Source organism: Syzygium oleosum, unplaced genomic scaffold (assembly GCF_021117445.2).
Source record: "Syzygium oleosum isolate NSW1041296 unplaced genomic scaffold, Sole_v2.1 Sole_v2.17, whole genome shotgun sequence".
In the NCBI taxonomy this organism is placed as follows: Eukaryota; Viridiplantae; Streptophyta; class Magnoliopsida; order Myrtales; family Myrtaceae; genus Syzygium; species Syzygium oleosum.
In genome coordinates, this window is record NW_026607501.1 from 1,195,230 (window position 1) to 1,266,681 (window position 71,452).

At 40.4% G+C, this 71,452-nt stretch overlaps 5 protein-coding genes, 1 long non-coding RNA gene and 1 pseudogene across 6 annotated transcripts; 3 read left to right on the top strand and 4 right to left on the bottom strand.

The window, feature by feature from the left end:
- Positions 1-10,512: 10,512 nt before the first annotated feature.
- Positions 10,513-18,432, top strand: LOC115688719 (uncharacterized). The gene is made up of 9 exons (XM_030614631.2): positions 10,513-12,103; positions 13,010-13,753; positions 14,466-14,960; positions 15,972-16,063; positions 16,174-16,261; positions 16,370-16,484; positions 16,569-16,695; positions 16,807-16,981; positions 17,424-18,432. The coding sequence occupies exons 1-9, from the start codon at positions 10,577-10,579 to the stop codon at positions 18,138-18,140; spliced, it is 4,080 nt and encodes a 1,359-aa protein (XP_030470491.2). The 5' UTR covers positions 10,513-10,576; the 3' UTR covers positions 18,141-18,432.
- On the top strand, positions 18,179-19,687 carry LOC115688734 (chaperone protein dnaJ 49-like; annotated as a pseudogene).
- An 8,949-nt stretch (positions 19,688-28,636) lies between these two features.
- On the top strand, positions 28,637-31,302 carry LOC115688717 (pentatricopeptide repeat-containing protein At4g14820). The gene is made up of 2 exons (XM_030614629.2): positions 28,637-29,339; positions 29,570-31,302. The coding sequence occupies exons 1-2, from the start codon at positions 28,660-28,662 to the stop codon at positions 31,161-31,163; spliced, it is 2,274 nt and encodes a 757-aa protein (XP_030470489.2). The 5' UTR covers positions 28,637-28,659; the 3' UTR covers positions 31,164-31,302.
- A 240-nt stretch (positions 31,303-31,542) lies between these two features.
- On the bottom strand, positions 31,543-33,559 carry LOC115688718 (uncharacterized). The gene is made up of 3 exons (XM_030614630.2): positions 32,756-33,559; positions 32,459-32,608; positions 31,543-32,051 (listed from the first exon to the last, which is right to left on the bottom strand). Exons 1-3 carry the CDS (start codon positions 33,464-33,466, stop codon positions 31,770-31,772), a joined length of 1,143 nt encoding a protein of 380 aa, XP_030470490.2. The 5' UTR covers positions 33,467-33,559; the 3' UTR covers positions 31,543-31,769.
- Positions 33,560-37,683: 4,124 nt separating this feature from the next.
- Positions 37,684-38,573, bottom strand: LOC115688704 (uncharacterized). Its single transcript, XM_030614607.2, has one exon. The coding sequence runs from the start codon at positions 38,394-38,396 to the stop codon at positions 37,986-37,988; it is 411 nt and encodes a 136-aa protein (XP_030470467.2). The 5' UTR covers positions 38,397-38,573; the 3' UTR covers positions 37,684-37,985.
- A 16,390-nt stretch (positions 38,574-54,963) lies between these two features.
- LOC130140233 (uncharacterized) lies at positions 54,964-55,400 on the bottom strand. The gene is made up of 2 exons (XR_008818250.1): positions 55,266-55,400; positions 54,964-55,153 (listed from the first exon to the last, which is right to left on the bottom strand). It is a non-coding gene; the product is annotated as an uncharacterized LOC130140233 (long non-coding RNA).
- A 5,108-nt stretch (positions 55,401-60,508) lies between these two features.
- LOC115688710 (folate-biopterin transporter 1, chloroplastic) lies at positions 60,509-66,106 on the bottom strand. The gene is made up of 9 exons (XM_030614619.2): positions 65,795-66,106; positions 64,779-65,014; positions 64,403-64,467; positions 64,129-64,291; positions 63,313-63,461; positions 62,929-63,189; positions 62,649-62,817; positions 62,472-62,564; positions 60,509-61,161 (listed from the first exon to the last, which is right to left on the bottom strand). Exons 1-9 carry the CDS (start codon positions 66,066-66,068, stop codon positions 60,865-60,867), a joined length of 1,707 nt encoding a protein of 568 aa, XP_030470479.2. The 5' UTR covers positions 66,069-66,106; the 3' UTR covers positions 60,509-60,864.
- Between the last annotated feature and the right edge of the window lie 5,346 nt (positions 66,107-71,452).

The following is a 71,452-nucleotide window of genomic DNA, read 5'->3' on the forward strand; positions in this document are numbered from 1 at the left end:
TAGAAACGAGGAAGCATGAGGAAGCCTAGGCCTCAAAACACTTTCCTTTACATGGCTGGATATCATCAACGGGCCGGTTTGGGATACTTCCTCAGGCCCTCAAAACAAAACATTTGTAATTCTTTTGAATAATTTAGGCGAATTACATTTGTTGGAATGGAAATTGCAATACTAAAATTCCAAGCATAATTACAAATTCAGAAAACTGGGAATCTTAGAAAACAACCGAGACTTTAGAAAGCAAGAAAAGCTCCCACATAGGAGGATTCAAACTATTAAATATGCCTATATTCTAAGGGAGGAAAATTGAGTCTTCAGTTTACTCAGTGATGACATCCGCGCCTCCTGCTTGATTGGGTGGTGCGTTGCGGAATGAAAACATCTTTGCATCCAACAATTTCTGGACCTTATTTTTCAAGACAACACAGTCATTGACGAAATGTCCCATTTCGCCCAAATGATAGTCACATGCCTTGGGGAGATCGTAGTTGGGGAAACGCTCAGGATTTTCACGCTTTGGTTCAGTGGAGAGCAGCCCTTTCTTCCGGAGTATTGACAGCATCTGAGACGGAGGTCCTGGGAGGGGAGTGAACTGTCTCCGGTTGTTTCGCTTTTGTGATGGAGGGATACTGGGTTTGTATTGTTCATGTTACATGAACTTTGGGCATAGGGTGCTCAATTCCTTAGGATCAGGGGACTCGTGGACATTGTCAAGTATGACATCTTTACCCTTTTGGTTGACACTGGAGGGCTCCATTTGAATCATCACCCCTGGTCTTGGATAACGAAGCGGAGTCATGGTGAGTTGGTCTAAGCGGATTGACAGATGTTCCACTTGTTTTGAGAGTTGTCGAAGAAAGGTGAAGACTTGCTTCATTTCGGTCTCCATGTCCGCCATACGAGTTGTCATATCTTTTTCAGCCATTTTTACTTAGCAGGTTGGTATAATTCGTAATTACCGGTTAAAAAAATGGCAACGAATGAGTATAAAATCTTATAAATGATCAGTCCATGACTTAGTCTAGTATTGCATCTGTCTATCATGTATTTTCTTTATTTGCAAAAATAGGGGAAGCAAAAAAGGTTTTTATTTATATTAACATTACAAACGGCGCCCCGGGTTCGAACCCCGGCCGCTCTGACCACCTTCACTCCCGGGTACCACCAGCCGGCGCCGGTAGTGTTACCTGGGTGCTTTTTTTATTTATACACAATTTTTTTCTTTTTTTAAAAACGACAAGAAATCGTATGGGAAAACAATGATTTGTAATGTGTTTATAAAAATAAAGGTACGAACTGGAAGTAAGTATTCTGAAAAAATTTTAGTAACTATTTCTTCCAAAACGATTACGGTATTAAATCCACAACTAACCTAGACTAATCATAGACCGACCGAAATATACAAAAATAAATAAATTGCAAAGTGCATGAATAGAAAACTTACTTTACTAGGAACCATGGCAATCACAGAGACATGCGCATGAGGAGTGAGGTTCGATTTCTATTTAGACTGGTTCAGCAAAATGAAATTAAAAGGGTGCCTGACCGTCGCAGTCTCGCGTTGGTGTCAAGTCCTTTTAACCTCGGCCAAATCGAAAGGAATATCTCATAGTCACGCGAATAGCGGCTAAAGATATTTCTTTGCGATTTTTAGAAATAAATTTCGGGAAAAGAAAGGCAACCTCTACATCGCGAGCTCGCGTTCGAGGTCGTATCTTTCTTAACACCATCCTAAAATGCCCTATTGCGGCCAGGTCCGGCAGCATGGTTGTGTGTGCAATAGTGTAGTGCTAAATCATTAAGGCATGCACAACGATTTACAAACAATCAATTTGAACCTACAAGAACAAATAACACCTTAATGTCAAGTTCATACCTGGAGTCCTTGCTGCCAAACAAAAATCATTTTGAACAGGATACAATTTTTTTGGCCTAAGTCCACTTTTAAAAAATGCAAGTCCCCAGTGGAGTCGCCAGTCTGTCGCGACCGAACTCCCGCTTTTTATAACAAAAGAGGGGGGCTCGCCTGCTACGTGCTAAGTCTAGGTTTGGGACTTAACTCGGGCTCTCCCAAGCCCATACCATATCGCGAGTTAGGGTTTAAGTTTTTAACATGCAGGTGATTTATATCAAGGAGTCGCCACTAATCGATTTGGGGTGGGCCGATTAGAAACCCAAATAGGATGATGGGAGAATCACCCTATTCCTGCGAACCAAAGATTAACTGAGTTCTGGGACTTGGTTACACTAGTTAGATAACTAATGCCCTTTCAGTACCTTTTTACCCTGTTCATTTCTGAAAATATTTGTCAAGCAGTTTGGATTGATTTTAGGACATTTCTCCTAACATGTGAGGTGATCAAGCGAGTGCATAATCAGAAACGATCAGCAATCAGGAACATAACAATTCATGCAGCCTAAGGTTCTAACCTTAATTGAGTCAGATGACATTCAAAACACAACAACTCATGCGATTATATTGAAACACGTATAATAATACAACGGTAATAAAAACTAACATGCAAAATACTACCGCGCAACCTCAGACTTATTTAATTTAAACAAGACAAAAACATGCATAATAATATCACATTAAATTAAAACAACAAATATATCACATAATTAAAAAAATCTCTTTTTTTTTTGAAATTTTTTTTTCGAAATATATATATATATATATAATACAGAAAAAAAAAATTTCTTTAAAATTTTTTATATATATATTTTTATATTTTTTTCGGCAAAAAAAAATTAAAATTTTTTTTAAAATAAAATAATATTATATTATATTAAAAATGGGTCGGGTCGGTCAGGTCCGACCCGGGTCGGACCAGCTGAACCGGGTCGGTCGGAACGACCCGGGTCAACGGACCCGACTCGGGCGTTGACCCGGGTCGGGTCGGCTGAACCGGGTCGGGTCGGCTGAACCGGGTCGGCCCGACTCGACGAGCAGCCGCCGGCGAAGCCAAAAACGACCCCTCGCCCGACCTGTGCCTAAGCCGCCCCAAATTGGCTCTGGGAACACCACCGAGCCTCGCCGACCACAAATTGGTCGCCGTCTGACGCCGCCGCCGCCGGGCGAGCAATAAAAAAAAACAGCCTCTTTGAGGCATTTTATCGAACACACGGTGAACGGCTCAAAAAAAGGGAATCCCGACTTGTTTCGAGGCCTCGCCGTCCTCCGGACAATCATTCTTACCTTTGTCGACAACGCGCGGACGGCGGGGGATGGCGGTGTGGGCCGGGACTCGCGCGAAACGGCCGGCGCGGCTCCCGGCCAAACCGAGAGCAAAAACAGGGGAAAACAGAGTGATTCGGGCCGGGGGACGACTCACCGATCGAGGCTGCTTCGGGATGGTTTTCCGACGGCTTTGCGGGCAACGATACGGCTACGGGTACTTGCAAAACATACCCACCGATCCTCCTTCTCTCTCTTTTCTCTCGGTCTCTCTCTCTATTTCTCTGTTTTTCTCTTTAGTTGGCCGACCGGGGTGCTTCCGGGGTCAGCCTGGCCGGCTTGCCGGTGACGACGAGGCGGGCCGGGACCCGCAAGACCCTCCGAGGCTCCTCTCTCTTCTCGGTTTCTCTCTGATTCTCTCTGGGTCTCTTTCGGACTCTCTGTTTTCTCTCCGTTTCTCTCTCTGCTCAAACCGACCGAGAAAGACCGCCCCCTCTCTTTCTCTCTCTCTGGCCTGTATAGGCCGATGACCACGCTCACTCTCTGCTCCGTTGTGTCTACTGACGACGGCCTGCACCGGCCTACGCCCCTTGAAGACTTTTATGGCCATTTAGGCCAGTGCAGGGGCTGCTCTGACACGCGGAAAACAGAGGGGAGAAGGAGAGAGATAGATGGCCGGGAAATGGGGAAGACGGGACTGGGCCTTAATGGCCGCTCCCATTGGCGTGTTTTTCTGGCTTTCTCGACCGGGATGGGGATAGCATGGGTCAAGCCCGTCACTGTCAGCTCAAGGCGCCGGCAGAGGAGAACAGGGGAGAGAAAAGGACCGCCTTCGGCGCATGGGGGAAGAAGGAAGAGAAAATGGGGCCGGGCCGGGCTGTGCCTACCTCGTGGGGAAAGAAGAAGGAAAAAAAAGAAAAGCGGGCTGGGCCCGCAGGGGAAAAGAAAAGGAAAAGAAAGAAGAGTGGGCCGGGGCCCATGCGGGAAAAAGAAAAGGAAAAAGAAAACATTTAAATAGACCCTATTAATGCAAATGTGCCTAATTTCTATATGCAATGCATTCAAATAGAAATATTTTTTTTGTTTTAGGAATTAAAGAAATTAACTCCTAAATTTTGTGTAATTAATTTTTGGGCAAATTAAAAATATGTGTCAACAGGTAACATATAAAGATTCTTAAATAGTCTAACATGAAATTGGCTAGTGTGGGCCGAGTCTTGATAAAAGGACTTGGCTTAAAATTCTATAAATAGTGCTCAAGTCCCTCTTCTAACCCTGATGCATAAATTATCTCACATAATGAGCAAATGCTAACTATGAGGGATAGTCTCATTGAGCTAATGATATAGTGGGTGATAGAGGAGAAGAACTTGCAATGAGGATCGTCACTATTCCGCATCAAGAGCGATGAATTTCAAATTAGGTGCGCAAATCCCTTTTACTCAATTATTGTGTTCTAGATTCTAGCTATGGAGATCTTGGGCGTCATTTTTCGCTGCCAATATATGGTATCAGAGCAACCATAGACTAGATGTAGAACGTACGGATTTGGCTCGTTTTCATGATTTTTTGTTAGATAAAAATTGATTTTGATCATATATCTGGAATCTACTTGACGAGACGAGCAAAACCATAGGCGGTGTGCCACCGGGGAATGCCGCACGCGCTGCTGGACGGCGGCGTGTGGCACCCATGCACACCCACGCGCTCCCATGTGCAGGCACGGCTAGCGCATGTTGACGTTAGCGAATGGTTGATCGACTCGGTTGACTTGGGACTCGACCCGGGATCCGACCCAGTTGACCGGACTAGTCAACTGCTCGTGTGACGCTCCCAGTACGTCACCTCTAATGCAGTTAATGTATTCTTTCACTTTTTATGAATGCGAAAGTGTATAAATTCAAAGAACAACCCGCGACATGTCAAATTTAAAGGAAGACACGCATAAAATATAAACGTGGCGATCTCATTTTCATTTCTTATTTATGTACTTAGGCGACATAGGTCGGGATACATTGGGGAAACAAAAAGGGTCCTGCCAACCCTAGCCATACCAAAGACTCCGTCAGTCATATCCTCTCAACCGGTAAGCACATATGTACAATGTCACCTATCCATCACCCACAGTATGTCCAAAAATCACTGCTTGGTCTAAAAAAATGCTACTCCACCATCCTCTGGTCCCCGCCTCACTCTACCCCGCTGTTACCGTCATCAACTCCGTCATCTCCTTAATGTGGGAGAGGTCCCACCAATCGCCCTCCAACTCGGGCGTACACTGCTACGAAACCCAGGAGCACTGGACCCCTTGGGGATCCTATGTCTACGGTCAGAACGCTTATGCACTTCACGAAAACAATCTCTGGGAAATCAGGATTCGCAAACTCAGTAATATGACTAGAGAAATTGATAGGGGCGCCACAACTAATCGAGGTGGAGGCAGGCAGGATCGGCATGGTTACTAATATGAAAGAGGATAGTTGACAACCAGTGAGCATAAACTTTGCAAGTAAAATGTTTACCAATCTATACTATATAAACCTATCACTGCACATGCGAGGAAAACTCCAAACATAAAATATATGAAGTCATTTTTAAAATCAACTTATCTGAGTACCTTCTTCAAAACCAAAATAGTAAGTCGGTATAAAAATGAAGATATCTTGGAGTCTCTAAACCAGTAACGCAAGTGAATCGTAGCAATACTAATAATCACTTTTGATTCAAAACTTAGCTCGCACCATCTTCCAGGGAACTCCGTTACCCCCTAGGCACCTCGCACCCACACGGCATCGCAAGGATATCTGGGGAACCGTGTTACACCCCCAAGCATATGAGGGAACCTAGTTACCCCCTCAGACATCTTGCCCCCTCCCGGATTGCGAGGTCATCTGGGGACCCCAGTTACACCCCAGGCATCCAGAGGAACCCAGTTACCCCTCCAAACATCCCAACTCCTGGGCATTGTCGTCATTGGAAACGACAGAACAGTCATACTCATGGTGCAGCAATTCAATATTTTAGTCTAAAATATCATTCACTTCGCTAATGCAAAGAAAACAACTCAAGTTCAGAACTAACCAACCTTCATCCACTTATAAATCATAGAAATGGTATAAAACTAGTTAGTCAGCAATACAAATCTTAAAAGACAAGTTACGAAAAGGAATTTCATCCAGAATCCCAAAATTGCCTCATAAAGGCAGTTTGCACGCCTTCGGAAGTCGCTATCATTACCTAAGTAAATCAGCTTAAAAAATTATGAAATTTTAACACAACGTAGATGAGACCTAGAGAAACATTTCTCGTGAAGAACTCGAAACTCAGTTTGGCTTATACAATTCCCAACAATTCGGACAAGCCAGGTCAAAACAGTAATTTAACTCCAGAACTCAAACGGACAGAAAGGCAGACGTATCGCAGGTTCAATTTTATATTTCTAGGAAAAACGATTGGTTGCCTCCACTAAGGGTCCTAAGGACACTTTTTAACATTTTCATTTTGCTAGTGCTTATTTTGTGCACAAGATTGGACAGGACGATAGCGCCTAAAAGCACCGTTCTCACACAAGAAACTCAACCCCACTTAAAAATAACTCTTTTCTCATTATACGTATAAATTCTTAAATTTTGTATGTATTTCACCTCATTTTTCTACGGAATTCGAACCCCTTCAATATATGATGCAGCAATTTGACATCATCTCAATTTGAAGAGCTCAAACCAAAACAACCACTTTCCAAGTTCTTTGATGCATAGGATTATTTCAATCATCAGCACCAGCAGTGGCCAATATATAGTGTTTACTAAGTAGCGCGTCACATTAGGCAATGAGACTCGAACTAGCAACTTAAGCTCAAATTTTGACGGCTTTGTTTTAAGTTGCGCTATTTCTCGACTTTCCCGTCAAATTTGAGACGAGTTCGACTAGCACTAATTTGTCGATGTAAAGACCCAACTGAACATTGAGTGTTGATTTTTAATAGAGGGCAATCTAAAAGTTATTCCATTAATCAAATTAGGCAGCTTCATTAGCACTAGCTCAACGATATCAAAGCGGCTCGCAAAACAAATTGAATATTCGAATGGTTTGTACAAGCACTTACACAAATATTCGTAAAAGAAAGGACATTGAACTCAATATTATTTTTGGTTTTTATTTTACATGAGAAAAAGCTGCACTAAGTACATGCCCATATTTGATATTGCACAAGCAAGAGCAACCCCTTCACCTCCCAAGAGGAAAAAGCAACGACAAAAAAGAGGCGTTTCTCTAAACGCACATAGCACACCTCTTTACTCTTAACAGAAACACCACCAGAGGAGGAAATGAGCTTTTTACTACATTCTTCACGGATTGGTGATACTGTCATTGGGTCTCACGGCAGCGGCCACGGACGCCGCCACCCCGCCCCGGTGGGCTGCCGTCTTGGCCCCCGTCCTCAGCTCCGCATCCGCCACCCGCTCCGCGTCCTCCTGGTCCGCCACTCTGTCCGCCGGCAGCTTCAACGTGGCGCCCTGCGAAGAACAGCGTTGCCTCACATCATATGTCAAGTTATGATCGGCCGCCGTTAATTAAGTAATTGTTTAAGCACATCCTAATAGACCTTAACCCCCATAAAAAACCAGAGAGCAATATCACTTAGTACACTAAATGATGTCGCACAAATTGAATTCGAGGAATGCCATCTACCGGATGATTCCAATGATCTATGAATTTTGACCCAATGTGTAATGTGATTTATATACTGTAAATTAGTTCAACATATTCCCCTAACTTTAGCCTAATGTGTAATATCGCATGTGTACTTTTAATTTGTTCAATATCGTATCTGGACATGTGGGATATGTTCAATTTATTCCCTGGACAGTATGAAAATGTTCGATTTTGTTCTTCCATTAGTTCAAGTTTAGGGACAATTGAATATTTCATATAGTTCAGGGACTAAATTGAACATGTCTAAAAAATACAGAAACTACATTGAGCAAATTAAAAGTTTAAAGACGATGTTGCACATTAAGCTAAAACTCATGTACATCATTGAACAAATTTGAAATTTATGCACACATTACACATTGAGTTAAAGTTCATGAACCATTTGTATCGTTAACCTAAACTTTTAGGTCAATCTTATCTGCCAAGAATTAGCATGAGAATGTCAGAGATAGGGATCTTGGCGTCGTCCCTGAGCGTTCCCTTGTTGTAAGCCGTGGTCGTCTAAGCTGAAGCCGCCAACCCTCCAAGGATGACCAGGTCGGCCTTTTAAAGTAGTTCGGTCGGTGGTTCCTACGTGATTGCGCGACCAAGATTAAATGGATTCATGAAAACTCGATACAAACATTTGTTTTGTTTGTCAAGTTGGAAGTACCGTCATTTTTACGGTGATATGAAGTTATCTACACATGGATAGACGGACATGGATTAGTTTACGTTTCGATTTGGCAGATTAAGTTCTCAACATTTTGTTAATTATTGATTGTTCGAGTCTCTAACGTCTTAATTTTGGTCGGTCGAGTCGCTTGAAAAAGTAGAGGTACGATCAAATTTTATAAGGCTAAGATCACTTTTCGTGGATTTTTCAATTCGAGTAATGCCAGTTTTCTTCGATAAATCAGCTTTAAAATCTTCAATTCTGCAGTATCGCCCTTCCTATATGTTTGGGAGGGAGAAAATTTGTTAGGGAGACATAATTTTGAATTATCCCTCTCTTTTCTTCTCCAAAAAAAAAAACTTTAAATTCTCCTCTGATTTTTTATGACAACCCTTCATTTTCTCACTTCTCCCATTTCTAAAAAAAAAAGCCTTGACGAAATAAGAATTTGTGACTTTTACTTTCGGACTTTTCTTTTCTTTACACATCTTGCGGCGCACCTAATTTAACTCTTTTTTTTTTTAAATTTAAAGCACTTGAAAATTTCTTTATGTATAAATGTTGACACGTAAATTTTAATATGAATATCGACGCATTGATTCATATACAACATTCCACAGTTTTTTAGAATCCGATTAATATTTTAGAATTTTGACGTAAAAAAAGGGAAATAACGAAAATATACCCGAATTTTCATCTCATGACAAAAATTATACATTTATTCTTAAAACTATAGGATACATACCTTGGTCCAACTAAAATGACTAAAATATCCTTGTTTGTGTGAAGGTTTAGAAAATACCGGCTTCAACTCGCACCCAAATTTTCAACCAAGCGCGCCACCATCTCCTCCCACCACCGGCCACCCCCTTCGTCGACTCGAATGGCCCGGCCGAAGCCGACCGATGCCATCATGGCCCCATTCCTCTCCTTCCCTCCTCCCCTCAAGGTCAAATTTCATCATCTCCCCCTCTTCTCTGCAACCCTCGCTCTCTCTCGTTTTGCAATCTCTCTCTCTCTCTGATGGCCATTATAGCTCTTGCAACCCCAGCTCGGGCCCTCCAAGCACGAAGCTCCTCCATGTGCAAGACAAAGGCGAAATGGCGGTGCAGCACGTGAGCAAGGGATTATAGGGTTTGTGCTATGTTGGTCGAGGGTTTGGATGTGGACGGGTGCAAGCCTGCAAGGAATATGGTATAGGGCCGTGGTGGTCTCGTACCTAAAGTACATAGATATGCTGAATTGAGGAAGAAAACTTGGAGTGTTAAAAATAGTCATGGCGAAAATTCTCATGTTTTCAAACCTAAACACCCATCCATTTAAATAAACTCAAACCGGCCGGTTTTCGGACTCATGACTGCACCTGTTACCAGACCATAGTCTAGTGTTTCCCATCCATTTAAATATACGTAAGTCCACTTGGGACCCCATTTTGAGAAAATGGCCCCACTTTGGACCCCAAATTGGAATTTTCCCTACGTTTAAATTACCCCATCAATCCTAACCTCCTGTGCATCGAGAAATTCTTTATCTGCTACATTAATCGTTAACGTGCTACTTGAGCTCCGTTTCTTTCATGAAAAATGAACGGTTTAAAAATGATATTCCTAAAAATAATTGCTAGTACCGTCTGAAATAATTAGGCAATGAAATTTTTGCTTACTATCAATAACGATTTATATCTAAATATTTTCGTGAACAACAGAAATATTTTCTGTTCATTCATTTTTGTAGGCGATGCAAGCGATTATTTTTAAGAAAAATATTTTTCAAATCATTATTTTTTCGCGAAACAAACTCACCCTTTAATAATATTTATTATAAAACTCATCCGCAACTTCCAACTCGGCGGTTCAACCCGGTTGAACCGGTCGGCCCGCGAAATGGAACTCCACGGCAGTTTCTCAACCGGTCCGGAGCGAAAAGATTTTGGAGCGGGAAAGTCGAACGAGGACCGACGCCACCGTCGCGAACTCCAAATCAGAAGGGAGAGACCGGCGATCCTCCGAGCTCCGACGACCACAGCCATGGAAGAAACCCTCTCGCGAATCGTCGCCGACTTGGAAGATCTCCACGCGCCTCCGGCCGCCGCCGCCGCCTCCTCCTCCCTCCCTCCCCAGCCGCCGCCGATGTCCGAATCGACGCTCTCGGACCTGCACCGCCTCCTCGTCGCCGGCGCCGAGGGCGATTCGGAGCTCGTCGGCCGGTTCTTCGAGGAGCTCGCATCGAGGAACCTCCCTCTGTCGTCGCTGGCGCAGCGCGTCGGTTCGGCCATGGACTCAGGTAGCAGCGCTCGCCTCACTCTCTTAGCGTCGGACGTTTATCTGTCTCTGCTCCTGTCGCCGGATGCTCCGGTCCTGAGCCTCTTCGCTCCGATGTCGTTCGTTTCTCTTTTGCACTCTGTCCGGAAGACTGTCAAGTCTCGGCAAGTAATTCTCGAGGATGGTTCTGGAAGTGGCGCGAGAGCCCCGGCCAAACTGAAGAGTAAAGGAGGGAGGCGTGGCCGGGGATCTAGGAATTTGCGCCACGTTGGTAATGAGGATGTTGAGGAGAGTGAGATTGATGAGAGGCTTTTCTTTGTTGTGTTGGAAAAGCTGGTTTTGGTGATGGATTTGATTCATTTGGATAGATTCCCGGATAGTTTGAAGTCTTTGGTTCATACTGTAGCCGAACTTCCAACAATAGTGCCCGATTTTTTCGGCAACTCGAGTGTTTACCGCAAGCTAACTAACTTTTGTTCGCAACTCTTAAGAGTAGCATTGAGACCTGAGCATGGAGATCAGGCTAATTCTGCTGCAGAGGTTTTGAAATCTCTGTCTCCATTGATTATATTGGCTAAATCAGAAGTGAGATCGTTTGCTTTGAATTTTGTGACGAATTGTATGGTGGATGCGGGAAAAGAGTGCGAAGGCATAAAGAAAGCTGTTGCAAATTTGCCGAAATATCTGGTGCAGAAGGCGCCAGAGAAGTCTGAGCTTCGTGCCTCGGCAGTGGAGTCAATAATGGAGATATTCAGAGCTCTGGAATATGGCGATCAGGTCAGCTTTGTGGAATATGTGGTGAAGATGACAGAAGGAAAAGGTAGTTTTAGGCTCTTGGCCGTTGATCTTATTGTCCCAATTGTCATGTCATTGAAAGATCCACTTGGTGTTCAAGCAAATGAAGTGAATGTTTCGTGGGGACTGAGATGTTTTCAGGCCTTGATTAAGCGCTGTTCTGATTCGAACTCCACGATTAGAGCACGCGCTTTATCAAATTTAGTTCATTTGGTAGGGTTTTTCGCAAATGATGATAGGAGTTGCAAGATTATGAAGGAAATACTAGGGATTGGAGATGGTATTAGTCAGAAGACAGAGGCCACTATAAATAATCTTTTGAAGATTCGGTGTTTGGATGAGAAGGCAGCAGTCAGGAAGGCTGCACTTCATCTGGTCACGAAGTTGACATCTTTTTTCAGTGGTTCTTTTGATGGAGTTTTGCTAAAGACTATGAGTATGGCTTGTTCTGATCCGCTTGTCAGTATAAGGAAAGCAGCAGTTTCAGCCCTCTCTGAGGTCAGATTGTGTGGCCTTACCTTGTGATATTTTGTCATAAACTTATTTTTGAGCAAGTTATTTTGGGGTTATTATATTTACCGGTGAATACATGTGGTTTAAGCAGTTTGATATTCTTGATTTCCATTTCTCCCAACTTAAGAATCCCATGGAATGGTCAATTTCTGATACATAAGCTCACTATTGACATACACAGAACTTCTTGAATGTGAGATATCATCATTAGTCTGATTAAAAGCCTTAATTGGCTTGAACAATTTCCTTTTACATTCCTAGCAGGTGAGCACGAGACCATTTACTTGTAGTATTCTTGCAAGAGATCAATGAAGCAATGGGTTACTTTTCTGTTGGCAGGGGAGAAGGATGGAAATGGACCATTAACATTTATGTATTGTGGCTAGTTGGTCTGGTCATTTGATTGTACTTTCCGTCTTATCGTTTCTTTTTGGTGGTCAGTGCTTTTACATTCTTTTGTCTATCTCTAACAATAAAGGCGTAATACTTTGTCAGAATCTAATAATCTCTGATATGTGGGATTTATATGTTTCGGCGCAAGATCAAGTAACTGACATGTGATTAATATGATTGCATGTCTGCCTCATGCAATAATCTCTAAAGTCCTCCATGACTACTCTTAGCTCTCCAATTGTGGATCTTTAGATTGCGTTGATGTGAATAATTTGATGGACATTTCATAAGAACGGAGAAACAAATTTGCATACTTCTGTTTTATGGCAATTAAACTGTAAATTTAGCATAGCATTTTTCATAGAACCTCGTGCTTTTGCAATTAACAAGCTTAAAATGTTATTTGCCTCTTAGCATTTGGATTTTATACACATCATCTGCTCCCGAGTTTCTGTTGCAGCACATAATCTTATGTGAATCTCTTCCTTTGCTCTCTAGGCCTTCAGGAAATTTCCAGATGGAATTGTAGCAACTGAGTGGTTGCATTCTGTCCCTCGCTTAATAAGTGACAATGAGTCAAGCATCCAGGAGGAATGTGAGAACTTGTTCCTAGAACTGGTTCTGGAAAAGATATCAAGAGCGGGATTAGCTGGTTCACCTCATAATTACTCTGCTCCACATAATTTGCATGACAAGGAAAAAGATTTTGAAAGACGGATTGAACTAGTATTTCCAGATGGAGCATTGGGTCTACTGCGAGAGATTTGCAACGGTGAAGTAGTGCCTTGGATAAAAAAGATCTGCAAAAGTCTTGGCAAGAAAAATCGGCTTAGCCCTGTAGTAGCTACAGCTCTTCAGAATATGATTAGAGTATCCGAGTCTCTCTGGTTAAGTCAGTTGCTGCCAATTGAAAAGTGGACAGCTCCACAGGGCGTGTGGTTTCTTCTATCAGAGGTGTCAGCATTCCTTCCGAATGCTGTTGACTGGGAATTTCTCCATCATCACTGGCAACTCCTTGATAAAACTGGATTGGGATGTGAGATAAAGACTCCGCTTACCCATGGAGATTGGCATGAAGAGAATGATGATCTGGAACGCTACTCTGTCACTTGGGCTGGTGATCGTGTTTTCCTCTTGCAAACAATGTCTAATATTTCTCTTGAGCTGCCCCCTGACCCTGCTGCAGACTTGGCTCACAATTTACTGAAACGAATTGAAGGATTTGATATGGACCCGACAGAGGTACATAATCTGTCATCATCAATCATTTCAGGCCAATCACTCTTTGATTTTCTGCATGCTGGCTGTTTTCTCTACCATGTGGCCTAAGAAAGGGGACTGCGGTAAATCTGTTTCATATGACAAGTAAATGAAGAACTCGTTAATCTCAGCCATGCACTTAACGAGTCTTGTGTAAATGCAGTAAATCTGTTTCATATGACAAGCGAATGAAGAACTCATAAATCTCAGCAATGCTCTTAAGGAGTCAATCATATGTTGTGGAACTTCAAGTAATGGAGCAAATATGGTCTCATGCTTGAGGCTCGTTTAGCATGTAGAATAAGATAAATTGAATAGGTTTTTTCTTGATTCGATGACTGTCTTTAGGTACCGATGTTTTTCATCTTACAAAAGACATCAATTTCAAGGTCATCCCTTGCCCTTTAAATGCCTTGATACTAATCCAAGTACCTTAAGTAACTTCCAATTGTTCTCTGACCATTGTTTCCAATGGCACATGGGATTAGAAAGAATGTCTCCTCTTGAGACCACATTTTCCAACGGCCATCATTAACGTGGCATGATTCATGTTTTGCAATGAAAGTTTTTCAAAACCAATTGTGGAGCTCGCCCAATGAATTCATGAATGGGAAGGCAGATTTATTTGAAATATCACTCATATTCACTAACGAATGCATGTGCATATGTTATTAATGAGACTGTCTTGTTGCAGGTCAATGCTCATGTAAAAGTCCTTAGAATGGTGTGCAAGCAAAAGGCTTCAAGTGCAGGAGAGGCCGACTCACTTATTCTAAGATGGGTAAGACAACTTCTCTCTAAAGCCACCCAAGTTATAGAAAAGTACGTTTCTGAGAACACACAAGCAAATGAAGAAGGCAGCTTCTTTACTCCTCCAAGAAGTGGGAATAGAAGATGTAGAAGATCTATGAAGACATCTGAATTACTGTCACAAGCAACAATTGCGGCTTATACAGTTGGTTCTTTAGCTATGGTTTGTCCTTCAGCAGACTTGAGGACAGTGATCCCATTATTGCACAAGATCATTACTTCTGGAGATCTCCATCCAAAATCAAAGTTTATACCGGCTCCTCAAGTTTCTCTGAAGCAGATAGCTGTATCATTGTATATACAGGGGTGGTTAACAATGGGAAAGATTTGCCTTGTAGATGGCAAAATTGCAAAGCGTTATATACCCCTGTTTGTGCAGGTAGTATGTGTTCCTTATTAAAAATCAGCTTACATTTTATTGAGAATTTTTGTGGTTTCATGTTCTGGTTTAGAAAAGAACAAGTTGGGTGCATTTTACTCCGAACATTTTGCACCTTTTAGTACATTACTATCCTAATGTCATGAAGTAGCTTTTTTTCTAAAGTGTAGTTTGGTAAAGTTGCACTTTGCTGTGATGCCCATTCAAGTGTCACTTCAAGATTAAAAGGTGCTGATATGTGGAGATTTTATCTAGATTGCCTTGAATATTCCCATTGAGGATGTGAGATTACTTTCCTTTAGAGACTGAAAGGCCCAAACTGCAAACACTGTTTTTCTGTGCTGCTCCATTTGTTATTGTCTTTTAATTAAATGGGTTATGATAATATAAAACTTAAGTTTGAGGAAAGTTTTGGCCTTATGTATTTTCTACTAGTGTTGTTTGAACTAGACTATAAATCTCCCAGCTTAAAGTTTTTTTTTTAAAAGAGGAGGCGGGGGGGGGGCGGGGGGAGGGAGAAAAAAAACGGGGAGCCCCCCCAACCCCCCGGGGGGGGGGAAAAAAAAAAAAAACCACCCCCACCCCCAAAAAAAAAAACAAAAGGGGGAAAAAAAAGAAAAAAAACCGAAGAAAAAAAAAAAAAAAAAAAAAAGGGTCTCCCAGCTTAAAGTTAGTTCTCAAGATATTGAAATTTATTGAAGTTACTGCTTAGTGAAATACCAGTTTGATGCATGCCAGGACTCGAATTTAGATGATTCGAGGATTAGAGATTAAATAAACAATAAAAAAAAATGAATTTGTTCTTGAAATTTTAAATGAATAAGTGAAACCTTTGCTGGAAATGCTTCCTGGCTTTCCCCTCGAACTCTGGGATTTGCTTCTTGGTTGACATATTGTGTTCCTGATAATGTTTTATGGTATTCAAGTTTGTCCCTAAAAGATCTTGTCTTCTATTTTGCTTTCTCCATTTTTTTTCTTGTTTATTGTGTTAACCGTTTCCTAATGTTGCAGGAGCTTGAGAAAAGTGATTCTGCTGCTCTTAGGAACAATCTTGTTGTGATGATGGCGGATTTTTGTGTTCGTTACACTGCTTTAATTGATTGGTGAGCGCTAATTGTACTAGTTGTGATATTTGACCCGCATGCGAAAGTGATAAGTATTCACTTGAAACTTGGAAAACTGTCCACATGACTAATGCTTTATTGCTATACAGTCACATAGCAAAGATCACGAGGTGTCTGGGTGATCCGTGTGAGCTTGTCAGGAGGCAGACTTTCATACTACTGTCAAGATTGCTCCAGGTCTATTTTTGCTTCTGTATCACTATTTATGATATCATTTATAGACAAAGCTTTGCTTGTTGATGAAGCTGAACTCTTCCATTGATTGGTTGGCATAAATTACTTTAGAGGGACTATGTGAAATGGAGGGGAGTGCTCTTTCTTCGATTTCTTTTGTCTCTGGTGGATGAATCTGAAAAGATCAGAGAACTTGCTGATTTCCTCTTTGGGAATATTCTAAGATGTAGTTTACAGTTATAAAGGTTCATCTTCAATGAGCTGCTTATAAATCCTGTCCTTTTAAATATATGTTCTTCTCTTTTTGCAGTCAAAGCGCCACTTTTAGCTTATAACAGTTTTGTGGAAGCAATTTTTGTTCTGAATGATTGTCGTGCGCACGGTGGACATTGTAGTTCACAGAGTTCACAGTCTGAGAGCCGGCTGTTTTCCATAAGGTATGGATTATATATCTCAATTAAGAATGTTTGCTGGAATCGAGATCTCATTCAAAGAGAAAACGTCATGTGGTACCAAAAGAGAGTGTTCATCAGGCTTAAAATTTCCAGGGGCATTGATGAAATTTCAAGGTCCAAGAGAATGCGCATATACACTTGTTTGCTGAAACAAATGGCCCCCGAGCACTTGTTGGCCACATTTGCCAAGATTTGTGCAGAGATACTTGCAGCGGCATCTGATGGTTTGCTCAATATCGAAGATGCTACTGGACAGTCAGTTCTACAGGTACTAGCTATGCACATTAATATTGGTCAACAATTATGCATGGATAGCTGCAGAGAATGTGATATAGACTGTAATACACGTGGAAGTATTTCTCCTTATCTCAATAGATGATGCAGGAAAAAAAAAACGAATATGTTTCCTGTTTGGAATTACACATTTCAAATGCTATCTCCATAAGCCCAAAATAACACGGAAACTGTCCCTTTTACCATCGAAGGGAAAATGTGGTCTCTCTGTGAAATGCTTGCTGAACTCCATGTACTGTGATTGAACTGGCACTTAGCAGTTGTTGAAGATATCTCACCAATCACCGTTCTTTTGGTTTAATAAAACTTTAGTATTTGACCCCGTAAGCTTATCCTTGATGAATATCCTAATTCTTCTTATGACCTGCATAAACTGATCTTTACGTGGATATATGCACCCTCAACTGAGGGAACAGGATGCTTTTCAGATTCTTGCTTGCAAGGAGATCCGCCTCCCAACTAGCCGGAATTCCACGTTAGAGTCCCCCGAAATGGATGAAGAAAGCAATGGTTCTGGTGGAACATCCACTGCGGCTGCTAAGGCACGGGTGATAAGTCAAGCAGTAAGAAAGAGCCTCATACAAAACACCATTCCCATATTCATAGAGCTGAAGAGACTACTCGAGAGCAAGAACAGCCCCCTCACGGGTTCCCTCATGGATTGCCTCCGTCTCCTCCTCAAGGACTACAAGAATGAGATAGACGACATATTGGTTGCCGACAAGCAGCTCCAAAGGGAGCTCTTATATGATATGCAGAAACATGAATCTGCAAAGGCCAGATCAGAAGCTGCAGAGGCAGTTGCTGGAATGGAAAAATCAGGGAATAATTGTACTCCTCAGGCTTCAATCGCTCCCAGTGGAGTGTCGCGCCAGAACAAGTCCTCTAATGAGTTGCCGAGCAATTCTAGAGTGGCTTCGGCCCTGGCAGATGCCGCAGCCGAGGCCACAGCACGGTCTGTGCTCAGGGAAGTAAACAGAGGGACTTCCACGCCACCTCTTAGTTCTCTCAAAGTGCCCAAGGTCAGGTCTTGCGATGGAGCGATGGGTAGTAGGGGTGCTCCAAGCAACCGTCCCAGAGAAGTATTGGAATCTTTAAGAAGGCAACCCTTCGGTTCTGATGACGAAGGTTAGAGCCCGCTATTGAATCATGTACTGTTCTTCACCTGAAAATGAAAGCCATTGTAAATTGTCTAGAAATCTTATGCAGTCTGTACCATGAGCAAGTTCTTAACACGTTGGTATGTTCCTGGTGTTGCGTGAGATCAAGCGTGGGGTGTACTAAGCGGACTTTCAATTTTACGGCGCCAGTTTACACATTTCAGGAATGTTTATAGAATCGGCCCGTGAACTTTGCCTTCAATGTACAGTTTGTCTTATACTTTATTTTGGTCAAGTCGATTCCAGAACAATTTGATGGTGTTCATTGTCATTCTTTTGTAAGCATTTTGATTTGGTAGAGTATTGTTTCTTGGTAAGTCAACTTCGCAGGTCTCTATTTGATAGACCTGAATTCAAATTGGAGTCTCGTCTCGACCTCCTCTCATGCCATCAGGTTGAGTGCGCGGTTGTCGATTAGTGTTACATTGGCAAAATAGTTGCTTGCGGAAAATACATCAAATTTTGCCCCAAATGGCTCTCCCTTCTGTCTCCTTGGATCAACCCTTCGGTTCTGATGATGACTGTTCAAATGCCGGGAAAAGAAATATGGTGAAGAACATGTCCAACTATTTGGGCAGATTAAGAGAACGAGGGATTGTTATGCACTTTGGGGTTAGAGAAAGCTTGCTCCTCAGAGGAGATTAAGAAGACTTATAGGAAATTGTTCCTGAAAGTGCATCCCGATAAGAACAAGGCGCTGGGTGTGGAGGAGGCATTCGAGAAAGTGTCCAAAGCATTTAAGTGCTTGAGTGATGATGGGTCGAGGAGACGGTATGATCAGACTGGTTTTGTCGAGGAATTCGAGTATAATAAGCAGCATAATGCGAGGCAGAGGAGAACTGGAAATGACTTGTTTGATGATGATTTTTTGACCCGGATGAGATATTCAGATCCTTCTTCCGTCAGGGGGACCCCTTTTACGACATCTCATGTTTATAGGACGGGCGGAGCGGGTGGTTACAGGAGAGAGGACTCCGATGCAGGAGGATTTAGCCTAATGGTTCTTTTGCTAATTTTACCATTCTTAATCATTGTTCTGTTCGCATCTCTGCCCTCTACAGAGCCTGAGCACTCGTTGTTTAAGAATTACACTTACTAGGTCTCCAAGGCAACTGAAAAACATGGAGTGGAATTTTTTGTGCAATCGTCTGCATTCGATAATAATTATCCACTGGGAAGTCCTGCTCGAGCTAACATTGAGGGCAACGTGATCAAGGGTTATAAAAGTATGCTTTGGCGTTACTGTCGTATAGAAATGCAAAGGCCTCAATGGAATAAGAATATGCCAACTCCTAATAGCAATAAGCTGCATAACCTTGGTGTAGCATGAAGGTAAGAAAATGTGCTGTCTTCAACTCTGCAATAGATCTACCGCATGACTGTCTAGTGCCTCTTTAATGTCCAACTTATTGTTTGAGTTTGGCCAACTATATTCACTTTCACACCTTCACATTCTCGTGCACGATGTGCTCTGATATTGGCTCCTATTGCCAAGTATTTTCAATGTTGGTTTTGTTACGTCATCATCTCTTTTCCAGGACTCATCATAAAAAAACTGGTTGTGTAAATGCCACATATCAGTTTCCAGCATATGTTTTTCATTGCAATCTTAGGGAGTCAGCCCAGCATGCACAACAGAAGAGTCCTTTTGAATGGTACAAGTGATGTCAATGTCCCATGCCATAGCTAATAAGAGCTACGCACTATGCAGCAGCCATTTTTCTCACTGAATTTGAAACTTAAGTGTATTTACTGATGTTTGGTTTGCTTCCAGTGCATGTTTGCATATAGAGGTAATGAATAGCGAACATGTAGGTTGTAATTGAGTTGGACAACATCCGGTTAGAAGTCCTGAAAACTAAACTAAGCGCCATGGGTTTTCTGTGCTGGTTTTTCTTGCTTTTCGCCTGCATGGCTTGTCTGGTGGCAGTTATGTGTGATTAATTGAAGAATTATGAACTGTGCACGTGCGCGCATTCAGCTTCGGGAACTATAAAACATTTACTGATTGTTCGTTCGCTTCCCGTGTATCTTTGATAAAGATTGTGGTAAATTGTAGATGCAAATTTATAATGGAGTATGAAGGCTTGAGGTTAAGTCCTGAAGACTAGTGAGATACGGATTTCCTGTGCTGATTTGTGTTTCGTCTTTAGCCCGCGTGCTTTCTTGGTGGTAATTGTGTCTCTTTGTTTGTGGGTGAATTATGATGTCTCATGATATCGCTATTGGTTAATATAGCTGTATGGTCGGTCTCGTATTTGTGTCGACTATTGCATTGTATCACTCGTATCCTGTGTAACATATCGATTGCATTGCTGTTCAATGGAGTCGTTTGCATCCCGTGTATCTTTGATAAAGATTGTGGTAAATTGTAGATGCAAATTTATAATGGAGTATGAAGGCTTGAGGTTAAGTCCTGAAGACTAGTGAGATACGGATTTCCTGTGCTGATTTGTGTTTCCTCTTTAGCGTGCGTGCTTTCTTGGTGGTAATTGTCTCTTTGTTTGTGGATGAATTATGATGTCTCATGATATCGCCATTGGTTAATATAGCTGTATGGCCGGTCTCGTATTTGTGTCGACTATTGCATTGTATCACTCGTATCCTGTGTAACATATCGATGGCATAGTTGCTGTTCAATGGAGTCGTGTCATTTCTCTCTTGTTGAACACTAAGCATTACCGAGCTAAGTTAATGGACAGAGTATGAGACTCAATGGGACGAAATGAACATGAACCTGGACTGGATATTGCAGCTGCTTAAAGTAAGCTCCAAGGTTTCAAGAATCCTCCCCCATAATCTTCCCAAATCCAATAGAACTTGTCTGTGCATCCGTCGAGGGAAGTCGCAACAGGAGAAGGATTCCGCTGTTCTCGATACTCAGTTATGTTATACTCCAATAGATTTCGGTAGTGCTTCTCGTGGCTCGCAAAAATGTCGATCCATCGGGAATAGTCGCCAAAGTTATTTGAAGTGCCAATTGTGACATCCCAAATTTTCGCCCGTAGTATAACGGACGTGCATAACGGAACGTTACGTGGGAATTTGAATAATTATCGACGAGCTACGGAAGCGTCAACTTTGAAAGACACTGATATCATTACGATGCCACCATGCCATCACTATGACAACCACTGCAAGACCATTCTAGGATCACCCATTAATTTGTCCTTTAACGTCGTCTTACTGACTAACCGTTCTAACATTAAAATTTCTCCTATTTACGTTACAATTTTAGTTAAGTTTTCTTTCATATCAACCCCATCCGCGCCAATTTTTGTGCAACCCCTTTCTCACGGTATCCACAATTTCCACCACTTACGTGCCATTCGGAAATGCTATAGTCATGCCACCATTTCCCACCATCATCCAAAGCAAGACACTTCCTCTCCATCTTCATATCACGCCATCAGCCATCTCCACCATTACATCCACCATCTGCCACTCCTCTGCCCTTTTTCATGCCACGTTGACTCCCTTGCCACTTGTCCAGACACCATGCTAACAACGCCCCCAATTTTCTAAATGTTACATGCAAGAAGGAGGGGGGGAGAGATAAATCCATTTCTTGAATTGACCGACCCCAAGCTTCTTCTGTTTTCCCTGCACAGTTTCCTTCCCCAACCAAATTCATCTCCATTTCTTTTGCTGTTCAGTCTTCCTTCCCGAAGAACCAGCCTCACTTTGGCCAATCCGCCATAAAAAACAGCCGCGTCTCGCCTGTTCCGTCCGACCCCACAGCCGCGGGACCGCCGGGAAACTGCCCGCGCCGGTGATTTCTTCGAACCGTGAACCAAGGAGCACGACCAGAGAACCAGAGGCGCGGCGACATCCCCATCTTCCCTGACAACAGTTTCTCGCGAGCCGACGTTAAGGCAAGTGGAATTCTGGCTCCCTATTCTAAACTAGGAATTAGTTGCATGTCGAATTGGTCATAGATGCAGGATATTGATGGAAATGGATGGTGTTTGTGGAGGTTAGCTTCTGGTTTGGGTGTTTCATGAACAAAAATTCGTATGGTTAAGTTTTGGGTTACTTCTGCAACTTTTGCCTTGATTCCAGAATCGGTACTGCTGGACCTTTACAGTTTTCCATTTTTATAAAGCTTTTCATGGAACGAATTTGGGAAAAATTTCTTCATGAAAGTTGTTCAAAACATCTTGGAGTATAACATATTTTAATTTCATAATTTTTGGAGTTGTTTTGGGTAGCACGAAGGCCTAATCTCCAACCCGTGCTAGACTGCCCGGGTGCTCTGTTTCAGTGACCTTTTCACGTTCTCGATTTTTTTATAAAATTCTCTAGAAGGATTCCGAACATACTCCCTTCACAAAATTTCGTGGGAACTTCTTCCTCTACGACATATTTAAACTTTAGAATTTTTGGAGATGATTTGGATACTGAACTGAACTCATCTTTAGAGGCAAAGATTCTGTTCTAGTGAACAGTTTGTGGTCTGACTTTAAGCTTCCGAACGAGGTATTTAAAAAACGATTTAGACTCTGAGTTATTCATGAAAATTGTTTATAAAGATGTCTTCAGTGACATATTAAAAATTTATAATTTTTGAAGTTAATTTACTAATTATTTTAATCTGATTTCGAAAATGGTGCAAAACTGCCCAGTTTTACCTTTTTTTCAAAGATTCATTATTTTCTAGGTGAAAACGTGGGAATCTCGATTTGATGTCTTCTGGAGATAGAATTTAAACATTCTGAGCTTTGAAATGAGATATGATAGACCTTGATTGGATGTCAAATGATGGGGCAAGTGAGGCCAAGCTTGTAACCGGCAAGCGATGCTAGAAAGGATTGATTGTTGTGTTGTTGTTTGTGTGACATTGAAAAAGATTAATATTTGTTGGTGATCTGTGCATTGCATGAGTTGATTATATGTGTGGCTTGATGGGTTATTGAATACCATCGGTTGATGGACCGACAATGCCCCAAGGAGCCGAAGGGAAAGCGGGATGCTTGGTTGTGAGAACCAGATGCCTGGGAGGATTCTGCCCTAGATGCCTCGGGAGTTTGAGCGGGATGCTGTGGTCAGTGGATCACAAAGCCTGCGCGGGTTGTTGAGAATTCCGGCGTACGCCGCGGCAGATCGGAGTGCGCACCAAACCCCGCCAAATGGGAGTTTTCCTCCTTACGTGACCGGTGAGCGCACCGGGCATATGACTTGGAGTGAGATAATGATACCTACGCAAGTGTGAAATTGTGTGTGCTTGTGTGTGCATGTTTGAATTGTACTTTTGATCATGATTGCTAAGTTAAAGTGTCATTTGGGATAGTTAACAGTATGGAACCTTAAAGTATGTTTTAATTGGTTAGTAAGTCCAGATTAGAAGACTATCATTGTTATGCCTGTTGATGTGCATGCTGTTGCTTATTTAGCATAGGGTGATAGATGTTTCACTGCTGAGCTATTGCTCACTGTTGTAGTGGCTAAACTTTTACAGACTAGTTGAGATGCCGATCCTTCTTGCCTCTCCCTCTGTTAGCTATGGAGTCCCTATAGATTTCTCGGCTCATTTGACTGAGTTCCAGGATCTGGACTTTCCGCACGTGGTGTTCGTGAGATGCATCTCGGTCTTGACTGTTGACATCGGGTCCCCGATGGGCCCTATACTCATGGGATTCGTGGTGGTGTTTGCCAGAGTGGGTGGGCAGATGATAGGGCCGCTACCCCACCTCGACGGGGATGGAGCTGATGACGGAGACAGCTGAGTGGAGTGATACAGAGAGGGAGGAGCAGGGAAGTACCATTTTTGAACATGACTGATATTTTTGGACAGAGTTGTGTGGAGGGTGATCCATTTTGACTGACGTGAGTGATGGGTACATGTAGATAGACCGGGTAGGGAGCAGTCCTACTGTTAACCCTCAAACTCACCTATGTATCACATCATGTTAATAAATAATGAAGTTTTTGAAGTTTAGTGCTAGTGTTGCCCTTTATAGTAGTAGACTTCCTTTATTTATAATTCATGTTATAAATGTTGATCCCTACCCGGTCTATCTATATGTACCCATCACTCACGTCAGTCAAAATGGATCACCCTCCACACGACTCTGTCCAAAAATATCAGTCGTGTTCAAAAATGGTACTTCCCTGCTCCTCCCTCTCTGTATCACTCCACTTTGTTGTCTCTGTCGTCAGCTCCATCCCCGTCGAGGTGGGGTAGCGGCCCTATCATCTGCCCGCCCACTCGGGCAAACACCCCCACGAACCCCATGAGTATAGGGCCCACTGGGGACCCAATGTCAACAGTCAAGATCGAGATGTCATGAACACCACGTGCGGAAAGTTTGGATCTTGGAACTCAGTCAGATGGGCCGACAAATATATAGGGACTCCATAGCTAACTGAGGGAGAGGCAGGAAGGATCGGCATCTCAACTAGTCTGTAAAAGTTTAACCACTACAACAGTGAGCAATAGCTCAACAGTGAAATGTCTATCACCCTATGCCAAACAAGCAACAACATGCACATCAACAGGCATAAGAATGACAGTCTTCTAATATGGACTTACTAACCAATTAAAACATACTTTAAGGTTCCATACTAGTAACTATCCCAAATGACACTTTAACTCAGCAATCATGATCAAAAGTACGATTCAAACACGCACACACAATTTCACGCTTGCATGGGTATTATTATCTCACTCCAAGTCACATGTCCGGTGCGCTCGTTGGTCACGCAAGGAGAAAAACTCCCGTCTGGCAGGGTTCAGTGCGCACTCCGATCCGTCGGGGTTTATGCCGGAATTCTCAACAACCCGCGTAGGCTTTGTGATCCGCAGACCACAGCATCCCGATCACACTCCCGGGGCATCTAGGGCAGAATCCTCCTAGGCATCTGGTTCTCACAACCGGTATCCCGTCTTCCCTTCGGCTCCTTGGGGCATCGTCGGTCCATAAACCGACGGCATTCAATAACCCAGCAAGCCACACATATAATCAACTCATGCAGTGCACAGATCATCAATAACAATCAATCTTTTTTCAATATCACACAAACAACAACACAACAATCAATCATTTCTAGTATTGCTTGCTGGTTATAAGCTTGTTTATGAACTTGGTGTCACTTACCCCATCATTTGACATCCAATCAAGATTTATCATATCTCATTTCAAAGCTCATAATGTTTAGATTCTATCTCCATAGGACATCAAATCAAGATTCCCACGTTTTCACCTAGAAAATAGTGAATATTTGAAAAAAGGTAAAACTAGGCAGTTTTGCACCGTTTTTTTAAATCAGATTAAAATAATTAGTAAATGAACTCCAAAAATTGTAAATTTTGAATATGTCAGAGGACACCTTGATAAACAATTTTCATAAGCACTCAAAGTCTAATTCTTTTGGTAAATACCTCGTTCGGGAGCTTAAATTCAGACTAAAAACTGTTCATTGGAACAAAATCCTTGGCTCTCAAGATGAGCTCAGTTCAGTACCCAAATCATCTCAAAAAATTCTCAAATTTAAATATATTGTAGAGGAAGAAGTCCCCAAGAAATTTTGTGGGGGAGTTTGTTCGGAATCTTCCTAGACAATTTTATAAAAAATTAAGAACGTGAAAAGGTCATTGAAACAGTGCACTGGGGCAGTCTAGCAAGGGTTGGAGATTAGGCCTTCGTACTACCCAAAAAAACTCCAAAAATTATGAAATTAAAATATGTTATACTCCCATATGTTTTGAACAACTTTCATGAAGGAAGTTTTGCAAGATTCGGACCATAAAATCTCTACAAAATTGGGAAACGGTGAAGGTTCAGCTAAAACCGAGTCTGGAAATCACAATCCAAGTTCAAGAACAACTCAATACTTGATCCCCATGAGTTAGGTGTTCAAAAACACCCAAAACCAGAAGCTAACTTCCACCAACACCATCCATTTCCTTCAATATCTTGAACTTACGACCAATTCGACATGCAACCAATTCTGATCTAATATAGGGAGGCAGAATTTCACTTGCCTCGATTTGGCTCGACGAGAGACGGTTCGGGTGGGAGATGGCGGTCCGGCGAGTGGTCGGGGCCCTCTGGTCGTCCTTCAGTTTCACGGATAAGGAGGGCGGGTCGTCGACATGAGAAGACTTCAAGCGGTGGTTGTGATGGGTAGAATGGCGAGGAGTTGCTATCCAAAACAGAAGCCGAAGATTTGAAGAAGCAGCAAGCAGAAGGGTCGGTCAGAATTTTGGGGAATGAAGCGGTTTTTCCCAACCTTCTGCATGCGATGGGAAGTGAGGCTGGTGGTGCTAGTTGATAGATGGCAAAGGCAGAATTAGTGTGGCAAGGAGGGGGGAGGAGGTGGCGAGTGGTGGTGAGAGTAGCTGGTGGTGTAGCAAGCCAACGGGGAGGTGTCTTGCATTGGTGGACGGTGAGAAGTGGGGCGTGACCACAATATTCCCAATGGTATACAAGGAGCGGAAGAGGGGAGGCGTAATTGTGGGAATAGCGTGAATAAACTTTTGTCGTCAAGACGGTTAGTCCGTAACAAACATTAACGAACGAAATGATAGATAATTGTAGGATGGTCTTGCGGTGATTGTCATGGTGATGGTATAGTGGCCTCGTAATAGCATCCGCGTCTTCCGAAGTTGACTCCTCCGTAGCTCGTCGACAATCCTTCTAATTCCCATGTAACGTTCCATTACGTACGCTCGTTAAACAAACGAACGAAAATTTTGGGATGTCAATAGTATCTTATATGTGTCATGTTGAATCGTCCCAGGCTAATGATATGTCTTCCACGAGCAAAGCCGCTACATACCCCATCAATTTTCTTTCTCGTTCTTTGTTAAATTGTAATGGAGCGAGGTGAACCCAAGAGGTGCATACAAATTAATACGATAGGTGACGTGGCCATTGGAAAATTAGAGGGTAAATAACATAAATGGATCATAAACTTTACTCTAATGTGTAATGTGATGCCTGAATTTTAAGTTTGTTCAATACGATCTATGAATTTTAGCCCAATGTTCAATATCGTCCCTGAATTTTTAATTTGTTCAACCTGAACTTTTAGTACATGTTTTTAGTCTTTGGATTATATGAAAATGTTCAATGTTATCTCCGGATTTAAATTAATGGAAGGACAAAATTGAACATTTTCAAACAATTCATGGACTAAATTGATATGTACCACAAGTCCAGAGACCATTGAATATGTACCAAAAGTCTAGGAACCATATTGAACAAATTAAAAATTCAGTGACAACATTGCACATTGGACTAAAATTAAGGGACTGTATTGAACAAATTTAAAGTTTAGGGATCACATTACGTATTGGGCCAAAGTTCATGGACCATTTAAAATGAGTTACACACTTGTGAAATAGAATTAGTACTTTGAATCTAATAATGTTTTTTTGGGTAGGACAAGAACTTCATTTAGCAAAAGCAAAGGAGGCTACCACCAACTACTTATCCAACTTCCCTAGTTGAAGCCCCTCCCTAAGCATCCGCGTAATCATTCCATATATGTACTAAACTTATGGTGCATTTATTTCGCGAAAGACTCAATGATAAAGTCAAATATTTTTCGAAAAATCATTTTTCAAAAATACGCTTAGTTTTCCTTTGTTTGGTGATCCATAATGAAAATCATTTTCTGATGTTTGGATTTCATTGGAAAATTATTTAAATCTCATGACTTTATTTTAGGAAAAAAATGATTTTTTAAAATTTTTTATTTTTTTAAAAATCGAATTTTTAATTATTTTTAATTTTCTTTTTAAAATTATTTTTTAATTTTCCTTTTTCATTTCTTTCCTTTTCTTTTTCCTCCTCCCTCCTCCTCCCTTCACCGCGTCCGGCCGATGATGGCCACCGGCGAGCTTGAGGCTCACCCGGCGATGGCCATAGGCAAGCTCGAGCTCGCCGGCCTCACCTGAATCTCGCGAGTCGTGAGCTCGCCGGCCCCGGTTGAGCCCGGGCTTGCCTGGATCTAGCGAGTTGCGAGCTCGCCGGCCTCGGCCAAGCCCGATCGACGAAGCTTGGGCTAACCTGGATCTGGCGAGCCGTGAGTTTGCCGGCCTCGGCCGAGCTTGGGTACGAGCATCGGGTACGGGCACTAGGGGTTCGAGCTCAGCCTTGATGGACTCGAGCATGGGTGCCGGGGGCCTGGGCCCTAGACACCGAGGTTTCGAGCCCGACCGTCGAGACCTGGTCATAAATGTTGGTACTTGAGAACCAACGTGGGGGTTTTCGTGCTTAAACGTAAAGTTTCGAGTCCAAACGTCGACAGCTAGTCATACTTTGGAAAACGTTTTTCGATTCTTTTAAATGGAAAATCATTTTCCTGAATTTAAGCTTTGGTAATAAAACATTTTTCATTGATTAAGAAAATATTTTCCATTAACTTATTTTTCTAAGTAAACCAAACAAGAAAAGTGTTTTTCTGAAAATTATTTTTTGCGAAATAAACTCACCTTTATATGAAAATCTGAATCTTCGAACACGATGGTTCGTACGTGGATTTCATGCGTCTCGTCGTACTCGACCGTCTAAGTTTCGATGTAACACATGTTCCGGTACCCATTTGCATCGTCACGCCACGCTCCAGTCCGCACGCCATGCAAGCGCTGCTCCATCCCGCCACATCCTTCCCTCCCCCCTCCGCCGCCGCAACCGCCGCAACCACGACACTCCACACCGCCCTAACCACCGCCACCACCCCGGCCCAACTCAAGCAAGTCCACGCCCAGATCCTCCGCCGCGCCAACCTCAACCACCCCTCCGCCGTCCCCCTCCTCTTCCACCTCCTCCTCTCCTCCCCGAGCCTCGGTTATGCCCTCTCCGTCTTCCGCCACGTCCCCAACTCCTCGAAAACTCGGGTCCTCAACAAGTTCCTGCGGGAGCTGTCCCGCGGAGACCGGCCCGGGGATGCCCTCGTTGTGTTCGATGAAATGTGGAGGGAGGGTGTTGTTTTGGATAGGTTCAGCTTCCCTCCCTTGCTCAAGGCGGGCTCGAAAGAGGCGGGATTAGTCGAGGGGTCGGAGATTCATGGGTTGGTTGTTAAGTTGGGGTACGGTGGTGATCCTTTTGTGCAGACTGCTTTGGTCCGTGTGTATGCTGCAGGTGGGCGGATTATGGATGCGCACTTGCTGTTCGATAAAATGTCGCAGCGAGATGTGGTTTCTTGGAGCATCATGATTGATGGGTATGGTGATTTCCTTGCTGTTTCACGTACAGATGCACTTGATACTGTGTCCTTTTGAGTTTATACCCTGCACTAGTTGAAGGTGATTGTCGTGGATTGTGGGAATTTTTTCGTAACACATATTTTAACAGTTGAGAAGCCAAAATGCTGTAGTCTCTTAAATGCATCAAGCTATAGATTTGCACTTTCCAGCCATCCTATTTCATGCGCATTATCTTTTGACATTGCAGATTCTGTCAGAATGGCCTCTTTGATGAAGCTATGTCTCTGTTTGAAGAAATGCGGAGTTCTAATGTGGAACCAGACAAGATGATTCTTTCTAGCATACTTTCAGCTTGTGCTCGGGCCGGTAACTTAACCTATGGAAAGAAGATCCATGAGTACATCACCGAGAATAATGTCATATTGGATCCGCATATACAGAGTGCCCTCATCAGCATGTATGCAAGTTCTGGTTGCATGGATTTGGCTCAAGAATTTTTTGACAAAATGTCTCCTAAGAATTTAGTTGTTTCAACTGCCATGATATCGTGGTATTCCAAAGTTGGACAAATTGAGAATGCGCGACTAATTTTTGACCAGCTGGATGAAAAAGACTTGGTCTGTTGGAGTGCAATGATCTCTGGCTATGCTGAGAGTGATCAACCTCAAGAAGCTCTCATTTTGTTCAAGGAGATTCAAGCGTGGGGAATAAAACCTGATCAGATCACCATCCTGAGTGTTGTATCTGCATGTGCTCATCTTGGTGTATTAGATCAAGCCAGATGGATGCATAAGTACGTTGATGAGAATGGTTTTGGAGAAGCTCTGCCTGTCAAGAACTCCCTTGTCGATATGTATGCCAAATGTGGTAGCTTGGAGAGAGCGCGAAAAGTTTTTGAGAAAATTTCGAGCAAAAACGTGATCTCTTGGACCACTATGATCAATTCTTTTGCCATGCACGGGGATGCCAATAATGCACTAAGGTTCTTTTATCAAATGAAAGAAGAAAATGTTGAGCCTAACGAGATAACGTTTATTGGTGTGCTTTATGCTTGCAGCCACGCTGGGTTGGTTGAGAAGGGCCGGGAAATCTTCGCATCCATTGTTAATGAACACAATCTCAAGCCAAAATATGAGCACTATGGTTGTATGGTAGACCTCTTTGGGCGTGCTGGTCTATTAAGAGAAGCTCTGGAGGTTATAGAGACGATGCCTCTGGCTCCTAATGTTGTCATATGGGGTTCATTGATGGCCGCTTGTCGGGTTCACGGTGAGGATGAACTAGGAGAATTTGCCGCCAAGCAGCTCCTCAAGCTGGAGCCAGATCATGATGGAGCTCACGTGGTCTTATCAAATATCTATGCAAAACATAGAAGATGGCAAGATGTCGGTGAGTTGAGGCAATTAATGAGACAGAGGGGTGTATTCAAGGAGAGGGGATGGAGTAGGATTGAATTAAACAACGAGGTGCACCAGTTTGCTATGGCTGACCGGGATCACAATCGAGCAGATCAAATCTATGTGAAATTAGATGAGGTGGTTAGAGAGTTGAAGCTTGTCGGCTATGCTCCTAGTGCCCATTGTGTTTTGGTTGATGTAGAGGTTGAAGATAAGAGAGAAGTGGTACTTTGGCATAGTGAGAAGTTGGCAGTTTGCTATGGCTTGTTGACCCAGAGAACAGGATCATGCATCCGCATAGTAAAGAACCTCAGGATATGCGAGGACTGTCATACTTTCATGAAGCTTATCTCAAAGAAATACAGAAGAGAAATCATTGTCAGAGATAGGACTAGGTTTCACCATTGCAAAGATGGCATTTGCTCTTGTAGAGACTATTGGTGATTGTACTCTGCGACCTCTTCCTTCCAATATTAAATTGAAATTGTAAATTACACTCTAGTTGTTGTCTGTAAAGAAAACATTCATGTAGAATGCTATTCTGTAATTCCAAAACTCTTGAGGTGCAAAAAGAGTTTGCATATGCCTTGTCCCTGCCCACTGGGCTTCTGTTTCGTACTTCATTGGTAGGAGTTCCACTTGAGGTTGACCACCTACCGGATATCATTAGACATCTTTTAAGCTGAAATGTTGGCAATTGCATGTTCAGCGAACTTTGATTTCTGTGTATGTTTGTTAATGTAAAAGTTGTGCATCTTGGACATTTCTGAAACTTACGGTCGACTACAGCTATAGTTCCCTCTGGTAACATGGCAATCAGAACTTACCTCCACAAAGCGAATAAAACTTTACAATTACTGTGTCCAATAAGTACAGTTGTTGTCTAAAACTTGTTCGAACTAATGCGGTTCAAAGTACGGGTGAAAAAACAAAAGAATAGTCAAAATCAAGAGCTATCAATTTCACCATGTGCATGCTACGCAGAAAAACCAAAAAAGTTCCTCATAAGGGATGAGAATCGAGAACTGAAGCATTCTGCAGCACACAGGCTCAAGTTGGGACTTTATATTTTGCTCTGATCTGCCCAGGATGGTCCTCGAAAGCAGGGAAATACCAAAACCGTTGATTCATTCGTCCGATTACTACTGTCATCTGGTACTTCAAGAACTCCAGTGCTTTCATTAGAAATCCCGAGTCGTCCAATATTGAGCTCCTTTTGTACTCCAGAATCAAAGTACCAGGATCAAGCTGCACGACAGATGCTCTCCATTTTCCGTGCACCCAAGAACTAGTTACCTTTCGGATGATATAGCCCACGTTTCCGTTGCTCCACTATCGAACGGAAGAAAACATAATAAACCCACGAGCAAATGGTATGACATGGACAAAATGGAAAATGAAGCCAAAACTCAAAAGTCTTTCTCAAGTTTTCACCTCATCAGTAAGGCATGCAATGAAAAGAAACCGGCCCTTTGAAAGATTGCAGTTCAGTTAGTTGCCACAACAAGATGGTAATAAAACCGCAAGCAATGCTTCTAGCAATTACATCAAACATATAATGGCCCGTACACACTTTGAAAGTCATACAGATTTCTGACCCTCTATTGGTTACGCAAGGCCAAGAAGTTTTACTGGGTAATCTGGAAAGATACAAGCTTATCATGCATGGTAACAAAACAACAATCTTCTCAACAGGTTTGGTTGCAACTATAGCCATTTTGGATGGTGCTGAAATTTACCTCTGTGACTCTGCCTTTGATGATAGTGAATGATCTCGAAGAAGCGCCGGTTGTGAGAAGCCCTGCGGTCTGCAAAGGCCATCCCCATATGCCCACCTCTTCTGTCATCGATTTGTACAGTGTGCACCTAGAACTCAATAGCAGACCACCCTACAATAGACACGCATGTGCTTCATCACTACTTGAATCAGAGCCATCTTTTTAAAAATGAGAGAACCTCAGAGGTATCACTTGAGAAATTCAATAGCAAAGAAATCGACGTGTAAAAGAAAAAAAAAATTCGAACTTTGTTCAAACCTGACTGATCTTCCACGCAGAATTCTGGTCACTGCAATTTGACACCCTGCCTTCAACAAAACCCTGTATCTCTCTCTGCAAAAACCTGATCTTCCAAATCAAATCGCTTACTCTCCGAGAATCCTCGCCAATCTGCCTCACTGCATCACTCGATAGCTCGGGGCTTACGGCAGCTGAGACCAACCACCGAAGCCCCAAATCCGCCATGAATATCAACACGAAACACAAAGCCCACCACAGAAACCTCCTCTCTCGCCGCGACCCTGACCCCGACCGCAAACTCGCCTTCTTCTTCCCCATCTCCTTCCCCTCACGCAACACAGCTGATTTCAAGCTCGGCGGACTTTCCACTGTCTTCGAGATAGTCGTCCCAGGAGTGGACAGAACAGATGGGTCGAAGGACACCGGGGCGCGGCGCGGCGCCGTCGGCTGCGACAAAGGGGACAGCTTAGTGAAGGAGCTCTTCTGGACGCTGGCGGGCATGAGATCGAGGGTCGCGCTGATGCTGGCCAGGCAGATCTCGCACTCGCAGTTGGCGTCCTTCCGGCATCCGGGGAAGTAGCAGCTGTCTCTGGACTCGGCCCGGTCATCCCGAACCGGAGTCGAGGACACGTTGGTGGTGGCGGCGGAGGTGGTGGTGGTCCCCGATTTCGCAGTGTCCAACCAAGACGACGAGGACGAGGACGATGAATCTGAGAGGAGTGCTTTCATGGCTGCGTTGGATCAAATGTGTCTGTCAAATTGTTTGATTCTCTCTCTCTGTCTATCTCTCGCTGGGTGTGTTCATGTGCGTTTTCGGGGGTGCGAGATTTTGCCAAAGGGGTTTTGAAATTTGAATTTCCAACGGTCATCTGCGAGCTCAAACTGACGCTACTGATCGGGCCAAGAATCGGTCGGGTCGGTGAGTCCGTGCGGGTCGGGTCCGGGGGAAAATCTCGGGCTGACCCGAGTTCCACTTTAGAAGTTGGGTTTAAGAAAAATCATATGCTCTTTTGCAAAATTAAATTACATTCTTTTTTAGTTAAAAATTTTCAAAAAAAAAATTAAACTAAATTTTTTCTGATATTACAAATAATACAAAATTTAATTGGGGGAATTAATAAAAAAAATACTCATCCCATGAATCGTGAATGAAGTAGAAGTAAATTTTCAAATAAATTGGAAAAAAATAGTTATGCATACAAATGCCTTAATGACGATTGCTTGCAAATCATACCCAAGAGAATGTCTAATAGATTTGGTGTGTTCGGCGTTGTGTCCCTTACCACGATTTGGATGATACGACAATCGTTGTCCTCTTGTTTACATTGAGCACGTTCGGCTGGAGTCAAATTTTTTTGCAAACACCAATCACGCCTTACCACATTCATTTCTAAATTTTTCATAGACGAGCTGGACTTATTGTTTTCCATGATCTGTTGTCCAGTATTGAATGTGGACTTCAACGGTCCTGTAGATGCCCGGTGGGGGTCACTATGTCACAAACCACGGTGGAAAGCATCGGAATACTGGTAGCTCTCCTGTTTCGCTATTTCAGAATGTCGATGTTATCTCCGCCAACTCTTTAAATGTATTCAAAGTAGTTTGCTGCCAATTACGTCTCCAACGAATTGGTAGATGAAATCGAGGAGCCAGCGAAAGGTTGTCAAGTATTCTTCTTCTTACCAACCAGAGACCATAAAAATTTCGAGGCACACTATTCAATGAGGGTGCCATCTTCGTCCATAGGTTGGAATACATCGTATCGAATCAACCGGAAAATGCAACATGGATATTTCGGAGCCAATTCCTCATCACTGCCAATATCTCCTCCATTTGGAGATAAAAATGACTACTTCGCAAATAAAAAGATAATGTTAATCTCATGTGCGAATTATTCTATAACTGATATAAGAAACTCAAACACAAATTAGTGCTTCAAAAAAGATTAAATTTTTTTTTTGGAATTCTCGTTTGTTTTTAAATTCAAATAGTTGGTTGAAAACTCGTGCTTTAAGAATTATTTTCGTGCTTTTGAGTTTGGGGAGATATTTACCCGAATAAATACATTTACTCCTTTTTATATAGATCCACTACCTGTGAATGAAATAGGTCTTTTTTTCCCTTTAATATATATAAACTACTTTCTATATGCGTATTTTCTTACTTGCATAAGTTTAGACAATATAGAAAATAAATCTATTTGATTTTCAGGACATACTCCATTCTAGAAATAGATGACGAATTCAAAGAGGCCAATATTTTAGCAGACTAGGTTGTGAAAGCCCAAACAAGAAATGCCTTTTCATAAATCTCGATATCTTTTCTGGACATTAAATTGTAAAAGTTTCGGACATTACTTTTTCCAATTTTAAACAAATTAAAAATTAAAAAGTTTAAATTGATCACCTCAAAGAACTTTTTAGACATTTTTGCACCAAATGACATTTCTCTCAAAGTTACTTCCCAATGTCTTTTTCTATTACAGTTTACTAAACAATATTTCATGAAAACACTTTAGGCTAAAATTCTTTGCATTTCCAAAAGCTTTTCCTAAAATTGAACCAAACGAAGCCTATGTACCGACCTCTACTTTGTAGGCCCTTCTATCTTTCTTAGCAAAATAAATAAATTTATCTATCGACCAAAAAGAAAAAATTGTGGAAAACCCGGGAATTGAAAAGCATAGCGGGTACAGACCAAAAAAACAAAAAAAACAAGCAAGCATAGTGGGTGAATGCTAGAATTAGTAGTGAAAGAATTAAATGTGTATAAACATTATTATTGCTTCGTCCTCAGATGAGCTTTTTGCCTATAGATAAAACATACTTCGATTTGTAACATGTTGACATATTGGTACAAGAACAGGATGCATTGGCAACGCGCACGTTGCTATGAAAGTTCGAAATAAGACTAATGTAGTTCACGATTTTTTCCATGCGCACCGACTTACAATAGAGCCGGTGTCGAGTCATCTCAATCTCCTGGCTGACACTCTTAAAGGAATAACGACCTGATAGTTAAAAAACGAGCGAGTCTTTCAAAACTCTCACCACGGCATTAATTTCGCGATACATGACAGCTCTCCCGGTCACATCTATGAAGGATCATCGCCATCGGTTTCTCCTCGCCTTCGGTCCAACCCCGTGGCCACGTGGAGGCCGAAAAAGAAAGAAAAAATAGCAGCCGAAAATTCGGAGAGACATGTGTCCCCCAAAGCAAATGAAATTCCCCCTTCCCCCATTTCGTTGCGATTTGCTTTTCGGTGTCAAACCGGAATCCAATTCGAGATGCCGCGGCTTAATTGAACGGTGCAAAGCCCGGACACGGCAGCGGCCATATGACCATGCAGTCGAATCATGTCCTACACGCACAAACGTTGCTGTCTCACTGCACTGCCTTTGTCTATATTGGCCCCTCATGAGCAAAGATCTCAAACCATATCATATGGGGAACCACATCCCTATAATTTGGCCTACTGACTTCGTACTCTATGTTGGCTTTTTGGATGGGATCGAAAGTCTCTATATTAATAGTGGGGAATCCATCATATTGAAGCGACTGAAAGTTATGATTTATCGCTCCGTGATTTTCTTTCGAGATTGACCGCCACGAAGGATTAGGCGAGCCGCTGCGATGTTCGTGGACAGATCTGGAGATGACAGGACGTGACGTTAGGACTAACTCATCAACAAATTGGGGCTAGGCTTTTAGGGGTTTGAATTTGTATTGGCTAGCACGTGTTAAAGCTTTACGTACTATTGCGCGTGCAAGTATAATTTCGTATCTCATTCCATGCATGCATGATGATGATAGTCTACCTTGGAGGGGTAAACCTATCATGGTTCTATAAACGTAAATATGTAGAAGCTACTTGACCAAAAAAAAAAAATATGTAGAGGCTACAATGTAACAAATGAAAATGGCTGAAATTAACACGTAAATTACGGTTCAAACTTCAATAATAATCGATAATCCCAATTAATATTATTTACGTGCTGTTAGTATATGAACACACCAATCATCATATACCCCAAAACCTAATAGATTAAGCACTCTTTACATTTTTGAAAATTGTGAATAGGTAGACTAACTTCTTCACATTATTTTTATATATGGATTCCAACTAAAACAAGATACCGTGTTCTACGGAATCTTCATGGGTCCACTTGTCATGGCGAGAATTAAGAAATTATTATCTCAAATCAATTTAATAAACTCACATTATTGTTTAGTAATAATATTATATTTTTACTGGGTCTCACAATCATAGGGTTAGAGTGATTTTTCACCAGGATTTTTCTAGGGAGGGTCATTGCACTATGACTAAATTGTGATTGACACAATGTTATAGTTCACATTCTTTGACTTGGTGGAATAAATTATTATTTTCCAGTCCAAATTATTGAGTTTTGGTCTTCCAATAATGGATTTAGCATGTGTAGCATTAGCATATGATGGGGGTCTATCTCGATTGGTGAGATCCATGATTGAAGCCGGGACCCCAATGGTTAAAACTCGTGCTAAGTCGTCGCAAAGACAAACACGAATAATTGCGACATATAACATGATAACCTAGGCATAGTGGGATAAAAAAAAACATTTTCAGCTTTAATAATTGAAGCTCATGTCATGATGTTGAATCAGTCCTCTCTTTAGTGAAAAGACATTTGACTTATGTTATTATAAGCTCCTAGACTTACCCTTGATATTCTCAACCTTAAAAAAATGAAAATTGTTAATAGATATATGTAATCCCTATAGTCTTTACCAAGTCTTAGAAAAAAAATGTCAAGTAAAAGAGGGGAAATAGAGTGATTTCTTGGTTTACTAAGTCCATTATGCATCATCAGTGCCAGTGATTGCAATTTTTTATTGTATGATGCAGAACTAAAATGTCAATGGAAAAATCTGAAGAAAATATTGAGCTAGAAAATTTGGAAAAAAGATTACAAAAAGAATAAAGGGTTTTTGGAAATTATTTGGAAAAAAGAAAAAGAAAAGGAGAGAAAACCAGAAACAATCACATCCCATGAACACATGGGTGTAGACGCAGCCAAAATTCCAAGAGCTCAGAAGAAGCCTCCACTAAATTCAACATCCCCTGTACAAGACAAAAGATGAAAGCTTTCTCCATTTTTTTTTCTTTTTTTGGTCTCTTTTTTTTTTATCCCTTTTTGGTTGGATTTTCAAGAAAGCCAAACCAAGATCAGCAATAGCTAGCGCTTCCCCTGCTATCTGTTTCCCTCAATCAGTACAGTGAGTATGGTGATTCATCACCAACTTGTGAAGTGCTGGCTGATCTTGAGTACTTCTTAGAAGATGAAGAAGAAGAAGAGGAAGATGATGATGACGATGAAGAAGATGAAGACGACAGATCGCCAGACCTCCTCCTCAGCATCTGCCTCATCCCATCAGCGACCCTGAATGCAGGGCTTGACTTGTACTTTCTGCAGAAGGACATGTGAGCTCTCACGGCTTCTTCAACCCCGAATGGCTTCTTGTTGTTGCTGTTGGCTCTGTTCGCTTCATCCCTCACGGCCTCTGAGCACAACCCACAGAGCCATTTGCCTTCAAATTTGGACTTCACTTGGGATATGTAGTCTTGGGTGCAGTCCTCCTTCAACCCACAACACTCGCACTTCACCGTTTCAATCTCCATACTCTGTTCTTGATCTTCCCTGTCTCTTTGTCTCTCTCTCTTTTTTTTTTCACCTTTTGGGTCTTCTTTTTTTGGAGGGTTTGTGTTTGGGAGAGTTGAGAACTTTTTTTCCAACGAGTCTCTGAAGACTCGGGAGCTAAAAAAGTGATCAATTTGGGAGTCTCTGCCGTAAATTGAGGATGCCTTTTTATAGTTGGGCTTGGCTCGTGCGAATGAGAGAGAGAGAGAGAGAGAGAGAGAGAAATGAATGATTTCTTTACATTTTCTTTTATGTTTCATTTTTCACTACACCCTGTTGAGTTGGTGCCTCATCACATGAGATTTGTTTTTGGGTCCTGACTGCAAAGCGGTGAGAAGCTCTGAATCTCTTGAAGAGGAGGGGAACATTTTTATAGCATTTGTGTACAAATAAATTGAAGAAGTTGGCCTAGGGCAGTGTAGAATAGGAATAAAGTCACTCATAGTTTCTGTTCTTACGATTTCAAATTGCGCTTATACCTTTTTTTTTCCCTAATCAAAATAGTCGGTAACACTTCTATAAAAAGCTCATAGCCATATACTCGTTTAATTTGATTAACGTGAAGACTAAGTTGGAAGTCAGGAAGCATGTGCCACGTTATAATTCGCTCAGATTTCCATAATGCCAAGTAAGCGTCGCACCATCAATTTAAACAATTATGAATAAAAAGCAATAGATAGAGAGAGAGGCCACAACAATCACCGTAGACACTGCACCACCTCAAGGTGGTTGTGATCGTTGTCACTTGAGGGGTGTGACCGCATTGCTGTATGGGCGGAGAGAGAGAGAGAGAGCATGTGATTGTGGTAGCCTTATTTCCAGAGAGAGTTTTCACGTTAGAAAAATTTAATATCGTTAAAATCATATTAGCAAAATCAATCATCAACTTCCTCTAAGGACGAACATCTAACCATCTTGTTAATAATAATTAAAAGATGATTTTGAAATTCTAACAAAAATATAAGGACTCCCCTGTAGAATAATTTTTTTAACTGTTCACTATTCCATCATCTTATATGAACGACCATTGATTTTCATCTCTTGACACATTTGTCCGAATCATGTACTCTCTCTTAATCTTGAATACAGCAAGTTAAGATATTCATTCTTGTAGAGAGCTAAGAGAGTTCTGATTCCCAAATTTTTTATCTTACATGAAATGGTTTACACCCTTCAACAATCTTCTACACCACATCCTAAACCATGAATAAGGTATTTTGTACAGATTATATGGAACAAGATGCTTAGTACTCATTTATCTTGTCCAAACCATTTATTCCTGGACTTAATAACCTTTTCATTAGTCCTTTATCCTTTAAGGGAAACCTCCTGTCTATATGTCCTTTTACATTGCAAACTTCAAATATTTGATCTTGATATTTTGTCTTCAAACTTCAAAAATCTATTTCAATAGGTAGGTAGTTTATAAATTACAATGTCAAAATTTCAGCAGCTTGGTCTTTCAATGTCAAATTGTTCACCGGGCAATGGTGTTTACTATTTACCGAAGTGAAATCACAAGCAAAACGATGATATGCTTGATTATCACCTCATAAGAGTTTGACAAGTCACTTGATTAATCGAAACGAATTAATTTAATTGCATCTTCTTATTAGTTCTCGAATCATTTTCCTAGCAAATCCTTTTTTTTAGTTTATTTCTATGTAAGAGAAAAGTAGATGTCATTTAATTAATTATTGCTTTATGAAGGAAAAACAAAAGGTTCTAAAGTTGCGCAAAGCGTAAAATAGCTAAAGAATAGGTGCAATATATGATTTTAGCAACCATTCTTGTCTTCCTCGCTCAACATCTGTATTCGGGCTACATGCTTTGCATGCTATTAAGTTTTTTTCTTCATCAAGAGCACAAACTTGTATGCTCCCGTTAGCACACAGTGTACATGGAACATCCATTAGAGAATATTGGGATGCTAAAAAAATTTCGTACAAACGTTTATTACATAGGGAAAGAAATTCTAACATGGTATCGGTTAAATTCTAAGATTATCCACTGGGACACGTAGCCCAATGTTAAGGAAATTGAGTAGGAGTGGGGTTGTTTAGTTTCTGACGTTCGATTCTTTCGCTACCAAGAAAGGCAAAGTAAAAGCATAGTTAGAGCAGGATAAATAATTTTTTTTAATGATATTCTGTCTTTTCTGCAACATGTTAAACAATAATTCAGAGAGAGAGAGAGAGAGAAGCGTAGTGGAGCAAGAAGCCATAATTTACTCCATGTTCTAAGGGACATGGGCAGTGGAAAATGAGGCAAGGTGGTCAGGGGGGGCCTCTCTGCAACATATTTTACAATTAATGTTCTTCTTCTCTCTCCTTTGTCATTTTGCTAATGCATCGGTAGTTGGAAACTCCATGGCTATTCTTATTCTGACCTTTTCTTTCGCCCCCATTGACGGTTACTTTCGGTTGAACCGGTCGTTGATTGGCTTCTGTCTTGGCTTCGCTCCAGCAAGCCAGCCATGGCTCCAGCTTCTGGCTCAGACGCATGTTTCTATTTTCTTGCTCTTTCTTGGGGTTTAATGAACTCAATTTTTGTTTGGTCCCTCATGCACACGATAAGTTGCTTATGTTAGTGATCTGCCCTAAGAATCAATCGAGGTTGATACTACAATATTAGTTGTGGATTAGGTTGTGTCGGAAAACCGTCTTAGCTTATCTTAGGTAGTCGTAATGTGTTCTTAGAGACCGCTTATGACTTTGTAGGTAAAAGGGTTTTTGTGCGCAGCTTCTTGTGTGTAGTGAACCTACGGGTCGCACACAATCGCGAACGGACTTCATATTTTACGTGCGCCTTGATCTACTTCGAAGTAGATTTATTCTCTATTTAAATTATCTACGCGGTCGTGCGAGCGTTATGAGATAACGTTACGTATGCGATTGGAGGTGGATAGTTTGGGCGGGCCCAATAGCCGAGCCATTAGGGTTCCATGAGGATATATATATAGCTATAGATAGTGAGAGAGTCTCACGTCGGATGGTGCACGCCTCCCGTGCCTCCATAGAATACGGAAACCCTAGAGAGAGTGTCTCCCGGGAGAAACTCTACGATAGAGAATCGTTCTCTATTCGGCGTTCAAGAAAAGGAACTTCAAGATCTTTCGCTAGCACGTGGATCGTTGGAGAATTCCGTTAGGTGTGTGTGGATGATCTCGGTAGGCGCTTGACACTTGGGCGTAATCCAGGGCACATAATCGTTCTTGGATTTATCTTGTGCGCGTCGAAATTCCCTTTCAGATTTCAATATACACATGGATCCCTGTCTGGGGTTCTATATTCCAGTGCGTTGTTTTTCGTTGATGAACCCTACGGTGGTATCGGGAGCCGCTGTGATATATTGAAGTTGAATTGGAAAACCCTAATTGTTGATACATATGATGTATGCCCGAAGTGAGTCTCAATTAGGGTTAGATGAATTTGAAATACGAATTGATATGATCAATTCGGAAAGGAACGAAGAGGATGGGTCGATGTCGATCCTGTTCGCTCGCGTCGAGGCGCATCGTCCTTCGCGGGCTATTGCCGCGAGGCGGGACGCTTGGCGAGACGGCAGCCGAGATGGCGCGTTGTCGGGTACATTGCAAGGCCGAGACGGCGGTCGGAGACGGCGGACGCGTCCTGGGTCTTCGCCCGAGGCGGAGACGGCAGCTAGTCTTCCGGCCGTCGAGGGACTCGCGGCGTTCGGCCGATTGCGTACGATAAGGGCGCGGAGGAGCGCGGCGACGGATAGTCTCCCGAGAACACGAATTGAGATTTGTTTATGTTTCGGGACTCTCCTGGAAACATAATTATGAATTCTGTCTAGGTTTGGTATTTGCCCCGAGCGCCCTGAGAGGCGCCGTTGCCCACCGAACCCCATCTGCGCGAGGCTACGCCCTTGACCCCCATGAGGCGCCCCCCGACAACCCATGCGGCGCCGCCCTTGACCCCGCATGGAATTGGTCATTCTTGTATGATTGATATGTCTTTGTTATTATAAGTGATGCTTTGTTGATGTTCAGAACATGCATACATTCATCATTGCATAATAAAATTAAGGAATACATGATGCCTTTCCCAATCATACACCTATTAAGACTCGAATCGTCAAAAGATGGGTCTGCCAAAGCAGGGTGTCTTAGACTATTTGAGTAAAATAGGATGGATAATGGTTATCCATATGTTGAGATTGGTTCACTGCATAATTATCAAAAGTCCCTAATAAAATTAAGTAGTATATGATGCCTTTCCCAGTCATACACCTATTAAGACTCGAATCGTCAAAAGATGGGTCTGCCAAAGCAGGGTGTCTTAGACTATTTGAGTAAAATGGGATAGATAATGGTTATCCATATGTTGAGATTGGTTTACTTAACGAGGCTATCAAAACGGTTTTGGGCTTTGAGGCATAGTGTTTGGGGCTATGATATGAGATATCAACTCCAACAATCAAGAGTTGTATTCGATACAATTGACAAAGGGTTGTCTACCTAAATAACTTAGTCTTGAGCGGTAAGCCAAAGCTTACTCAAGTCTTTGTGAAATATGGATCTTGGTCCACTATACTTATTGGGACACATATTATAAAAGTATAGTTGGAATTATAAAATTAACGAACAATTCACTTTGCATATTTGTTGCATATTTGTTGTAGACAATGGTAAATAGCTCGCATCATGCTTTTCTGCGATCCGTCCTTGAGAAGGATAAATTGAATGGTTCAAACTTTTTGACTGGTATAGAAGCTTGAGAATTATTCTCAAGTGGGAGAAAAAGGATTATGTCTCCCTCGAAGGCAACTCCTTCCGATGCTCCCCATCTGAAAGGAATGCTTATCGAAGCATAAAGATGATGCATTGGATGCATCATATCTAATGTTAGCTACCATAAACTCAAACCTTCGGAATCGGTTGAGAACATGGATGCCTATGATATCATCATGAATCTGAAAATTTTGTTTTGAAAACAGGCACGCACCGAAAGGTACCAAACGGTAAAAACCTTAATTGAGTGCGAGCTATCACATGGGAACTTAGTTAGCCCACATGTCATAAAGATGATAGGTTATATTCAAAACCGTGTGGCTGGGCTCTCCCATTAGTCAAGAGTTGGCTACTGACATTATTTTTCAGTCATTGTCTCAAGATTATGGCACGTTAGTTATGAACTATAACATGCATAATCTGAATAAGTCTTTGACTGAATTGCATGGGATGCTCAAAATTGTTGAGCAGAATATCAAGCGAGGACCCTACCCTAATGTTCTTATGGTTCAAAAGGGGAAAGGCTTTTAGAAGCCGGTAAGGTCAAGGGTAATGGCAAGGGCATTAAGCCCAAACCCAAACCCAAGACCAAACCGGTCCGACTACGATCTTGTATGCTTCCATTATGGTGAGAATGGACATTGGAAGAGGAATTGCAAGAAATATTTGGAGGATCTCGAAAAGAAGGGAAGTGAGACTTCCGCTACTGTGTATTTATGTTATAGAAGTAAAAGTTACTACTAGTTCTACTTTATGGGTATTGCATACTGGTTGTGGTACTCATATTTGTATGAATGTGCAAGGACTAAAACGAAGTAGAACACTTGCAAAAGGTGAAATGGAACTACGTGTTGGAAATGGAGCAATAGTTTCTGCATTAATCGTAGGAACATATGATGTCGCTTTACCTTCCGGCATGATTTTAGAACTGAATAATTGCTACTATGTACCTGCTATACGCAGGAATATTATTTCGTTTCTTGTTTGGACAAGGAAGGTTTCTATTTTGATATAATGAACAATAGTTGTTCGTTTTATCTTAATGGATTATTTTATGGTAGTGCCCATATTGTGGATGGGATATATGTTCTAAATCTTGATGTGCCAATCTATAATATAAATACAAAAAGGTTTAAATCTAATGATTTGAATCCAACCTACCTAAGGCATTGTCGATTAGGCCATATAAACGAGAAATGTATTCATATTCATTTGATTTTGAATCATTTGATACGTGTGAATCTTGTTTAGTTGGCAAAATGACAAAGGCTCCTTTTATTAATCAAAGTGAGAGGACAAAAGAATTATTGGCCCTTATACATACTGATGTGTATGGACCACTAAGTTCTACGGTCAGAGGAGGTTATTAGTATTTCATTATATTTACTGATGATTTCAGTAGATATGGATATGTTTATTTGATAAAATATAAATCCGACTCCTTTGAAAAGTTCAAGGAATTTCAGAATGAAGTACAAAATCAACTTGGCAAGAATATCAAGGCTCTTTGATATGATCGAGGAGAAGAATATCTAAGCCAATAATTTAATGACCATCTCAAAGAGTGTGGAATTGTTTCACAGCTCACTCCCCTTGGAACACCACAGTGGAATGGTTTTTCCGAGAGGAGAAATTGAACTTTGTTAGACATGATTCGATCAATGATGAGTCATTCAGATCTTCCATTATTTTTCCGGGGATATGCACTCGAGACACTGCGTATACACTAAATAAAAGTCCATCAAAAGTGTAGAGAAGACACCATATGAGAGGTGGACGGAAAAGTTCCTAGTATGTCTTTTCTAAAGATTTGGGGTTGCGGCTTATGTAAAACGTTTACTTTCCGATAAGCTTGGACCCAAATCGATAAATGCTTCTTTGTGGGATATCCTAAAGAATCGAAAGGATATTACTTTTACACCCATCAGAGAACAAAGTGTTTGTTGCTCGAAATGGTGTCCTTTTGAGAAAGAGTTTCTTACTAAAGGAACCAAATGGGAGTAAAGTAAACCTCGAAGAAAGTATTGTGTCACAAGAAGGTGTTCCAGTTCATGAGGAACCTCAATTAGATCTACAAAGAGTTGTAGAGTCTACTTCGATGGCACCTATAGTTCGTGGGTATGAAAGAACACATCGTGAGCCTATGAGATATGGTTTTCACCTGACAGAACATCGTCATCTATTATGAATAGAAAATGGCGAGCCTACGACCTATATAGAAGCTATGATGGGCCCAGACTCCAATAAATGGCTTCAGGCCATGAAATCCAAAATGGACTCAATGTATCAACTCAAAGTTTGGACTTTGATTGATCCATCCGAAGGTGTCAAACCTATAGGGTGCAAATGGGTTTTCAAGAAGAAAAATGATATGGATGGAAATGTTCACATCTATAAAGCACGGCTAGCCAGTAGCCATGCTTAAGTCCATTCAGATTATCCTAGCATTTGCTGCATATTATGAATATGAGATATGGCAAATGGATATAAAGACAGCTTTCCTTAACGGAAAACTAGAATAGGATGTGTACATGACACAACCTGAAGGCTTTACATCACCAGATAACACTGGGAAGATATGCAAGCTTCAACGTTCTATTTATGGATTGAAGCAGGCATCACGGAGCTGGAATATTCGTTTCGATGAAACTGTCAAAGAGTTTGGCTTCATTAGAAACAAAGAAGAAGCTTGTGTATACAAGAAGTCTAGTGGGAGTGCAATTGTGTTTCTAGTGTTGTATGTGGTTGACATACTACTCATTGGAAACGACATTCCTATGCTTCAGTCAGTTAAGACATCGCTAGGAAAATTTTTCTCCATGAAGGACATGGGAGAAGCAAACTATATCTTGAGGATCAGGATCTATAGAGATAGATCTAAGAGACTTATTGGACTGAGTCAAAGTACTTATGTTGACAAAGTCATCAATAGGTTTAATATGCAAGATTCCAAGAAATGTTTTCTCCCAATGACACATGGCATAAGTCTTAGCAAGACTCAGTGTCCTTCAACACAAGATGAGCGAGACCGCATGAGTAGGATTCCTTATGCATCAGCTGTGGGATCCATCATGTATGCTATGTCGTGTACTTGTCCTGATGTTGCTTATGCTTTGAGCATGACAAGTAGATACCAGTCAGATCAAGGGGAACCTCGCCGGATTGCTGTTAAAATATCCTTATGTACTTGAGAAGAACTAAGGATTTATTCATAGTCTATGGAGGTGAGGAACAGATCACTGTAAGTAGTTACACTGATGCTAGTTTCCAAACCGACAAAGACGACTTACAACCGCAGTCAGGTTTTCTCTTTTGTGTGAATGGTGGAGCGGTCTGCTGGAAGAGTTCCATGCAAAATACTCTCGCAGAGTCTACGACAGAAACTGAGTATATGTGATATACATTTTCATTGTTCGTTAATAACATATATATTATGTTTGATTTCGATTTGATTTCAGTATATGATTGAATGCGAAATCTTTATCCCCTGAATATCGAATATCCTTAATAGATCATCAAATACGTGATTTGATCGTGAAACTCTATTAATAGAGTGAATATTCATATTCTAAATGTCCCTAGTCAATTGCCATTGTGCATTGGGAAGCAAATGGCGTTTGAGACTAGCATGTGAGTCAACTGATGACCAAGTTTCACGGGTCATGAATATAGAGATATAAAGTTGATCACATGGAATACATGTTGGAGAACATTGTATTGACGACCCGCTATGAGAATACCGTAGGATTGTTATATAATGTCATCGAGTATTTCTCATCACGGCTATAGAGTATAGTCCTTTGACCGAGTGCCATAGTTTCCTAGACGTGGATTGGCGTGCTTTAACATTGCCAAACGTCAGCCGTAACAAGTGATTATAAAGGTAATGGCTGGGTATGTCATGAAGCGTGCTGAGTGATGTGAGTAGACAAGATGGGATTTGTCCCTCTCATATAACGAGGGTATGATTTCCTGGCCTCCCGTAGAGTTGAGACTGTGAAATGCATGGCCATGCTCAAGTGAGTTGAAGAGTCAACTACTTGTTTTGACAGTCTAACTGCGGTATCGGGAAAATGAGTTTAAGCTATATAAGGATGACACTTGTCCTGTCTTATGCTTAACTCGGAAATCAAGTGACAAAAGAGACTTAGTTTATATGATTGGTTCTAGTGCAAGTGGGAGATTGTTAGTGGTCTGTCCTAAGAATCAATCAAGGTTGATACTCTAATATTAGTTGTGGATTAGGTTGTGTCGGAAAACCGATCTTCACTATACTTAGGTAGTCATAATGTGTTGCTAGAGACCGCTTATGACTTGTGGGCCAAAAGGGTTTTGTGCACACTGCTAATGTGTAGTGAACCTACAGGGTCGCACACAATCGCGAACGGACTTCATATTTTCTGTGCGCCTTGATCTACTTCAGAAGTAGATTTATTCTCCTATTTAAATTATCTACGCGGTCGTGCGCGTTATGAGATAACGTTACATGTACGATTGGAGGTGGATAGTTTGGGCGGGCCCAAATAGCCAGGCCCATTAGGGTTTCCTATGAGGATATATATATAGCTATAGATAGTGAGAGAGTCTCACGTCAGATGACGCACGCCTCCGTGCCTCCATAGAATACGGAAACCCTAGAGAGAGTGTCTCCAGGAGAAACTCTACGATAGAGAATCGTTCTCTATTCGGCGTTCAAGAAAAGGAACTTCAAGATCTTTCGCTAGCACGTGGATCGTTGGAGAATTCCGTTCGTGTGTGTGGATACCGGTAGAGAGGCGCAACACTTGGGCGCTAATCCGCATAACAATCGGTTGCCGATTTATCTTCGATATGCAAAGGTACGCGTCGAAATTCCCTTTCGATTTCAATATACACATGGATCCTGTCTGGGGTTCTATATTCCGCTGCGTTGTTTTTCGTTGATGAACCCTACAGCTTATAATGCCCAAATTTTATGCGCATATTCCCACAAAAAATTCATTGTCGATGGACCTAATAAAATGTTTTATTGGACACCGGTTCCTACTTTTCGACCGATATTGGACTACCCTTTATTGTATCTTGAGGTTTTCCAAATGATGCATATGTGGGGATGAATCATAGGTTACGTTTTCTTTCTCAAGTAAAAGGGTGAGAAAGTTCGCCTAGCCAGTAACCTTTTCTGAGCTTGAAATTCCACATTTGCTGAAGACTAATTTTTCAAGCGATTGGCCCCTAAAGGGACTTGAGGATGGGCAAGCCCTTCTTGAGTACATGCGATAACTTTTTTTCCCTGTGATTCTTTATATCCAAATCCTGATTTCTCAAGGGGGAAAGAAAACCAACAAGGTTGATGTGCACTTGGGACAGTTGAATGTAATTCTAAAATGGGTATCGATTCTACAATAATTGATGACCCTCTCGTTCACCTGCTTTTTGTCTTGTATTGGGCAAATGATTGTTTTTCAATATAGAAGGTATATACTGCTTCATGTGACTTTTGATTTGTAGTCAGAATCGTTTGGTCCACCTTTTGCACATAAGGGCATTTCATACCCAATTAGCTAACCCCAAACCCCCCCCCTTTCGCCGTTTTCTCTTGTCCTCTCCATTGACTTGTGCATGTAAAACCCTTCTTCCTTTGTAAAACCTTTTCCAACACAAATTGAAAATTCATGCGTTTGGTCACGTTAGACCATCTCGCATCACTTTCTTTTTGACGCGATGCTTCCCTTGTTTTGGCATCATTAGTGTAAAGGGAAATGAATTAGTTGCTGGAAATAGATAATGCAATGCCCGAATTTTGCAGCCCCATGTTGAGTTGCTTTACGAGTAGGGTTTTTGAGCCTACTGAACGCACATGCAACTTGGGGTTGCTTTCTCCATCGCTTTAGTTCTCCATCATGTCATCGTTTGCTTGACAATTTTGTCAAAAAGAGTGTTCTTGAACTTGAGATGTGGCTCTTTATCATTGGCGATTTTCGTCCGTCCAAATTTGTACTCAGACGTTCCCTTAGGGTTCCATACCTAATCGATTTGACCGATAACTATTGTTCATGTGAGTAAGCTTGTTTGGTACTTAAGTCTATGGTATTGACAACGGGGAATAAGGCAATCAGAATCACATCTGAATGAACTATTAACTAAATAGAGTGCAAACAATTGAAACTTGGCTCTGATACGGTGTATAAAGTTTTTTCCAAATATTTAAGTCATTAAGTGGATGGAGATCATTATATACGGCCTAGACAAATCCCATAAATAAGCGATATGGGACACTTTGACAGTAAATTATTTTTGCACCATCAATAGACCTAACACGAGTCTACATACGGGTTACAATATTAGGATTTTTCTTTCGGCTGCGTTCTTCAATTGCCAATGAATTTTGTTAAGGTATGCTTCTTTATTGGCCGTTGGAATTACATTGGTGATAACAGGCATTCCGTCGATGATGATGATGATGATGATGATAGGTTTAACATAGACTCCCTTTGTTCTTTCTTCTACCCCTTTCGTGTAGATTTATTTTTATCTTTTATTTTTTTGTAAACTGGTTTAGAGTGATTTTAGGGATGATACAGGTGATAAAGGACAACAAAATTGTCCAAAAAGTCATAAATTTATTTCACTTTTGCCAATTCAGTCCTAAACTTTTCAATTTTGCCAATTGAGTCCTAAATATTTTCACGTTTTGATAATTGATTCCATCCGGCCAATTTTAATTGGAAATCGCTAATGTGGATGCCAGTAGTACCACATAGGACGACTGGCGTTGACATGAACAATTTTATTAAAAAAATTGAATTTATTTTTCTTTTTTTCCTTTTTCTTTTTCTTCTTCCAACTGCAGCGAGGGCCGACCGAACCTCGCTTACCACTAAGCAAGGGCCGTGAGGCCCTCGCCGGTCACGGGCAAGGGTCACAGCCCTCACCCAGATTTGGTGAGGGCCACGAAACCCTTGCTGGACACAGGCGAGGGTCGCGGCCCTTGCCTAGACCTTGCGAGGGTTGGTTGGCCCTCACTTGTGACCAGCAAGGGTCGACTGACGCTCACTAGACTTGGAAGAAGAAAAGAAAAAAAGAAAAAGCAAAAAACAAGAAAAAAATAATTAAAAAATTGAAAAATATTATTAAAAATTGTTTATGTTAGTATCAGATATACTATATAGGACGGCTGGCATCCACGTTAGTGATTTCCGGCTAAATTGGCCGGATTGACTCAATTGGCATAATGTGAAAATGTTTAGGATTTAATTAGCAAAATTGAAAGGTTTAACACTGAATTGGTAAAAGTGCAATAGGTTTATGACTTTTTAGACAATTTTCCCAATAAAAGACTCTTGATGGACCAAATTTTTATTACATGTATAGCTGCGGCCCTTTGCTTTCCTATAAACCCTTGTATTTATCAGAAGAGAACCACACACAAGAGATAGGTGTATGGTCCACTTATTGATTGGAGATTTTGATTGAAACACCAATACATGGATCGCAATCATTCCGTGAATGTTACAACCACGCATGATCTCACCACAATCTAATCATCAAGATTGATTTCAACGTAAGCAACAATTGAAAAAGACTGATCAATGATCGGGCGCAGTCATTAGGTATTATGTGGACTATGCATTCTCTTGGTCTTTTCTTGAGAAAAGGAGTAACAAAAGATGAGAAATTATGTTGCTCTTGACCTTCATATGCTTTAGCTCAACCTTATCCAAGAGACCCACATGAAGGAGAAAGGACTCGTATGATTGAATAATTGCGTGTTTTGAAAGAATGGAGTCAAGTAATCAAGGAGATTCCAGTAAAGATCTCAAAGTTATCTTTGTATTGAATAGCAAGAACGCAAACGCATGTGCATGAAAAAAGCAAAAGAAAAAAAAAACGATTTTTTTTTGTCCCTTGAAGAAGTTAGTACAGACAATTCCAATGAACAATACACCTTCTATGTGAAACTTTTTTCAATGATAAATACACTTTTTTTTTTCTTAATGATATCCAAGAAAAGAGTCTATAGGTAGGTGTTCATAGAATCATGCATTCAAATTGATAATGCTGTCACTATCATATCTAAGGGTGGTCCCATCTTTACTATTCATGTGCATGCAATGTGCATATTATTTGGTTCAGCACTTGGAGGTCTCAAGTTGCATTCACCAATTAGAACCAATCATTTCTCCCCCCCATTTTCATCCTTACCCAAAACCATTAGAAAAAAAGGAAAAAAGCCAAAAGAAAGGTCACCTTTTGATCCTTTCGTGTTCATATTGGTCCTAATAAGCTTTTCACATTATTATCTGCATTCACGGAACATCTGAACATACTTGAATTTGACCTAGTCTCCATGAGCCCTCATACAATTATTTTCTTGTGATTTTGTCTCGACAAATAAGTACTAAAAACATAGAAGCAGCTCATGACATGTCCCTTCTAGAGAGCCCCCACTTTGTCCTGGCCTTCTCTATTTTTTCTTTTCTTTTTTTCAAATTTGACCTTGTCTGCATAGGCCCTTATACTATTATCCCTTCTAGTTTAATGTAACTCAATATGAGTTTTCATTTTCCTGTGCTAATTCTCTTTGATAAGGGGGCTTCTATTCAAGTAGGTGGGAGGCCTACAAATCCAAGGCCTTTTCATGCAATAGAATTTTACAACTAGATGATCGGGTTCAGGTCATAGCACCTGAAATTTACATATCATTAGATTTTAGGGTTTTCGGGAAAGAATAGTGAGACGATCCAAAATCCTGTTTCAACCTCATGTTTGCTAGCGAATACAGCCTAACTTGCGATTTAGATTGATTAGACTAAACGCCATCGCTATTCTCCCGACAGATAAGACTTTAATTAATAAGTGGAAGAAGAAAAAAAGGATCACTGCCGCTTGTTTGATGCATAAACTAATAGATTATCTGAGATTTTCTCCCTTTTAGGGTTAGTGCTTCCTTTAAAAAGAAAAAGGTTAATCAAATACGATTTAAATCCTTGAAATCTCAGTTATTATCTGAGCGACTTGATCCTCTGAACCTCCGTTGTGGTATCAGGTCTTTTGACTCATTAATTTACACAATCGAATCCTTCCGTGACTTGTCGGTGACAACTTCATTGATTCGCTTCCGTAGAACTGCTAATGTGGGAGGAGAAGAAAGAGAAGGAGCCTCTCCATGGCAAAAAGTTCCTACATGCAGTCAATACATGTGAGTTCATTGCATCTCAAATATTAGATTGTGTAGATTTCATATGGGTTAGACTAAGACTATTTAATGATTGATATGAAGTGGGATCACATGCATCAAACGTATACAAAACCTGCTCCTCCATGGTTAATAAGTGATGGCCAATCCTCGCCAGCTAAGACTTAGAACTAATGCATGTGAGTCATTTGGCCCTCGCGAGCAGCGGTTAGGGAATAGTCACAACCCTGACATTAGCCCGGGGTAAGCAACTTTATGATGCCCTTCCCCAAACTCAAACTTTTTATGTCTAGGAAGCTCCATGCCACATCAACATCGAAGTTTTTTTTTAATAATTTCGATTAGAATAATTAAATATTAAACCACGCTTTTATCTAACAGTTTAAGCTTTTAGAATAGTTGGCAGTGGTCCTACCAAATCTCACATGGTATAGAGCTAGAGTTCTGAGTTCAAGTCTTTCCAAACCTTATTTGCCTCCTCAATTAAATACGTCCATGATTAATATAGGGTAAAAAAAGACCAAAATAAACGTAAGGGGGAGTATTAGAACACTTAAATATTAAATTACGTCTTCATCTAACAGTTTAAGTTTTTAGAATAGTTGGCAATAGTCCCACAAAATCTTATAATTTTTTTAAATAAAAAATTAATCATAGTTACCAAAAGTAGGTAACAAAAGAAACCGATTCTACGAGTTAAACAAGAAGACTAAATTGCAATTAAAAAAAGACTTAAGAGAATCAAATCCCACGTTAATTGAGAATCAACGATCATTATGGCTTATGGGGCTCACTTTTTCTTTCACTATGTCCTTTTTAGGACAAAATCGTGAGGCACACGAGTTAAATTGGACAATACCTCGTGATGCGACACAAAACTATCTTCCTTTATATTTTTCTTTTTCAGAATTTTCTTCCTGAAAAGTTCTTCTTTTATCATCTTATTCGACTTTTAAATTATATGCACCTCCTCTTGCACATTGATAATAATTGAAAATGGATTTTCTTTCCCTCTCTTCAAATTAACATGAAAATCTTTGAACTCTTTCTTTTTGTTCACTTCTTACACCCCCCACAGATTTCTCCAAACCAAACAAGCAGCTACAAATCTTAAGAATTAATTGATTGGCCATCAAGAGGGTCCACCTAAACCAAGAAGTGCCCTAGCATGTGGGTTCTTTTGAGTGTTCAACTTGAAGAAACCCTACAAACACACACCATGTTTTCTTATGAAAGAGTAATTGTCATCATCAGAAGGCAATTTCCCTACATGTGAGTGCTTGTCCGGTAGATCTCCCACATTTCCAGTGGCCACAGGAGCATTTCATGTCTGTTTCTTTGTGCTCACCAACAGCAAACCCTGCCCCTCTAGACTCAAACTCATACAAAAGCCTATGCAGTTCCATCAATTTGGTTTTAGATCTTCTCCACCAACGATTTTCTGTATTATTATTTTCCCATGAAGTAGAGCAAAGTCTTGTCTTGGGTTGATGATTAGAACATGACCATTTACTCAACAAAATTTATATGATAAATTAAGGATATCTACCTTTTTTAGTTAGCAGATGAAAAATTCCCTCATTGTGCAATAAAAAACATGATATCATAATATGTAGTAGACCTTATCTCCCAAAAAAGCAAATAAGTTGTGACATGTCACGATCTCAAAAGAGAGTTAATTCAGTCAGTATCCAAGTTCATAAAGAGTACGGCCTATTAGTAGTAGTTTGTTTAATTTGGCAAAGTACTTCAAGAGCTAAGTCTAGAATTGTCAAGAGAAAATTGCCTCCTTGAATTAATATGTCATTCCATCATTAATTGCTGGTGGAAGTGTGTATTATATAGTTGGCAAGTCGACATTATAACATTATCCTAATGTGATGTTTTTCTTTATCCCTGGTTGGAGGAAGTTTTGATTGGTAGAAGGGTATCACCCACACTTATTTGTAATGAAGTTTGCATGTGGAAAATGTTGATATTTATGACCCATTAATCAAACGTTTGGTTGGAGGATGGAATAATATAGTCCTTTCTCCTATTGTTATATAGAAAAAAAGTCGCTAATAATCTAAAAAATTTGTCAAGAAAGAGTGATTTCACTCATCAAGAAATGTGAATTCCATGTTTTATTCTTAATTACTCAACAAAATATCTTGAAATTAACATGTGGAGCTAAAAACCTAAAAGATGAAGATCTCCACCAGACCTTGAGCAATGAGATTTCTCAACATAAGCATTGTACTTGAACTTTCCCATCACTCTTGCTAGCTCCAACGGTCACATTAGCTCCAATTGACCAAATCGTGAACCTTAGGGATTTTGTTACAAGAGTTATGCAAGTTCAAGGACTTGATTAGATATATCGAAAGTTCAAGGACTTGATTCAAAAACATGTGAAAAGGTAAGGGACCAAAAATAGAATGTTACCTTTAAGATAAATGCACACTTGCATTGAGTGTATATCTTGTGGCTTCTAGCCGCAAGGACACTCGGCTGAGCAGTTTCTGCCAAGCCATGTGGATCAAATAATTTATTCCAGAATTCACAGGTATCTCATCGAATTCTTCTATAAGTTTGGTTAGCCGCACGTATATATGCACATATAATGCGAATGTATCCAAATGAATTTGCTATATAATACGCACTTTTTTCTTCAACCATGATATCATATCCTCAATTGGATTGGCTCCATGCCCTGATTGTGCACAGGGTCAATGATTTCCCACATGGGGCCTTGTCTGTTTCTCCCGTCATCATATGAATGAATGTAAAAGACATGGATCAAACGAGTGATGAGAGATACCCTGCGATAATAATTCAAGAAAATTAAAACATTATTAAATGAATTGGACACGAAAAATCCGAAAGAAAAAGGAGAAAAAAATTGGAGGTGTCATCATAATTTATAGCCCTCACATGGCTTCCCACATGCAGCCTCTTGGTCTCGACTCTCATTTAAGGATTTTCCTCTGTACTCATCTAACTACTTCTTCCCCCTCCTCCATCTTCTCTTGCTTGCAATCAATCACTTGGCATCTTGTTGAATAAAAATGTGTTGTGTTCATGGGGATGAGCAACGCTCTAGATATTTATAGCCGCCACGAATTGAATATGGGAAGCTCAACCCTAACCATCCATGGATTGGATGAGTGATCGGGCATTTCATTCAGATGCGACAAATTTTGTTTCAAACCGTCATGTTCTACCACTCAAGAGTGATTTCAGAGGTGATTCCCGGCCCTATGTGTAAAGTCTTATGCGATGCATGCGAGTGAAGTGATCTGCATGCATATGTGAAGATTAGTTGAGTTGAAAGGTTCGGATATCCTATATTAAAAAAGAAAATGAAAGCTTGCCCTCAACCATCATTTATGTCCACCTTGGCTCTTATAGGATATGAACATCGTCCTCAGAAGAAAAAACTGATAAATGAAATTAGAAATAGAGGTCGTACATTAATATGGGTATTAGCTAGAGATAGTAAGAAGACGAAGACCGCTATCAATGTGTCACTACCATGTTGTCCTTAACCTGGGAAATCATTAGCATCATCCCAACTCACTTAACGCGAGCGTAAGATGATGCCTCAATTGCAATTGAAGCCTGTCCCATTAACCATGTCAATTAAACCTTGACTTTAAAATCATGATTTATTCACTCAAAACCCTAAAGATCTGCAAAGTACAATTTGCAAAAAATAATGTCATGCTGACAATTCATCTATTGTTGAGTCAGATTGGATCCTTGTACCGGTAATTGCAACATATCGATATCGCCTCTCAGTTTTGAGGCAAAAGTGATATCAGTGACTGCTAACCCACCGCCGGAATTCAATTATGTTGGAAAATCTGATGAGTCTAATGTGTCGTTGTTCCAATATATTTTGTTTGAGAAGGTGGTTAAACAAGTATTGATTGGTTTGAAAATCATCACCCATCTTCTCTAGATTTGACTACTTTTTGCTGGAACCTTAATCCGATCCATGTGCTGCCATATTAGTCTAAACCTAAACTCATTGAATGGCTATTCCAATATGAGACGAACACTACGTCTCTTTTTCAAATTGGCCGTCCATCAATCTCGTATGTTTTCTTGGCCAAACCCTACTTCCCATTGGACCCCATTGGGACAGCGGTATATGTATTCCACTTCTGTGATTCTGTGGACCGGTTTGGAAGTTACTGAATTCTCTAGTCTTGAACTTTATGTTATTAAAATTGGCTCAATCATTTGAAACTCAACCACCCATTGTAACTTCCAACTCCCGCCATATTAAATCTTCTTGGAAGGGCGATATGTTGGCCTTGGCCCATGAAACCCTAAACGCGAAATTACTTGCTACATGCATATTTGGGTACTATATATTTATATATTATGATTGAATATGGAATTGTTTTAAATAATCGTTCGAACTCTATTGAAGGGCCTTTGGTGAAGAGAGTTGAATACACTGCAAAAATCAAAAACAAAAAGGAGTGAAGAGAGATCAGAGAATCTGAAATACCAAAAGACGAGGAGTGTGTATTTATAATATGATGGCAAGTAAGAGCATTGCATGTGAGCTTCGGAGCATTTTACAATTGTGAAATCTTATCAGATAGCTAATATTACGTGAAATACTCATAAAAAAATATTTGGAGAATTCCTGGAAGTATAGGTCTGATCTATATAAGAAAAATATGGAAAAATTTCTGCAATGGTCAGTATCTCTGTGATCTTCTCCATGCAAAACCAATCTATTCTTGCCTATCATTCGTACGCATGAACGCATGTCTTTCGCATGAGAGAAATTTATTCAAGTACTAAGAACAATGCTAGAGATATTAAGATCGACGCACAGAATTGGATTACTAAATGATACGGCAAACACTGTTAGATGCTTAAACGGGTGCACTAGTTTAAATAACCATCTACTGTTTGTTCGACCACCACTTAATCAACCCATTTAGTATACCAATCTCAGTATCTCTAGCCTTAATCATCTGCTAATTAGGCTCAACTACAATTAAATGGTGGTTACTGCATCCAACATATTGTACTTGATAAGAATACGGGTGCTTTTACAAGCTCTCGGGGAATTGTTTTTGGTTCCTAATGCTTGATAATTGATTAGACAGACGATGAAAACGCATGAACTAAAACCACCTAATAATTTATTGTCCGATAGGGTTTATAGTTACCTAACATTTATATGAGCAGGTCTTCCATAAACAAAACAAGAAAAGAAAATTGAAGACAGATGGGACAAATAACCAAAGCACGAACCTATGGCCAGACCGGGAACCTCAAAAACACATTGGCACATGAGACATGTAAGGAAAGCTTGAACATGCCACTCTAGGAAGTTTGGCCTTTGGTGAGGCCCTCCTAGTGGATCAAATGTTGAAGTTTTTGAAGTTATGTCCAATTCAGTCCTTCGAAACTCAAATTTGGTATATAGAGAAGAAGTTGGTATTGAAGAGGAGGACAAGACAATACAATGGATAAGTTGGAGGACCCACCATGTGGGATTGTCCAATGAATCATCCAAATGAGATAGGTGTCCTGAAATTTTAAGCTATTGAGAATGACTTATGAGCTTGTGAACACCATGGACTCGGCTTTGCACATTTATGGACTTGCTGAGTGGGCAATATGTGGATTGTTCTTCGGATGTACAATTGATTTTGTTGCTCATCAACAAAAGTAGAAAAGAGAACTTCTTGTAGATGCCGATTTTGCCCGATTTGCAATCAAACCAATTTATGTCACAATTTAATTTGATGTATCTTCTTCGGAGTATCGCTAATGAATTTCCTCTCAAATTTACCGAAGCGATCAAATCATATGCCCGGCATCAAGAGTACTTTGGTTTTGTCACATATTATTAAGCAGGATCATCCGAAATTGTATTATCTAGAATATAGGTTATTCTAGATTGATAAGTTGTGCTAAATTAGATGAATCATATCATTCCTTTCATTCTTAGTTAGTTGAATTCGATTGAGTTAAATAAACTATATCACTTAAAAATAAATTTAAGACATTTTTCGTCTACTCTTTTTGAAAGTATAATCCTCACAAGAGATGGAGTTTGTGGACTACAAATCAATATCAAATATTGTTAACTCAGGCTTTTCACTGGAAAAAAAAAACAAAAAATACATTATCTCCAAGGTGGTTTATTGGGCTCGGGTTCACTTTTTCGAGGTCTAGTGGTCATGTCCCTAATTTTAAAAAATAAAAAAGAAAGGAGGCAAAACGGAAATTCCTAATCAACTTGGTAGAAATTTGAAAAGTTGAACATGTTGATGCTACCCTCATGTGGCATACCTAAATGCGGGCTGCACCCAGTTGCATAGTGCCGTGGAAGAAAAACGAAATGAAGGCCCAAGTATGTTGCAGAAATGGGCCTTTGCTTTGCAGGAACTGTAAACTTCACTTAAGGCTCCATTTATTTAAAAAAAATGAATAATTTGGAAAAAAATATTTCTAAAAGTGATTCTTTGTATCGTTTACAAAAATGAATGAATGGAAAATATTTTCACCCTCCATGAAATGTTTAGATATAAATTATTGTCAATAATGAAAAAAATTTCAATTAATCAATTATTTCAAGCTATGCAAATAATAATTTGTAGGAAAATATTTTTCATATCATTTATTTTTCGCTATTTATCAATAACATTATTATTGACATTAGTGACCAATTCTGATGCATATTCACTTGAACTTCTTTTGTCCCTCATCAAGCAGAAGGGGATGCATGGAAGGGCAGAGAGGTTGACTCGGTCAAATCTTTTTTTTTTAAGCTTTAGACTGCTAATATATCTATAACTTACATTTACATTATATTTATGTAAAACTTAAATTAATGCTAATGCAAATGAGCTTGTCTCACTTTGTTGGGAAAAATAATATCAAAATTTTATAAGATTCCCACATCAGCTTTCAAAGGAATTTTCCATGAGATAATTCGTTCAAGTTCTCTCATCCATCTCCCGTTATTCCTCTCTCTAATCAATTACAAGTTAGGAAAAATTACCAAAAAAGTTATAAATCTATTGCAATTATGTCAATTCAATCCAATCGACTCAATTGGTAAAAAAAGAAAGGATTAAATTAGCACAATTACAATAGGTTTAAAACTTTTTTACTAATTTTCTCAGTATTTTTGGGCTTGAATTACTGAGATTCTTCCTATGATCTCCCCATTAGTTCTTTCCATAGCGACTAACAGCATTTATAAGCTCTGTAAAAGCCATTGATCGTGTGATTAAGGGAGACATTAAACTCCTCAAGGGAACATGTCAACCTTTTCGACTTCATGTTTTCCTTGGATCGTTAGACCTCCTACATATGTCTCTCAGGTTGAGGTTGAGAAGATGATGAATGAGTACCTTACTTAGATTACATTCGCACAAGGTTCGACTTCGGCATGAGGCTTACTCGACGTGTCTCCGGCAACTTCAGTTGATAGAGAATGAGAAGAGACCAGTGTTCTTCCTATTGCTCATCCCAAGGGAACAATGTCGAATCACTATTTTGGGCTTGATAGCGAGTTTACGCGATTCACGGTGAGCTCGCAGGTAGATAGTTTCAAGTATCGGATCCCCTTTTTCAACTCATAATGTTGTTGATTAATTGGGCCTATCTTTACATAGATTCTACTTCATGGAAGAGAACAAATTTCTCCGGCTCTGCTAGGATGAACCGACGCCTTATTTTATTTTGAAACTGACTCCGGCTTTGTATCTGATGTTACTATGGATGATTGAAATCAAGAGAGATTTTTACCTCTCAGACCGCTCAATGCATTCCACCACATTAGTTCATAGACGAGTTCGACTCTGTTTGAAGTTTAAACCATGATTTTCCAGGAGCTAAAAGCTTCTGTTTGCACTTTTTCCACAGCTACAAATAGTTTCCATGTTCTCTTTATTCCCAAGAAGAAAGACAATAATATATTACCTCTTCTATCTGTTAAGCATACATTTGAGGACTCAGCAGTTAAAAGCATATGCATTGAGACAATATCATAGTACAATCTGACAAAATTTATTGCAAACCGAATTTTTCTAAAATCTGAAAATTTCCTATTACACATGAATATGCACTGAACAGCTTATTTTGCAAGTTGAAAATCTGAAAGCTGCATCAATGGAGCATACCCATATCTGTAGGGGAAAAGAGTCGTACTTTCTTATTGGATAAGGTGAACTCACCGAGTATATTATTTCAAGCACCTACTGAGAAGTTGAATCCATGACAGTTTGGGCATAATAGAACCTTCGAATCCACTAACTACAGTAAGGCTCAGATTTCGGAAAAGTCACTGCATTCGGAGGAAGAGTGGCTTCACAACAACAGATTGGAATGAGCGGAAGCTGTAGTTCTGGCCAACTTGCCCTTGATCATGGATCCTTGTGATTCTCTCTCTCTCTCTCTCTGTGGGCACATGCGCATATTCTACAGTAAGGTGAACAATCTGACAGTGGATGTGCCCAAACTTGGAAAACCTAGTGGCACAAACCACTCAGTTGGACTTCATCTCAATATCTTCATCCTCTAAGGTGGCATCAGAATCATCCTGCGGAAGGAGGCCAAGGAGAGGCAAGGGCAACAACGAGCTGAGATTGCACAGCACTATCAAAAAGGCCAAATTGTCAAACTTGTCCTTGGTGATACCAAAGAGCTGTGTCAGTCCAGCACCGATAAGCCCACCTACCACGCTCCCCCCATTGGATATGGACATGAGGGTAGCAAAAAGTGTAGCTTCCATTCCCTCTGGACATAGTCTTGCCGCCAGGACAAGGACAGGCATGAAAGAAGCCTACAACGTAAATATGAGGGATTAAATAATCTCTCCAATCTCTATATAATAAAGCAACCAAAAGGAACCTTCAACCTCAAACTTTTTCCTAGAAATTCCACAAAATACCCACGCCTTCTAAGGAAACAAACAATGATTACATATTACTAAACAATGGACAAAATAGTGATTTAAAATGTAAACATACTAATCGTGTTATCTAAGAAATCTCTTTTATACAGATTCTAAATTTAAGTAATCTTCCTTATCGTACAACAATTTAAATATATTCCTGAAATAACTCAATCCACATGTTCCCTCACCGTTATCACAAAAACTACGAGTGCAATAGGAGCTTCCGTCGACAAAAAGATCACCAAATTTTCCCTAGATACATCTATTCGATTAGCTATTACTGTAAAAGATCCCCTTTTAGTAGAGTTAGCGAAAGAAATCATTATCTACTAATACTCGTCATTTCTCCCCCCACTTCCGCGTAATAGTAATTCCTTTTCCTGTTTATCATATTTTAATGTGTGCCCTCTTTCCTAGTAACTCTAGGATAAATCACCAGTTCGTTAAGTCAGCAGTCAGCACCAGAGGATGAGGATAACGCACTGGTGTGAAAGCAATAAAATTAATGCATGTTCCTTCTGTTGTAGCATGATAGCTGATGCTATCACATGGAAGTCTAGCATTGGAAGATTCATACTAGGACGTTATACAATGATCTAACATAGAAAAGAAAGCTCAGAAGCAGCACAAGATATACAAGTGGCAACAGTATTTGTGCTACATATTAGGACATTTTAGGCACAAAAATCTGGTTATCCTGCACAAATGTGTACAAATAAGTGATTTTATGACCCAGGTGTTCTATTGGAGGCACTTCTAATGTTGACATGACATAACATGGATTTGAGAGATACGTGGCCACAGGATACAACATATTGGCCTTAGATATCTCAAGAAATGTATTTGGTCCTATAACTCAATGACTTTTATGATAAAAATTTGAAAAATAATTAATGAATTCAATTTTTCACTGAAAAGACAATATCCCAAAACTGCAGATTATCAATATCATGATAATTTCTTAATGTTCATGTCCAAGTACCTTCATATAAAATATTATACTAATTAGCCTATACCATAGTCCCCATTTTAGAGAAATAGACCAGCACCAAGGACAAAACATGTGGTTGACACCAGTATTTCTAGTCTGACTGACCTAGCACGCAAGTATTAATGTGTTTGGTGCACCGGGTTGTGTGAGGATGGCACATTATTAAGATAGACCAGCATAATTGAATGTGTTAGAAACTAGTTACCTGGCCCAGAACGGTCAATATTAAGGAGTCTCCAATTGCAAACCATTCATCGCTTACACCGAATTGACGGTTTAAGCCTTTCACAAGGAAAACCTAATGAAGAAAGAAAGCAAGTGATGAAACAAGCCTGGGAATCAAGGCAGCTTAATTTTAACTACATACAAGCACGACACCTGCCTGTGTCATCCCCAGCGCTGATCCGAATAATGTTGTTGCAACAAAGATCTTCCGTAGTGGAACCTTTTTCAGAAACCCGTTATAGAGTCCAACACCTAAAAGTGACGCAATGGAAGTAACAAGTTTGACTCGTCCAAGAAACTCCGGAGTGAAACCAAGTTTGTTTGTGCTGAATTCCCAAAAATGTCATCAAAATTGCCATCATGTAAGGAGATGAGAATCCCCCATCGTCTGGAAAGAAATTGTCGCAATTAAAAAGACCAATCATGTCTGAACTTACGTGAAGTAAAACATAGCCGAATCTGATTGTGGTGTAGCCTGCCAAAGAAAGATGAATAATGTGGGGAGAAGTACATTGGGTTGCTTCACTGCACCCCAGAGCTTTATAATATCCTCTTTTGACTTTTCCACAAAGCCAGCATTGGCAAGAGGAAGATTCTGTTTCAGTGCTCTTACTGAACCAACCACTGGCTGCTCTTTAACAAGAACAGCTACCGCAGACGTTATCAGAGGTAGCAGGGCTGTAAGACCAAATACAAACCTGTGAAACGAGATTGACATGCGAAAATTCAGTTTTTGAGATGTTAAAGAGGTTGCTTAAAGTGCAACCAGAACAAAGATTCAATATTAATTTGCCAACAAATGAAAGATTCACCATAAGCACCTTACGCCATATGCATCCACAAGGGACCCACTAAAGTAAGAGCTCACAATTCCACCAAAAGCTGAGGATCCCCAGCATAAGGACTGAAGGGATCCAGACATGCTTTGTGATTCACCACGGGCCCTCTCCACAACCATGGAATCCACAACCTACAGCATACTTCAATGTTTGGCATGATTTGTATGTATCCAGAGAAAACAACAATGGCAAATATTCAACTTAAAGCTAAGTATCTCTATTAGAATGATTTGATTGAGAACGTTCAGGTGGAAAACCCATATATTAAGAGTGACAAGAAGATGGAAACAACTCTGACAGGTTAGGCTATGAGAAGGCTGGTCGAGACATGACCTTTTTTACGAACAAGCAGGTTGGATGCAAGCCCAGTGTACTTGCTCATTTCCATTACAACTCAACTCCACTATAGTTTTGCATGCAAAAGCGGTTGTTGAGTACATGCTGGCCATGTGCATTGTCTAATTTCAAGGTAATGTAATTTCCCTTTGTGCAAGTAGCTAAGAAAATCTTAAATTAGCCATGTAGCCCTGTCATGCTCTGAAAAAGTAAAGTATAAGAAGGCATCCTGCAAACCAATCACTAGATTCTCATTGAATCATGTGAATTTCAACCACCAATTTCCGGAGGTACCCAGTTCCCAGAGTTCTACAGTTCACAGGCATTAAATCATTCCATTTGCTAATTTGTTCAGCTGTCATAGAAAATCATAGGCATCTATACGGCAAGCTAAAGCAACATTTTGGAGGCCAAAAAACATGTCATATCTATGGAAGTATGAAATTAAGGGTGGATACATACAACATCAGAGAAGGCAACAGAGAGAGATCCAAGCAGTATGCAGAATGCTGCACTGTATTTGCTATCAACAAAGGTGGCCATTAAACTCCATGAAAGTGCTCCCAGAAGCCCTGATAAAACCAAGTATGATCTTCTTCGGTAACCAAAAAGTGGGACAGAGTCACTGCAACAACAATCTAGTTTGTAAATAATTTCCCTAAAAATAAAAAATAGATGCAATTCTTATGAGAAACAAATGTGATCTGTTAAAACGAGATTAAAAGAAAAAATGCACCTGATAAACCCATATAGAGGTTTTATGAGCCATGGTAATGCAGAAAAACCAGATACGACAGCTGTCTAGTCAACCGCAAACAGAGTGTTAGTCCCCGTAAGAATCAGAGCAAATGGAAGCTAATCAGCTGCTTAAAAAGATATTCCTTGCTATTAAGATGCATAAAGACTAATAGATTTGCTAATGAATTGGCCGAGTCAAGACTAACCAAGGCCATAACAGACAAGAAAATCTTCTTAAGTAGGAAAGTACAGAGGTATAGACTATCAGAGGAAGCTCACGAGTTTCTCTCTTCATACTACTGGAACATACAAATTGAATGTGCTCAAAGGAGATCTAATTTTTCGTTAAGAATCCTCAAAAAACAATGACATACCTCTGCAGGATCTAGATGCAGATCATCTTTCAAATAAAAACTGACGGCGAGTCTTGCAAGGCCCAAGACACCTTGAACAAAATAAACCATCGCAACTGCAATATTGTCTGGGGACAAGTCGACCCCAAAAAACTTAATTGCACTTGTATAGCTGTTTTTCTTGCGAAGAACATTTTTACTGGAAGTGCTTGTTTCTTTGTCAGTTTTTGCTGTCAACGTATCCCCATTTCCTGCCCCTATTTTATCAAAGGAAACAGATAAGGAAAAAAACGGCATCAGAGCAGTAGTGTCATTAGGAAAGCAGCATCAAGTTTGTGGATATATGTCCGAGAAAGATTGGAACAAGCTAAATCACGTTACTGAGTAGTATCCGACAGCTGCCAAAATGAACAACAAAGAAAAAAGCCACTTCTCAGTGACCCTTCACGGAGGAGTCCACTTTTGGCATAAGTTGCGAAGCTAGCATCCCTTAACAAGTCGACACTTTTTTCCATGCTCGAAAAGATTGAGCAGTCGACACGATGTGCTTACATAGCAATTGAAATTATTCCACACAACCAAAAAGCAGCAGGTTTTACACTTCACTCAAACAGTATTTTACAATGCTGGAAGAACACTCTCATCTCTACTTGTGCAACTTCAACTAGATTAGACAGGTGACAGATCAGCTCAACTTAAATCAGAGATGAGCATGAGCAAAGATGATCGGCCAAGAGCACCAATCTGCCGCAGGATGAATTGAATTATAACCATCACCACTTGACCAGTAAACCCACAACAACTACATTGCCACTGTCACGTCAAGCAGACTCACAATTTCTTCAGAGCAACACAAACCCAACTAAGCAACCCATGATTGGGTACCAAACAAACATCCCAAATTCCAACTATCATCCTCGACCTACGCTCAACCAAAACCACAAATTCCTCAAAGAAAAGACAAACGGCGTCCATGACTGGGGTAAATTGGCGAAACCAATCATCGGAGAAGAAAAGACCGACGCTATGCAAGTTACCCATGGAATTCAGCAACAGCTCATGATCCTCGTCCCACCGGCGGCCGGCCCCCGCCGGCGGCGGCATCTGGACGGCGGTGGACATGTCGCGACCCGGCGGGTCCGGCGGGTTTCTCCGGCGAGCCCGTCTCCGGGACCGAGCGCCGAGGTTGGACGACCTCCTGCGGATGCGCGACGAGATGAGGAGAGCACGAGAGCGGGAGAAGGGGGAGAAAGGTGGGATCTTTGGGGAGGGCAGTTCGGAGAAGGAGAGGGTCATTAGGATTATTGCCATTAAAAGATGGAAAAGAGGTTTCCACTTTAATCTCTCCGAAATTCCGATGGCTTTTTTGTTTATTTTATATTTGTTGTCTCCCAGTCTCGTGGGTTTTGGATGGCTGGATTGACCGAATTGTCCTCCTCTCGTGAGATTTTTCATGGATGGACTTTGGTCGCGAGGCTCAATTAGAATCGGCCTCCTTCGTGCACAAAAAAGAGTGAATTTGACTGCGTGCACAAAAAAGAGTGCTGTTCAATTTTGGAACATGCCCCCGTTGCTGTCAATGTTCTCAACGATATCATCGTGTATTCTGATTTTGGCATCCCAAGACCCACGACATTGTACTCGATTTTATTCATAGCTGCACTTAAGTAGTATACCGATTTCTGATCGATGACACATTGAAATGAATAACCGAAATTCATAACCCATTCGAAAACCTTCAGTATATCTAGAACATAATCAGCAATATCTGAATTACTATGAGCAATAGCTATAATATCATTTATAGACTCAATTCTAATTTCCTTACCCTTTTTCTTCTTTAGCTTAAGGTAATCCCTTCTAACATGCCTCATTTGCCATATTAACACACAACACCACCAATCCTAGATTGATTTCGTCTGTTCAGTTTCATACTACTTCTGATAACATGAGTACAGCAAGGGATTTATATCTAATGATAAAAGGTAAGTGATATAGAAGAAATACGGGATAAGAATTGCCCAAGTACAATAACTTTCATATGGTGCTCACTTGAGGGCCACAACTATTTTTTCGTTCACTTAAGCACCACATTGAAGTAAAATCAATCATTTGGTGCCACTTCCCGCAAATTGTTCTACGCGAATTTTTTGTATTTTTTTTGTAAATTGTTTTATTATTATTTTTTGAATTTTTTATTTGCCCTTTTTCTCTTTGTTTTTTTTTTTCGCCAACCATAAAGGCCTCACCCTCTCCGCCAGGCCTGTGAAGGCCCTGGGCAAGGCCATCGCCAGTTGCGAGCGAAGGCCTTCGCGGCAAGGCCACCATGGCCCTAGGCGAGCAGGCCATGGCGGTCGCTATGCCCGCAGCAAGCGAGACCCTGATAGCCATGGGGCCCTCGCCTAGGGCTATCGCACCCTGGCCAAATCTGGGCAAGGCCAGCGACAAATTTTCCAGCGAGGCAAATTATCAATGGCACTTAAGCGATTGATTTTTTAAATTTCTGGTCATTAAGTGATCAATTTTTCAAATTTGTGGCACTTAAGTAAATGAAAAAAAATTATAAAAATTATCTACGTAAGTGCCAACAGTACCACGTAAGACGACTGGCATCCACATCGGATTTTCCGGCGAGGTAAATCGCCGATGGCACTTAAGGGTGTGTATGGTAACATTTCCATTCCCCAAAACAATTTCTGTTCATAAATAGTTTTTTCTATTTCTATTCCCTAGACGAGTTTCTGAGTAGAATAATGCGTTTGGATATTGATGATTGAGATGACTGTTCATTATATGTGCGGATAATAATTATATTTTCTCTATTATGATAATAATTGTATGCATCTATGTTCCTTGATGTATATATTTGTCAATGCATATGATGTTTGATCTACCCAACTCAAGCTTTATTGCACATTTTTTCTGTTCACATGTGCATGTCGGATAGGTTGTTTGAAATTATGTTTCATGCCTAATATTTGTAGTGAACTTGTGCAAAAATGAGTTGAATTGCATATACATTATTAATGCCTTTTTGATTATGATAAAAAGGGGGAGATGTTTGATGAATATACATATGTGTTTGAGGGAGTATTAGTTCACTTGATGAATTTCATTCCTATTTGCAACTCATATGATTAACTTGTAGAAGCATGAGCTATTAATAATTCTTATTCTTAGCTCATATTGATTCTACTTGCTATCTCTTGATTATATTCATTGAATATTTTGATATTTGAAGATTGCATTGTGTGCTTATTATGCCCTGATCCGAATTCCTTTTTTTATGGCACGATAAGCAAATGTGTTTTACTTTTCACATGTACAAAATTCAATATCTTTTATTGCGTGGTAAAACATATGCATATTCAGATTTTTTTTGTCATAATAAAAAAGGGGGAGATTGTTGGGCTAATCCCCAATGTTATATTGACGATGACAAAGATAATCAAAGGCTACTAATGTGTATATTGATTGAGTATTACTAGGTAATATATGCACAAGCCAATATACGGATGATGTCATAATGAGCATCAAGAGATTCTAATATGAGAAATGAATATACATATGTGTTTGAGGGAGTATTAGTTCACTTGATGAATTTCATTCCTATTTGCAACTCATATGATTAACTTGTAGAAGCATGAGCTATTAATAATTCTTATTCTTAGCTCATATTGATTCTACTTGCTATCTCTTGATTATATTCATTGAATATTTTGATATTTGAAGATTGCATTGTGTGCTTATTATGCCCTGATCCGAATTCCTTTTTTTATGGCACGATAAGCAAATGTGTTTTACTTTTCACATGTACAAAATTCAATATCTTTTATTGCGTGGTAAAACATATGCATATTCAGATTTTTTTTGTCATAATAAAAAAGGGGGAGATTGTTGGGCTAATCACAATGTTATATTGACGATGACAAAGATAATCCAAAGGCTACTAATGTGTATATTGATTGAGTATTACTAGGTAATATATGCACAAGCCAATATACAGATGATGTCATAATGAGCATCAAGAGATTCTAATATGAGAAGTGTTCTATTGATATCGAGGACAAATTACGCGTTTTATAAATCCCAAAAATGGGAGGAATTGGGTGTTGAAGTCATATCTCAAGTTGGAATGATCTTCGGATAAGGTGAACATCTCGAAGGACCATAATTGAGGGTGAACAAGTCGAGAAGAACGGGGATGTTCGGAATGTTTTAAGGGTACCAAGATTGGGTGAAGATGAATAGCTTGGTAAAATCGAAATTGCCAATATACTTGGAAGCACCAAAAGAAATATTGGCATCGTTATTAGGAGCAACAGATTGTCAGCAGGAGCAACAGACTGTGGCATCCTCTTTCCAACCTCAATCTAGTGTCTAATGGTTATTTTCAAGGTTTGGAATTCGAAAAAGAGCACTTGAGTTGATCAGGAGCAGTTCTGGTATTTATGCGCAAGGGACAAACTCTGACAAAAGTACAATAACACTATTTAAGGAGATTACCATTGTCAAAGAGATGTTGCCAATGTTAGAGAGCCGTTTTGACTATTCTGAGCGACGTTTTACTTTTGTTATTGGTAGAACCAATGGCTAATTGAGGATTTCAATGGGGAACAGTCATATGAGGATGGATGGCTATATATTGAGTCAAAGAGAAGTAATTATGTTGGGTGGAAATAAACAAAACAAGTCATGCGCTTTGAGTGTTCTTCTTTGCTTTGTTTTTGTTGTTAGGTGTTGTGTATTCTTGATGTCAATGTTTGTGTGGTCCTAATGTTTGTAATCAGAGATAAGAGTCAGTGTACAAGTGTGATAGCAGTACGTGAGTCCTGATAATGTGATTTATTGGAAAGGCGATACTTGCTATCGTAATTTTTCTTGAAGATTACTAGTGGATTCCAACCTTATTGTAGCTGTTAGTATTAAGAGTGGACATAGGTTTGGAGATAAAGCCGAACCTCTACATATATGCTTGCAATATCTTTTATCTCTTCACAATTAGCATTACCTATTCATTAGCATCACCACCTATTCATCAGTAGCAAGCGCACTTGATTTTCATAATCTGTATATGCTGCTATTTGAAGTTTAACTTGTTATATTTCACAAATGTTCTTCATAGTTCCCAAAAAACCTATTCACCTATCTCTAGGTTGTATTGTTAACCCAACACAAATCTGGTTCCAACAGTGCGCACTAAACTTTAAAATTTCACCCCGACCAAATAGTAACCCCAAGTTTACTTCCATAAAATCCCTCCGTTCCACAACACTTTAAGTTTCATTACAACATGATTTCAAAGCTCAACAACCTTTACAATCGACCCAGCAACCTAAAAGCCAAAGAATTGAAATTATAGCTTATCCAAGAAAATTTCTTCAATTGGATAAATTTAAGTCTTTGATTCTTATTGTGCGCTTTGCAATGATGTTAATCCGACGCGTAACATGTGTCCGGCAGGGTGGGAAGCTTGAACTAAAACTCTCTCTCTCTCTCGGTCACTTCTCTTTTCTAGTTTTCTTGATTTTCTTTCTCTCTCTTAACTATTCTACTTTCCCTTGTAAAGCTAGCTACAACAACTATAAATCAGTTGAAGGAAGTTAGCCTGTTGGGCTTCATTTGTGGACTTCATGAACGTAAGAAATCAGAATTGGTTCTCTTGGGCCTAAACCCATTTTTTACGGTGGCACCCACTAATAAAGTCGTAGACACAGAATGATATTGAATGAACCCAGAGCACGCGAGCTCGGCTCAAATCGACCATTGTATGATGTAGGCTCCACGTGGAACCCAACATTTCACAGTGCACCTGGGAAATTGTTAATCCTAGAATTCATTCTTTACGCTGTGAATTCCCCTTTAGATTAAGTTAGGTTAGTAGTTGGCTAACTAAAGGTGGTTGGTTGTGATGGTTAGTCCAGCTCGCAGCACTAGCTTCGACAGAGGTGGCGGCATTGGAGTAAGTTGTCCTAGCGGTGGTGCTGACAACCACGGCGTGGCAGTGGCCGTGGGATTGGTGGCGCTCTCTCTATCGCCCCATTCCTGCCCTTTTTTTTCTTCTTTTTTTATCTTTTTCAGTTTTTTGTTTTTTTATCTTTTTCGTTTCTTATTTTGCCTTTTTTTTGTTTTATTAAACTTTAACTTGTAAACATAAATGAAAACCTAGACATAATTCTAATAGACACGTACAATAGGGTTTAATGAATGAAAAACCCCAATATGATTAAACATGAAAAGAGTTGAACAAAAGTAGTACTGTTAATTATATGTAACGCGTGGAAATTCTACTTAGCATCGGAAAAAGTGAAGCACAAAGTCAATTTGCCTCCTGTAAAGTCTTGGTCTTCCTGGAGATCATTAAAGTTTCTTTCAAGTTTTTCTAAACCTGCTCCACTTTTGCTTCAATGTCACGCGTGGAAATTCTCCACTTTTGCTTCACTTTCCAGACAAAAGCACACGATATCCAGTAAAGTCTTTGGGAATATTCTCAAAATATTACGAAACAAGCACTTGTGGACAAAAAATATTTTAAATTAATTTCTCCGATATGTGCATCTTTAAAAGTCTTGGTCTCCCTGGCAGGTGAAAGTCTTGGTCTTCTTGGACTTTTATAGTTTTCTCTCCCAAATTTCTTCATTAGCTCATTATCACTATGCTTCACCGGAATACATATTGTTCTCTACGGCAACTGA

Bases quoted from the DNA above. Each gene is read 5' to 3' on its own strand.
- LOC115688719 (XM_030614631.2), top strand. From the start codon at position 10,577: ATGGAAGAAACCCTCTCGCGAATCGTCGCCGACTTGGAAGATCTCCAC. The intron at 13,754-14,465 runs GTACATAATCTG...GTCTTGTTGCAG, and splicing joins TTGATATGGACCCGACAGAG to GTCAATGCTCATGTAAAAGT. The intron at 16,262-16,369 runs GTCTATTTTTGC...AAATTACTTTAG, and splicing joins TACTGTCAAGATTGCTCCAG to AGGGACTATGTGAAATGGAG.
- LOC115688717 (XM_030614629.2), top strand. From the start codon at position 28,660: ATGCGTCTCGTCGTACTCGACCGTCTAAGTTTCGATGTAACACATGTT. The intron at 29,340-29,569 runs GTATGGTGATTT...TTGACATTGCAG, and splicing joins TGGAGCATCATGATTGATGG to ATTCTGTCAGAATGGCCTCT.
- LOC115688718 (XM_030614630.2), bottom strand. From the start codon at position 33,466: ATGAAAGCACTCCTCTCAGATTCATCGTCCTCGTCCTCGTCGTCTTGG. The intron at 32,609-32,755 runs GTTTGAACAAAG...TGTCTATTGTAG, and splicing joins CTGCGTGGAAGATCAGTCAG to GGTGGTCTGCTATTGAGTTC. The intron at 32,052-32,458 runs GTAAATTTCAGC...TCCGTTCGATAG, and splicing joins TCAAAGGCAGAGTCACAGAG to TGGAGCAACGGAAACGTGGG.
- LOC115688704 (XM_030614607.2), bottom strand. From the start codon at position 38,396: ATGGAGATTGAAACGGTGAAGTGCGAGTGTTGTGGGTTGAAGGAGGAC.
- LOC115688710 (XM_030614619.2), bottom strand. From the start codon at position 66,068: ATGGCAATAATCCTAATGACCCTCTCCTTCTCCGAACTGCCCTCCCCA. The intron at 65,015-65,794 runs GTAACTTGCATA...TTGATAAAATAG, and splicing joins GCTGTTGCTGAATTCCATGG to GGGCAGGAAATGGGGATACG. The intron at 61,162-62,471 runs GTAACTAGTTTC...TTTACGTTGTAG, and splicing joins TATTGACCGTTCTGGGCCAG to GCTTCTTTCATGCCTGTCCT.